The sequence below is a fragment of the Episyrphus balteatus genome, chromosome 4 (genome assembly GCF_945859705.1).
Source record: "Episyrphus balteatus chromosome 4, idEpiBalt1.1, whole genome shotgun sequence".
Classification (NCBI taxonomy): Eukaryota; Metazoa; Arthropoda; class Insecta; order Diptera; family Syrphidae; genus Episyrphus; species Episyrphus balteatus.
Genome location: NC_079137.1, coordinates 65,838,051 through 65,910,139, shown reverse-complemented (window position 1 = coordinate 65,910,139; position 72,089 = coordinate 65,838,051). Strand labels below are relative to the sequence as shown.

The 72,089-nt window shown below is 29.0% G+C and overlaps 1 protein-coding gene across 1 annotated transcript; it reads right to left on the bottom strand.

Moving 5' to 3' along the window:
- Window positions 1-19,514: 19,514 nt before the first annotated feature.
- Window positions 19,515-47,872, bottom strand: LOC129918011 (leucine-rich repeat and immunoglobulin-like domain containing-NOGO receptor-interacting protein 4). The gene is given in 3 exon segments (XM_055998301.1): window positions 19,515-21,935; window positions 27,498-27,594; window positions 47,769-47,872. A coding segment is annotated over 1 exon segment (2,271 nt). The 5' UTR covers window positions 21,840-21,935; window positions 27,498-27,594; window positions 47,769-47,872; the 3' UTR covers window positions 19,515-19,568.
- Window positions 47,873-72,089: the final 24,217 nt, after the last annotated feature.

Genomic DNA, 72,089 nt, shown 5'->3' with positions numbered 1-72,089 from the left:
TTGATCTAAAATTGATAAGATTGATTGATTTATTTATCATTTTTATTGCACCTTTGAGCCTAATTATGACAAATCCGCTCATGCAAAAAATGAGTAAAACCCATAGCATCAATTCACAATTTAGATGAAAAGGACGAAAAAGAAATTGCAAATGCATCCGCATTCAACGTTGATGTTTTTATCTGCGATCCACATTCGTTCGTTCGCTTGCAGAATCTATGTGTATGAATGTATGTTTATGGCAGCGAGAGAGTAGTAAAGGAAAAGAACTGTAAAATTGCATTGAGGTGGTTGTACAGAACCACTAACAGCAGAAACAACAACAAACAACAGTCGCAGCATCAGCAGCGTTATATACAAAATTCTCTGTTCTGGATGCAAAAAGCAAAATAATGCTTTTGGTGTGGTGAAGGTGCGATGGGAAATGTCCTTTGGAATGTGAACGGTGTGTGACAATGCAACGAGAGATGATGCAATTTGAAGTCATTCACATGTGAGAGAGGATTGTACAAACTGAATGCTTTTTGTATACACACTACACACATACTTTCGTTGTCGTCGTCATATCCGTATGTGTACACTGTATACACTTATGATGATGGAATATGGCAGAGAGAGGATTGTGTCAAAATATTTGTCAATGCATCACGCAAATGGAAAATTATTTATCTTAATAATGTGTGTCCTTGTAGAAATGGCAAAGAAAACAAACGCATTTTTTTGTAGGAGTAGGAACAGGAAGTAGGATTTTATTGTGTGATGGTGTACCTACTTATTTACAAACTTGATAGTTGTAGGTAGGTTTTAATGTTTAATAAAAACATATTTTTCTCAAGAACGTGCTAAGCGGTTGTGATGAGTTTTTTTTATTAAACTTTTTGTCAGCAATTTATAGGAGTTTATACTGAAACAAACACAAGCTAACAACGGGTAATTAATTAAATTCGATAAGAAAATAAAAAGTCTTAAGTCTATACAGTTTTACACTTCGCTTTTCATGATTCACAGCCTCCTTTTCCTCGTTTATGAAGGGCGAAATTTGAGAAATCAGTTTTTAAGTGCAACCAGAAAAACCATCATGGTAACCACAACTTTGTTTTTAGATAAAAAGCTTACCTTACTTGTTTGACTTCAATTTTCAAATCAAAATACATACATATTTAGGATTTATGCAACCGACTGCATATTTTACACTGCTGCCAAGTATGAACAAGCCACAAACGTCTTATTACAAATGGCGCCCAACACTTTAGATTAAGAGTTTTATGTCCTACTACTAAGGTTCTGTGTGATTAGGGTTATATATTTAGCTGAGGATAAATTTCTGACATCGTCGTGTTGAACATAAAATGTATCTTTGGTGAAATTAGGATTTGCATAATTGGGTTTTTTGACTCCCAAAAAAAAAAATTGGGTTGGGGTCGAAATTCTGTAGGTATGTGCCAAAATTCGGATTTCAAAATTCTGTATTTTAAAATGCTATAAATTCAAAATACTGTATTAAATTCTGTAAATGATAAAAGAAAAATTGTTTTCATAATAAAAAAAAGTGCGGTTTTTTTCACTATCAAAACATTTATCATTTACAGAATTTTGGAGTACCTACAGATTTTTGGTATTTTCTTTGAAGAAAATGTTGAAGTAAAGTACCTCTCCAATTAATTTGCATATGACTTACAGGTTACAGCTATTGGATTGAATTTGAATGACATACCTTGAATACCAAAATACTAGTAATATTTAGCCAAGAATCTTCAAACATATTTCACCATTTTGTTTTTTTGTTATTTTTTATTTGTTTTTGTCTTTTTTTTGTAAAGTCTGAAACGAAACTTATATGTATATGTAGAACATATTCTCATATTCTCTAATTTTTCCTCTGCGAAAACCGTCACATGAGGTTTTATGTAGAACATAAATCCTTAACTTGCGTTTTACCAAACGGCTTTTATACACTGTTATACTTAATTTGTTAATTGAATACAAATTGTTTAACAGGAAAGACAAAAAGGTATAGGCGTGGAATATACAGAATTCCAAAAAGCAGAATAATGGATTTCCAGAATTTTGAAAATATAATTTTGGATTTAAAGAATTTTGAAATACAGAATAGTAGGAAAGCAGAATAATGAAATACAAATACAGAATTTAGGAATACAGAACAACGACCCGTTCCCAAAAAAATATAATAGGATTAAAATCGGTGATGGAAGAAGTTCCAAAATATGATTTGGGTCTTATGTCTCACATGGGACACAAATTCCAAACAAAATTTTTGTAATGTCTCTAGTACGGTGGAGAGTGTAGGTATGTAACGCCATGCTTTCCCCTCCACCCCCTCCATTTGAATATTTGTTCAAATTTGAAGTGTTTTAAATATAAATCTGAAAAACTGAAATAATGCTGAATTGGCGTTATTTCAGTTTTTCATGGTGAAATAACCCAAACGTCAAATTTTGAGTTATTTCACGTTCGTATAAGGTGTAATAAAGTAATAACTGGACGTTATCTTGTTTGATTTCTATAAATGTATTTCAGTTCTCTCTAGCTCTTCTTCATTGAGTATCAGATCCCCCTTTGTTGAATCCCTCATCAAAGTACACTATACATTTTTCTGGTTTTCTAAATACGGTCCAAATTAGCAAAATGTGATAAGATTGATTCTGTCATAGCTGTGTTTAAGTAAATCACATTGATCAACAAAATTTAAAGTGCTCTGACCCAGGGTTTTGAAAAGCATACTAAATTATAAATTTTCAAAAAATACTTTTTCTGACATAGGTAGTATGCATTTTTAGCAAAGTAATGGGTCTCGCAATGTTTGTATGGATTAAGTTCAAATCCAACGTCAAAATTACTCAAGAACTTTATATTATTGAGATACTTATTTGAAATTGATGTAACATAACTTTAAAAAATAAACTTCAGAAATGACATTCCTTGTAGAAAACTTATAAAATTGAATAGCTATCTCAAAAATGTAAAATTCTTTGAAGAATTCTAAACTCACAAAAAACTTCGTGAAAATTATATTTTTTTTTATCTGAAAACAACATACATATGTACAATGTACATGTACATTAGGGCGTGTCACTTTTTTATGGAAAAAAAGTACTCTAATTTTCAAATGTAATAGTGGTCAAAAGTTGTATTAGGATCTGAGATTTAATAAAAAAAAAATGTAAAAAAAATTTATAATATCCTTCGTCTTTGGCTCGCTCAAATCGGTTGAAGTTGTTAAGAAAAAAACGATTTTATATGAAAAAATGATATTTTGTATTCACTTATTATTTCACAGCTTCTTTACTAAGTGTTCAATTCCAACAAATATAAGCTTAAAAGTTTTTTCTTGCAATTATCTTTCACGTGAAAGCCTAAAAATATGTAATTTATTTTTTTTTTTGTATCTAAACATAAGTTTCAAAAACCTCTAAAAATCCAAATTTCTTCGATTTCTTCCTATATTTTGAGCGAGCCAAAGATATTAATTAAAATGAAAATTGTAAACGCAGGATTTAATTAAGATATAAGCAATGCAACTTTTAAAAGCTATTACATTTGAAAATTCCATACTTTTGCATTTTGACACACCCTAATGTACATACATACTTTTTGCTAATAGCAAACAAAGTAATCAGGCCATAATTACCATTCTTGTCTTGCAAATTCTTAACATTACCTGTCTGTTCTTTTTTTTTTTTCAATGGAAGTAATTCTAAATCAAAGAACAATAGCTAGCTACCAAGCTATTATTTCGTATTGATAACTATTTTTGTAAGAAATTAGTAAAATGTATCGTTCAACGAACCCATTTCCTTCACCTAAACATTTTCTAATCTATCGAAACAATCTCCATATCAAAATTCATGTTACAGCACTATAGGTACCTTTAGAAGAAAAAAAAATTCCAATTAAGTTGTTTTCCTGCAGGCGCAAGACTTGAGTTCTAATCAAAGCCTTGATTACTAAAAGCCATGCGATATTTAAATAATATTGATCCATTCCGCATCCATGCATAAACATCATCGTTCTATAGAGTGTACTTCCGTTCACTTCATTAGACCAAAAAAAAAAACTATACACAAAACACTCTCGCATGCACCATGATGATATATCCTTATACCGACCCCACAAAATTCATCCACTACGTGCATTGCATAAACAAAAACCCATATATCCAACATAAAAAACATACAGGACGAAAGAAAAACGTAATTTCCTTACTCTCAAAAAAAAACCCTACCAAAAGCCCAAGAATAGGTTAGGTAGGTTAAAGCGGAACTTTGCTTTTTCAAAGAGAAAGAAAGAAAGAGTGTGTGTTGCTTGCTACCAATTTCGTAATTATTTTGAGTATTGCAACAATCACGAGTCGATAATCAAACACAACACAACACACACATTTTCTAACATTCACCCTTCTGTATAGTATAGTACCCTATAAAACACTATAGGCCAGCTCAGTTGTTGGTTTATAACAACAACTAACTGTGAACACAAGCAGGCACGTAGTGGGTGGTACACTATTATGTACTGTCAAAAAAAAAAAATACTTCACCCTGTCTTAAAACCCTCGAATCACACACCCCCACTCCATTATACGATCTTCGAAAAAACTCAACCCCAAGTGAAGGATAATATAAATGGGTTCTTGGGATAATATTGAACGTGCAGTAAGGTGTAGTACTACTCTTGGTCCTTTTCTGAAAGGAAAAAACAATTTACTCAATGAACATTGCATGCCAAATGAAAAATCTACAACAAACAATCTGCGTCGTATAATGCACGAATGCACAACACCCTTATATTATTGTGTGTATTATGTTTGTTGGGTGGTTGGCTAGCTGAATGCATGGAACGGACACGTTTTTATCATTTGACAAGCAGCAGCAGGATGCAGGACGCACGAGACGTACCTACTTTTTTTTTTTGTTCGTTTTTCCTTATTTTCCGTTTTTTTGCCAATAAACAAGGCAACAGGAGCTATGCAGTTGTTGTATTTTGTTGAAATCAAAAGAAAAACTTCAGTAAAGATGTCCAAGAATTGAAGAATAAGCCGGAGTTCTGGTTATTACTCTTATAACAATGTGAATACGAGTCGTGGATAAATGTGCTATATCACAATCACAAACCCCTCCTCAACCCGCCTGAGTAGAAACCATTGAATTGGAAAACACCCCCTCGGTGATTTTTTTTTTTTTTAATTTTTCGAAAAGCCGTGTCCAATTTAAATGGTCTCAGTTTTTCAATATCACAAATTTACAATTCTCGACCGTTGCGTTGGTTCGCGTAGGATATAGTTTTCATGGCCTTTAATCAATTAAACGTTCAATATCCTGCTTTTAATTGGGAAGAATGATTTGTGATCTTTTTTTCTTTGAATGAAAAGCTATTCGACAATGGAGATAGGAGTATAAAATGGAAGCAAACTTTATTTTATGAAAATAATATGAGCAGGAAGGAATTTTAAAGAACAAAATGTATTTAGTTGTTATTGAAGCTGTTATTTGAATTACAACGTTGACTTAATCAATTATTTAAAATTTCGTAAAAATCACCAATGCCATATTTTTGGTTAGATTTTACTGAGTACTTGTCTTAAAATACCTACAATTTGATCATTTCAATGACCAGTGAAATAATACAATTTTTGTATTTCCCTAGGGAATACGTTGAAACTTTTTTGTTAGAATCAAAATTAACCATACCACCAAAATATAAATAGTTATTTTTTCAAAAATAGCTCAAACGTTTTGGATTAAAAAAAAAGAGGTTGTCTGTAAAGCTGGTTTTCGGACGATGATTTTACGTGATAACGTCGTCAGAAAACAGGTTGTGTGCTTTTGTTTACAATGAGTCAATTGAAGCGTTTACTTATTTCAAACAATCATAATTTACAAAAAGAAGCTAAAAAAAAAATACCTTTTTTATTTTCTCATTAGGTATATTAATTTTTTCATTTTAAAAGCTTACAAAAAAAATTATGCAATTTAAAAGCCAAGTATTTCTTCTTAAGAATAAAACCATTTTTAAATTTTTGCAATGCGCAAAAAGTATTAAAATAATTTATTGAAAACAATAATTTTCATCAAAAAAAGCTAAAAAAAACATGAGTTTTTATCTTCTCACGTCATTAATTCCAATTTTTTCCCTAACAACCTATAACAAATTTTATACCTTCTGAAAGCTTATTGTCTTAGCTCAAAATATATATATCGATCAGGTCTATGAGACATCTATAAAAAGAGCTAGTATTTTTAGAACCCGATCATATTTCATTAAAAAAAGCAAAAAAAAAGCATTTATTTTTATGTTCTCACGCTATGGAATCAATTTTTTTGATTGACAACCTATACAAAATTTTATACAATGTGAAAGCTTATTATTTCACCTTTCATATGACGTATCAATCTCATTTCAAAGATGCCTAAAAGAGATGTTAGAATTTATTAAAGTCAACCATGTCGAATTTCCACACTGAGATTACGGTACTTTCCACACTGGTGGCTGTTCGGGGGGCAACAGATCTCCACTGGTGTTTTGAGGTTTTTCGCAAGTTTCTTGATTTAACATTGTGTAGCTTGTAGGTAGTCTACCGTTATGTGTGATATACCAAATAAAAGGTTATTGTATCAGGATGCTCATAAAAGTTTAATAAAATTTCTATCTGCTCTTGGTCAAAAGTTATAACCTGTTGAATTCTAAAATTTTCTATTCTATTTTACCGTTATCTCAAAATCGTGTTTACGAAAATGATTGAAACTTCGCACACATATAATCGTAGTCATGGTCTATCATTACTCCATATACTTTATTCCTGTATCTATTAAAGAAAAAAAGATAAGAATAAAAAACGATGAAAATCGGTTAAAAACGGCCAAAAAACGTGTGTTTGAAAAACTTGTTTCTTCCGTTATTTAGTCAAAACTCACTTAACGATTCCAAGTTTTGGCCCATGTATGCATAAGGCCAAAACCTACATGTTCTATAAGTTTGAGATTTTTTGAACTCTAAAAAAAAAAGCTAAACATCAAAAATTACCCAAAAATACCACTAAAAAACAAGGTGTTTTTCAAAAATTCATATTTCGAAACGCAGAGTGTTGGAAAAAAATCCGTATCAGATACCTAATTTTTTTCCCTTATCTTTCACCTGGCATCTTTAGAATTGTCAAAAAAAAATTTCCTTTACCCAAAATCATCATTTTGTCATAGCCCCAATACGTGTACAATGTTCAAACAAAACGTTATAGCTTAGTTTCAAAATTTTTTAAATCTTTTTCTTAAATGCAGTTATTCTTAAATTAATCTCATCTATCTATAGCAAAAAAAATCAATTCTCTACGACTTCGCGTTTAAATTTTAGACCAAATTCCATCTTTCCGTTTTACCCCTGTTTACCCTATTAAATGGAGGAATTTTTAAAAATCCTTCATTTGGATTAAGCTTCAGGTTATTATCTTTCAAATAAGTTATAGAAGATTTTTGTATCTCTAATAGTTTATTTTTAATTTTGCATTAAAATTTTTTGCCGCACTGCGAAAGTGCGAGAGTTTAACGTTAGAAAATGGCGTCACTTTTTTGTGGTGGCTGCCATGGTTCATCGATTTATAAGACGTCATCACGTTAAAAATACATTCAGGCGAAGGGAGGTGGCCTAAAATTGCTTCCTTAGGAAAATATTCTCAACTTTTCAAAGTTTAATTAATAACTCTCTCATATTTTTGATTGGCAAGTTGAAAAAAAGCTCAAAAAATTATTTAAAGTATTTAATTTTCAAAACGTCTTCAAATTTCACTGATCAAATTTTACCGGATAAAATGGAATATTGTCCCAACATATACGTCAGTCTAAAAGAAAAATAAAGTCAAAATGTTCCATTTCAATTTTCTTGGAAAAATTAGTGCTAAATATCCTCAGAATTTTCTGTGAGTTATATTTCAAATTTTGTTCTTCTTAGTTGCTCGTCTCCTTAGTGTAGTTTTTGGAACTTCGAATGTTTTGAAATATTTTTTCCCATGACCTATTTCTTTATTTTGGACGGCGCATCAAAGGCTTTTAATAATGCGTCCTCAGTCTAGGACTGCCTCTCTTTAGATCGTTTATATTTATTAGGAAACAAAAAATGTGAAACTAACTATAAATTGATACAGTATACCATTTTGCCCGAATGCTAAATAGGCCATTTTGTCAAAAAAAAAAAACTGAAACTAAAGCTTATTTCATCAAATTTATAAGAAATACTTCATACTTAATTTTGACTGTTTTCTCCAAAATTCTATGTCTTTTATACATTTTTTTTTTTTTTTGCAAATTTTGTTCCAAAAAATTTTAACCTATGAACCTACTTTTTTAGATAGCTAAAGACAGTTTGATCTGAAAAGTTGCAAATAATGCCTTGAAGCTGCTAACATTTTGTATATGAACTAATGAATTACATTCTCAAAACCTTATAATTCTTTTCCATTATACGATTTCTATATAGCAAGGCCATTCTTGGTAAGCCAATTAAGGCCTACTGTCGAAAGTAAGACTTTACTTTAGGAATACAAAAAATATTTTTTGGACCGTTGTTATTTTGATGTCCTGACTTTCCCGAAAGTGACGAAACAGTTTTCAAATAAAATAGGTACATTTTTGGATTTAAAAAAAAATTTGAAAACGGAATTTTCTTGAAACTTTGTTTTATCTATCGATTAATTTTTTTCTTTTAATTGGTAAAACAAAATTTTCTTACACCAATAACACTGGTTAACAAGGGTTCTGTTGCCGAAACAAAAATATACTTTTCTGAAGGTTTTCGGTATGCTGAATTCGAATCCGAAGTCAGAAAAAATTGATCAGCTCCCGTTTTTGAAATATTACTGTTAGAAAATGCAAAAAAACGTTTTTTTTGACTATTTCGGACCTTATTTTTTAATATAAAGAAAATTGTTAGAAAATATTTAGTAACGGTTTATATAAAAACTATTTTCCTTCTTTCAAGAACTTTTTAAATCTTTTCAATATCTTTGTTATTGCCCAAAATATCTTAAAGGGAAGTAAGTGGCTTTGGCTTCATATATCATAAAGGAGATAATGTCGTTATAAAATTTATGAAATATGCAAACAACTGAGGATATCTCAGGAAGTAAAAAAGATATCGGAAAGATTTAAACAGATTTAAAAAGGTGGAAAACAGTTCTTATAAAAACCGTTATTAAATAAGCTCAAACAATTTACCTTATATAAAAGAATAAGGCCCGAAGTACTGCATTTTCTAACGGTAATATTTCAAAAACGGGAGCTGATTAATTTTTTCTGAATACGGATTCGAGTTCAGCACACCGAAAACCTTCAGAAAAGTATTTTTTTGTTCCGGCAACAAAAAAAAAGTTTAATTTTGTTAACCAGTGTAATATGTAGTTCCGTTCTGATAACTAACTTTGAGAAACTGCCAACAATTATATCAAATAAAAAAAGTATTTGAAATAAAAAAAAAATCATGTGTGCAATTCACACGTGGTTGAAGTGAAACCTTAAAAATTATTTTTCTTGCATAAAATAAAAATCGAAAAAATTTACCTTTTTTTTATTCCATCACTTTTAAATCCATATCTTTTATAATGACAACCTAATAAATTAAATAAATTTTAAATCATCTGAAAGCTTATTATTTCACCTTTTATTTGACTTTTCAATCATGTTTCTACCATGCCTACAAAAAAAGTTAGAATTTTTTAAAGTCAACCATCTCGAAATTTAAAAATGAGATTACAGTACTTTATACACTGGTGGCTGGTCATCGGCAACAGATTTCTATACGTGTTTTGAAGTATTTTCACGTTTTTGATATATCAAATTAAACTTAATATTATCAGCATGCGTATTAAACTTAAATAAAATTGTCATGTGGCCTAGGTCAAAAGATATAACGTGTTTAGAAAAAGAACATCTTTTTATCGTTATCTCAGGATTTTGAATATTAAATTAAATGAAATATTGCACAATTATAGTTTATTTAATTGCCTATCTACAGTAAACATTTCATTACTTTATCTATTAAAACAAAAAAGTTATAATCAATTGATTTTTCCTGTCGCTTTTTCGTTTCATCTTGTTTCAAATCACTATGATACTAAAGAAGTTTTCAGAAAAAAAAAAAAAAAAACAAGTAAAAAAATTTACAACTTTTCAGTAGGCAGTTAAGGCTTATTCCTACGAATAAAAGTTTTTTTTTTATATTGACATTTATTCTTCATATTACATATATTATAGCCTTGATCGCATTCGATACTAATTTTATTATGTGAGCGGAGCTGTTCAAAACCCGAAAAAAAAACAATCAAACAATTTATAATAAAAATCAGCAAATCCGATTTCACACATTAATGTCTAATTGAGTTATGACTAAATCCATTCACTTTCACAATCTGTCAGTAACTCGCCATTTATTTTTGAAATTCCCATGTTTATAAAAATATTTGCTCCAGTAATTTAGTAATTAAAATGAAAAAAAAGTCAGCGTGTGTGAGAGAAATCGTGCTCCCGATGAAATAATTTGTTTGTTTTTGTTTATAAAAATTTCACACAATTAATAAATATTATCTAATAAAAGTTTTTTGCTTTTTTACAGTTTTTTTTTTCAAAATTTTTTTTAATAAAACCAACAGGAAGCAGAAAGTAAAAACAAACATAAACATTTTTGGCATAAAAAAAGGAGAAAACAACGAAAGTGTCTCCTAATTAAATAAATTATTTAAGCCCGTTGAAGCCCAAACAAACACCCTGGAAAGTAAAAAAAAAGGTATAAAATCGAGAAATTCACCTTGTTTATTTCGAATTTGTTGTTACACTTGTCCATAATATTATGGCAAAATTCAACAACAACAACAAAAAATATGTAAAAACAAGGTCAGAAAATGGTTTATGACTAATTAATTCGTTTTTATTGCTCATTTCTGTTTTTAGCCATCAGATAGTTTTGCTTCAAGCTGAATTTGATTTATTGCGCCTTCACTCGACTTGTGGTAGTATATAGCTTTTGAAAGCTAATGGCTACCGGCCGGGTTTATCTGCGCTTCAATTTATACAAATTGTATATTTTCTAGGTTTAGATTCAGATTAATTTTATTTATGTTTTTTCTTGTTCTTTTTTTTTTTTTTTGTTTTATTTGTATCTTAGTCTTGTGTCAATATTAATCGGTAGTCGCGCCTTCCTCGTCTCTAATCACAATTATAGTAGTCATCGTTGCCTTTTAATTAATTTGAGAATGATTTGAGGGACGAAGTGTGGATAGAGAACTGATGTTTGTGTTAATCTGTGTTCATGTTATGAATTAATTTATTATTTACTACAAGATAATGTTTTGGCAAATCTGAAGGAAATATATGTCTAATTTAGTCAAATTACATTATTTTTATTGAAAAAAAAAACATAATATTTATGTGCAAATAAAAATAGATAGAGAATATGGGGTTTTGTTGATTATATATACGAATTATGGTTATGGTTGTTCCCATGAGGATGCTATAAATCAAATTTTAATTGATAGGCAATTTATTGTTTAATTGAAAAGTTGAATTTAAGCGGGTGTTATTTTTTAGTTATTTTAGGGGAGTTTCTCTGATTTAATGCGAGTTTATTTGCGTAAGCACTAATTAATAAAGATTATGATGAGTGCTTTTTATACACATTTTTTAATAATTATAGACTTTGGTTGAATTGATTTGAACAACACGGATATAGGGGCAGTGGTAGGTTTAAAAATGGAAAGAGATTTGATATGGAGGATTATCAATTAACTAAACAATTTAAAACTTTAATATAATCCTACACGGAGAAAACATAACACCAGGGATAACTTTACTTCTAGTATATTTAATTAGAATAAAGTTGAATATACCAGAAATAAAGTTAAATATACCAGAAGCATAGTCATCCCTGCCTTATTTTTTCTCTGTGTAGGCTTTGAAATTAATAAACTATTACCCATAGTTTTGTATTGGGGAAAGAGTATTAACTATACATTCTATACATAGGTAGAAGTACATATGTATAGTTTTTATTGTGTACCTATCATTTGGATATTTCAGCAAAAAGAGTCTTGAAGCTATATCTACTGCTGAAATTGAAAACCGAAATAATGATTGAAATTTTTTTTTACCAAAACAACAACAGAGAATCATAAAAATAAAAAAAAATAGTTAAATATACCAGATATAAGGTCAAATATCCTTTTTTTACTGTAGAAAACTGCAATCAAAAATAGTTTCTCATTTTTTATTGTTTTCCATGCATGAAAATGAAAAATTGTGTCTTAAATTTTGTGTCAATTTGCGTTATTAGAAAATGTTATATCACCTCAATGAGAGATCAAAACCAAATTTCATGGTATTCCACAGTAACAATGAACAATTTACACTTAAAAAAAAAATGGTTAGGTTCTGAATCTCTTTATGTTGTAAAGCAGTAACCTCAAATAATCTTTACCAGCAATAGAAACTGAAATTTATGAAATAATTCTATATGAAATTGGGGTAATGTGATATACTCATATTTTAAAATTCCGATAACCTCTTCATCGCTACAGCACAGTTTGCAAACGGTGAGCTATTCAAACTAACGATTAATTCAAAAAAGAAACTGTCAAGTAAAAATGTATGTAAAATAAGCTGAGCAGCAAGCTTTTTTTACCAAAAAATTGTGTGTATAAAATCTACTGTTTTTAAGATTTATAAGTATTCGAGCTCTTTGCACTACTTTAGAGCGTTCAATTTTATACAAGAAAATGATTAAATCTAGCCTTTTTGATGAACCATTATAAAGATGAAAAAATCTAAACACAAATACACAATTTTTCCCATACAAATCGTATGGGAAATAGTAATTTGCGATGCGGCGGTACTAAATGTTAACATTAAGGGCTGAAACTTTTACAGTATTTTTTTATCGCCATTCCCAACAATATTTTCAACAATGCTTTGAACAAAAAAAAATTTTTTTTTTTAATCAGTCTAGTATTTATAACAGATTTATCTTGCTTTAAAAAAAAATGTTCAAATTCATTTGCTCTAATTGGTTCTCCAAACTGTTTTATTTTTCGTTCCCAAATCTAGTCAAATCTTCCAATTAGAACAGTTTTTGCAACCACTATTTGTATTTTATATCATAGAAGTACAAGTGTTAAACAGGCTCAGGGTTCTGTCTCAACTATTATTATGACTCACTGCACCAGCTCCATCTATCGGCATTTTTTTAAATGTTCACATTAACTTGAAAACCATGTTTTTACCAGAAAAATATATTGGTCGCGTAGAAAGTTCAAGGACAAGTATACAAAAAGATTGACTCTGATTCGGAGAACAAATATCAATTGCAAGTAGTAGAATCTCAAGTGTTTCTAAAATCATCATCATAAATAGCTTACCAGACTAAATAATTCCTTAACTTTGTAATTTTAGAACTCACTTTCTCTAAATTTTGATGTTTCCTCGTTTCCTTATATCTTTCTCAGCGCCATGAATACTTACCAACCACAATGATTCTCATAGACCATGTCCTTACAACTTTATTTGAGTTCAAAATTGCCATCATAATTCCAAATGACTACATTTTTTTTTATGTTACAAATTTTTTTTGTGGCGTTCCCAATAGAATACGAGTAATTTGGTGGAATGTTTTTATTTTTTCTTTGAAATTTTCATATCAGCGATACTTACACACTTTCTACTGAATTTGAGGTTTGTATAAAAAAGAAAAAAAAAAACAAGCAATAAAAAAATAATTTTCAAAAGAACTTTGACCATTTTTCAAGTTAAATGACCTAAAGTATAAAAATCTCATTCCAGCATTAGAATTCTAATCAGATAACACATTTTGTGAGTTCAAAAAAAAAAAAAAAAAAAAAAAAACCTACCAACAAGGACGACGACATCATATTTAATTGTATGGAAGCATAACATTAAATCCTTAAAGAACTTTTCTCGCTCAACTCAACTCATTTCCATGTTTAATTTTTTCTTATTTCCGTTATTTAATGCGTTCTCTTTAGAACCTCCTTTAAAAGGATCTATTATCCCTACAATTTTTTGATATCCAATTAGAAAAATTGCAAATTACAAAGGATTCTGATTTAATCAGGCTCAGTTATCAGAATATCTCACTCTCTTCTTTCTCTCATTGACCGCAAAAAAATAATCCTTCCATTACAGACCATTGGTTTAAATATAAAAAAAATTTACATTTTAATTAAAATAACCAGGTAGACATTGTACATGATTGAAATAGCCTTCTCTCGCTGTAATCTACGTGTATTTTAAATTGAACACGAAGAAAACAATTAATTAAGTTTTTTTTAACACGGATTCTTACCTTCAAAAATATACCTAAAGCTTTCCATGATTCCTCCAAAATAAAATTTAAAAAAAAAATACAAAACGAGTCAAAAGAGGTATGAATATTAATTTTTTTTTTGTATCCACTTGTGTCCTTGATGAAACACAAAAAAAAAATTGTTTTCAAGGATATGCCATTCCATTCAGATCCATGACAGAATTATACAAAAAGGGAAAATCCAAAAATTAAAACCAGTTAGTTTAAATATTTTTTAAAGGATTTTTTTTTTGTTTTTAATCCTTTTTTTAATTTTTTTTTTTTCTTTGATTTATTTTTTAATTCATTTTTCTGTTTTTCATCTTAATTTATTAATATTATTCCTTGTATCGTTTTTTTTTTCTTAATTTTTTTTTGGTTTTTTAAATTTAATTTCTATTTTTACAATTTTTTTTTCTTGTTTTAATAATATTTTTATAATAATGATGTTTCATTCAGATTGTGTGAGTGTCATATTTTGGGGGGTTTTGGTTTTTTTTAATCGGTTTGTTCCTATTTTTGTATTGTTTTTTTATATATAAAAATGTATGAATATTTCTTTTGAAGGATTTTGAAAATAAAAAAAAAAAAGAAAAAAAACTAAATACAATTTTAAGATTTATAAATAACAAATAATTAGAAGACAAAATATAACTGTTTATGAAAAACAAAATTTTATTTATCAATAAAAAGATTTGTATCAAAATAAAAATCAAGGAAATTGTGTTACAAACAGAAAAAAAGAACACATAAAATTAAGCGGATTTCTGCATGGTTTTTTGCCAAGATGTCTTTCGTACTAAATAAAGCGGAAACCCGCCTAATTTGAGATGAATATGTTCTTATTTTTATGATAATATATTTATGATAATAAGAAGATTTTCATCTTTAATTAAGCGGATTTCCGCTTAATTTAAGATGGAAGGCATCATGGTAAGAAACCATGCAGAAATCCGCTTAATTTAAAGGTGGTCTTTTATTCCGTGTAAGAAAAAAAAATAAAGTAAATATTTTTTATATATTTTTATCTAAAATTGTGTTTTGTTATATTGTAATAATGGTTTATATTAATATCGATTTCCTTGATTAGTTTTAAGCGATATTACAATGTATTTTATTTACATTATTTTTGTATTCTGACTTAAGGAATAATTTGAAGTAATCACAAGTCCTAAAAGATCAAACTGGTGTTAATCTTATGCATTCAAAATGATTTAATAAAATGCCAAAAATTATCGTCTAAGATGTATTTATTAAAATTAAATTTAAAAAAAAATACGTATACGCCATAGTGAACATGACATCAATTATAGTAGCTGTTAAGAAGAAAATCAAATACTCTTGAATTTTAAATTAAAAAAATCATTAAATTACCTACAGATTCTGTTAAATCGAATTCAAAAATCAATTACGGAAAATTAAGACAAAAAAATATAGGTGAAATCGAAAAATAATAGAACGCTTGTGGAATAACGAAACTTTTTACTTTAAAATTTGAGGCTTAAAAATTAAATAGCTACCACAGAGAAAAAATTTGGTGATACTGACCAGATTCCTAATTATTTCAGAAAATGTATGTCACAGGTGTTTTCATCCATAAAAGTTTTTTCTTTCTGCCAATATTCACGACTATTAACGATTTAGTTGATATTCCTCCAAACTATTCCCATCGCCATACGAAATTTATTTCATTTTGTTTTGTATAATATAATCTGTTTTCACTCAACCAAACCACTCAAATCATCACACACTGGTATTAGTTTTTTTGTAACATTAACATTTAATTCAAGTGTATGTATTTTTTTTATTATTTTATTTTTTTTTAAGTCTTAAAATGAGGCAAAAGTGAAATTTTTTCTTAATTATGTTTTAATATTCTTATCGTTTTTTATTTATAATAATACTTAAAATTAACGTTAGTATGTATATATAAGTATATATATATAATCTATTTGTTTTTTTTTTGTTAGTATAAACTCCCTTGTATTTGGTTTTCATATTTTGTTCCTTATGATTTTTTTTTTTATAATTTAATTAATTTATTTTTTATTTTTATTTAAATTTAATAATTTTTTTTTTATTTTTAATTCTTATACAATTAATGTTTTGAATTTGAGATTTTTTTTAAGTAATTTTTTTTATTTAATTTTTTTTTTGTACCACATATCTATAAAAATGATGTTTCTTTGATGAATTGTGTGATTATAATTTATTTTATTTTTAAATATACTTAATTTTTTTTTTTAGTTTTTTTTTTTATATATTTTATTAAAATTAGTTTGATGTTATCTATATTTTTGTTTTACAAAAATATGTTTGAAAGTTTGTTTTTTTTTTTTTTAATTTTATTTCAGCGACTGTTCATAGTTGATTTACCACTCATTGAAGTTGAATATATTGCTTTTGAGAAAAGTCTTTTGTGTAATTAACAAAAATATTTTAAATAAAATAATAAAGTGGAAATTAAGTCAAATGAAAGAAGGAAAAAATGTTTGGTTAAAGTCAGTCAGAATTTTAAAATTCTTACCTTATCGGAACTAGAGAATTTTTATACGATCTAAGATCAAAAATACCAGGTGTCAATCGTTTTCAGCCTTTACGCATTCGTGTAGTGCGGCTAAGGAAAAAATCTTTGAACTTAACAATTTGTCCTGAAATGGGATTTAGAGAAAACAAAAGGATTTTTCTAATGACACGAGTAGGCACTGTGTCCAAACTGTTATATAATTTGATAAACGTTTTGTACCTAGATTACAGCTAGATAGAAGAAGAGACTTAGCTTAAGCAAGCCTTAACATTTTGGAGCATTTTTAATTATGTCAAGTACCACGTTTCTGAAGAATTACATTTGAAGTACAGTGAAGTTGGGTTAAAAAGCTTATGAAAAGCTACAAGGCTTGCCATTTGAAACACAATTCATTTTGGCAGGGTAATTCATTATAGAAAAAGAGTAGGAAATAAAACGGAACCTTGTGGTATACCAGTTAAATACTACTAGGCTGTTCTGTTCGTCATCAGGAGGCTTTAATTTTATATAGAATTTTTTGTAAATGTGGAATTCGAATCTAATTTAAGTGGAGATTTTGTTTAAATGAACAAACGTGAAGTTTAGCAACGACCCAAAGCATAGTTCCTTGTCCAGGTGAAGACCAATTGTGATTTTTTTTTTGCATTCATCATCTCTTTACCGAATAATTTTCCTATGCTAATAAAAGTGAGAATGCAGTAATTATTTTCATGAAAGCTGAGTAGCACACTCAGCTGACGGAATACACAAAATTTGACTTGTCCAAAATTTTGTCATTATCATAATGTATCGCGATTACCCTAACATGTTAACGCTTTTACTCAATTTTGCCTATCTAGCCTATCAATTCTTTAGTGATTTTCATGTGAAAAATTCTTTTGTTTTACATTTCAATTATTCCAAATTTTGGACAGTTAGAACTTCGCGTGGCCCATAACTTCTGTTCACAGTCATAGTCAATTGTTTGACAAATTGAATTCCCACAATTAACTTTTTCGAAAAGCAAAGTAAAATTCTAAGATAAGGACTTCGTTCAGTTGAAACTCGCAGAAGCATTTAAAAAAATTGGGCGAATAAAATTATTTTTGTTGAAACAGTTTTAAGCCAACAAAAAGATTAAATCCACACAAAAAAAAGGGGAATTTCACCATCCTCCTATTTTGAATTCTTTGAAAAATTTTTCATTTTCCTAAAGTTCACCTCCTTATGATTTTTTTTTTTTTTTTCAGGTGAAATGCGAAGCAATTAATAGCTTATTTTTCACTTGAACTTTGATGGTGAATGAGGTGAACCTTAACGGAATATATAACTTTCTTTCTCGTAAATTTTTTTCCCGTGAAATTCACAATAAGATAGCTCAGTCCTCAGTAGATAGAAGTAACTTGTAAATATACATACCATCAATCCGCATCCCTTTATTTTTACTTTTCAAACTCTGAAACCGAAAATAATGCAACAAAAGTAGAAGAACAACAAAAAAAAAGTGAAAAACGAACAAAAAATCAGTGAACCAAAAAATCCAACTAAACGAAAAATAAAAACAAAAGTTTTAGATATTTTTTATAATTTTTTTACATTTAATAAATTATCAAATTTTTCAGTTTGTTTTGCTTTTTTTTTACATCGATTTAACGTCTTCCATTATATAAATTTATACATATTCTCTCCTTTAATTATTTTTTTTTTTTTGGACTATCAATTTTTTTTTTTTATCAGCTCTTTTCATTTTTAGGAAACAACAAAAAAATTAGGACAAAATTAATAAAATAATAAAAAACTTAAAATAAAATTAAAAAATAATTTACAATATTGTAAAATTGACTTTTTTTGATATACAGATTTTTGTTTTATTTTTTTTTTTTTTAATTTAAGGAAAAAAAAAATAATAATAATAATAATAGCCAGTCCGAATCTTTTTTTTTTCTTTTATACTTCAATTTTCATTTTTATACACAATTAAAAAAATTTATTTAAATAAAATAATACATTCAATATTTACAGTTCTTATTTTTTTTTTTGGGGAATTAAAAATTTTATCATAAAAATTTTTTTAATTAATTCTTTTTTTTTAACTTAAAATTTAGCATCACTGGAATTATCGTGTCTTTTAAATAGTTTATTTTAATTTTTTTCTTTATTTTTTTAATTAATATTAAATTTTTTTTTATTTACAAATTTGTTTTGAAAAAAAAAAGAAAAAAAGACAAATAATTAAAAATTTTCTTAATTAATAAAAAAGTGTATCTATAAATATAGTTTCACTTAAAAGTCTTAAAAAACACATACAACTTCTTTTTTTTTTCCTTATGTAATGTTCTATTTTTTTATCATGATTTTTTCATTTATATATGTATTTTTTTTTTAATATCAAATTTTTACAATATTTTACAGAAAAAAATAATAATTTTTTAATAATTATTATAATAAATTTGTTTGAAAATAAACAAAAAAAATAATATAAAAAACTTTTTTCGTCCCAATTTTTTTCTTCAATGAGACAAAAAAATATGTGTTTTTGTAGTTTTGTTGACGTTTCTTTCAAATGTTTGCACCAATAATTGTAGTTTTCAGTTCATTTGACAGTTCTTGATGATAATGTTTCAAAGTTTGACAACTGCCAAATGACAGCTGTCATGAAATTTCTTTAGCGGATGGTCGGTGAGTAAAATTCAAATGCCATCCACCCCTGTCATCAGTGATAATGTCGCAAACTGTTATTATTATTGTTAATAATATTGCTGGTGGAATTGTTGTTGTTATTATTAAACGAACGCCTACCCGTCGTATTACCATGTATCATACCAATACTACCATTACGCATTGGCAACGCTGGCGGCGGTGGTGTTGGCGTTGGACTCGGCGGCGGAGCATCATGATCAATTGGCAGTGAATAATGCGAATTATTGTGAATATAATTCGGATCGATAGTGTGATGTTTTCCACTACCGCCATAATGATTGTGATTGAAATGATCCTGATTGAGTCTGACGTGCCTGTCGGTAGTAGCCGACTTGCCATTGCTATGCACAATTGGCAATGGCTGACTGTAGTGATTCTGATTGGTGGTGCCATTGCAATTGTCCTGTAAAGTTGAGGACAATTTATTCTTGGCGTTATTGGTCATTAGATGAATTTGGCTAAGTTGCACAAAGGAGGAATTGTCGTTCGGTATCATCGGTTGTTGTTGCTGTTGAACGGCTGTAGGTGGCGTTAGTGGTTGTTGTTGATGCGATGGTATGTTGCCATTGAGGACGGTCGATGTTGGTACTTGGAGCTGTTGCAGGGCTTGTTGGTTGGACGAGGCACCCCGACCTCGGGGAGGTGGGGGCGGTACTTCTAGCTATAGTTCCGTTACCGGAATTGGCCTTAGGCCGAATTGTTGGTGATGTGGATTGTAGGTTGATGTCGGTGGGAATTGTGAGTGAATGCCCAAGCTGCATGGATGTTGATGGCGGGACATGTAGTCTTCATCGGAGAAGGTTTTCTGATATTCTCGTTCTTTTCGACCAAGGGCTGAATTTCCCCAGCCACCTTTGAGAAATTCCCGGATCTTCCGGCGACATCGGTATAAAATCAAAGCTAAAGCTGTTATCGTTGCTGCTGAGCCGACAAGTAAAGCTCCAATCATAGCTTGTTTTCGAGGATCATTGTGCGAGCAGCCGAGTAAAGATGGCGTTAGGTTCTTGAGATTTTCTTCCTTCAGTCTGTCGGGATATTCACATAAAACATTCGAAATAGCATCGTTTGATGAGTTCTTCGAGACCAGTAAATTTCTCAACCAAAGCACTCGGCAATCACAGGTCATAGGATTATCGGAAAGATCTAAAGTGTGCAGATCGTTCCATGGGAAAAGACCTTCGGCAAGAGTGGTTATAGCATTTTCCTTCAAGATGACATGTCTCAGATGTGGAAGACCACTCAAAGCACCTTCTTGAACTTCTGAAAGCATTTTATTCGACGAAAGATTGAGATATTCCAAATTTGTGTTTGTCGCAAAAGCACCATTATCAACACGTTTAAGTCTCAAGGCCCCGGATATTTCCAAACGACGAAGGTTTTTCAAGCCTACAAAAGCTCCCTCCATAACTACCTCAAAGTCATTTTGTCCCAATGAGAGTTCTTCCAGTCTTTCCAAATGACTCAATCCCAAAGTTGGTATCCTTTGAAGACGATTATCTGACAGATCAAGGATTCTCACACCTTCAAGACCTTTCAGCGAGTCATGTGATATGTTGTGTAAGCCAGCTCCTTTCAAATCCAATCGTGTTAAGCCTTTAAGATCTTCAAAAGCTCCCGATGGAATGGTCATAAATGAATTTGTGCCCAAAAATAGCTCAGCCAAACTTGGCATTGCCTGGAATGTCTGTACAGATGGCACTGTTGTCAATGTATTATCATCTAAATACAAGACTCGTAAGTTAACCATGCCATTAAAAGCACTCGGATCAATATGACTTATTCGATTTTGTCCCAAATTTAGTTCCTCTAGTTTGCTGAGTGGGGAAAATGTCCCCTGTTCCAATTCAGCTAGGAAATTCCCTCTCAAATTCAGTACTGTCAGTGATGCCAAACCCATAAAAGTCTTATTACTTACTGAACCGATTTTATTATGATTCAAATGTAGTTCTTGAAGTTTTCGCTGATAGGCAAATGTCCTTTGTGGAATTGTCACTAAATGATTGTATGACAAATCGAGGAATGTCAATTCAGCATAAAATTGAATTGATGAATCAATAGTTTTGATACGATTATTTTTTATCACTAGCCTTTGAATTGATGGATTTAGAGCGATTGGAAGGACATCTAAATGTCCTTCGCCACATGTTACAACCAATGTATCATCGTCACATTGGCAACCGGAAGGGCAGTTGGCTAGAGCTGAAATGCTCATAACTCCGAGGAGAAAGATCGCTGAGAATAGATAGGATCGTAGTGATGATGATGATGTGAATGATGACGCCATTTTGTTTTTTTGTTTGTTTTTTGTTTGTTATCGTCCTTGATGATAAGAGATGCAAGAGATTTCGATTTTTGAAGTGCTTTTTTTAAGTTGATTATCCTGAAAAGAGAGAGAGAGAGAAAAAATACATCAGTATAAAAGTTGATAATAATAAAAACTCCTAAAAGTATGCAACACACTTGAGGCTTAAAAACAAAAAAATAAAATAAAAAAACCGAAAAACCGAAAGCCTTTTTATATTCAACCCAACTGGGACGTATGTCGCATTTTAGCAATTTAAATTTTTTGAAGAAAAAAAAAACAAAGTGAGAGCAAAATGAACACGAAGCTAAAAGTCAATGTCAGACCCAAAGAAGACACAGAAAAAAAAGAGTTTTCTGTATATATAATATCCTTAAGAGGCCAGACGGTTAACTGCTATAAATTTAAAAAAAAAAACCCCAACCATGACAACATGGAAAAAAGTATCTTTTTTAAGCAAAACAAGCTGAAAAGTATGCAAGGAAAAAATGTTAAAAAACATCCAACAAGTTGTGTGTTGTAGAGGTATCTAAATTAATGTTTATTCTTTTTTTTTTCTTCTTTTTTTTTTGTTTTAATTTAATATTTATATATGCTATTTTATACTTATATCCTTGTATCTTTCAATATATCTATGTAGATATCAAAAACAAAACCATTGCCTACTTTTGGGAGGATAGGAAGTTTTCAGTGATGCGTGGGAGTTTTATGAGGCTGCTCCAAAGAAAAGAAGGTCCTTCCCCCGAAGGCTTTACGGTATTGTTATTCTGGGTTTGTGTTTAAGAAATTGTTTTATTGAGAACATTTTTTAAGGTTATGTTTGTATTTTTTTTTATTCTTCTTCTACTTGATTTAAAATCAATATGATAAAAGATTAATTCAATTTGAATCCAACAACAAAATAAAACAAAGTATCTCTCATTTGGATTTTTTTTTCTAATTTTATTTGTGTGTGTTAAGAGCTTCCAGGGAATTCAAAAAAAAAAAAAAAAAATGGACCAAATAACCCATTGAGTAACCTAATAGATACATTTATACAAAAAAAAGCACAAAAAAAAACTCGTAAAAAGTAACACCATGTGGAGCAAACCATGACGATGAAGAAGACTACCACCGTCGACGATGCGATGATGAAAAGGAAGAAGGTATTATTATTGGGTATCCGGTTGAAGTGTATGTGAATGAATGAATATATGCGGGCGAATATAAAGGTGAAAGAGGAAATGCGAATATATTCAACTTGAAGATACTACATTCATTCCATTTCATTTATACTCTCAACACAACACACCGTGTCATTTTAATGTTGTGTAAGGTTTTTTCTTGTATTTTTTTTTTTTTTTTTTTTTTGATACCTTTCTGTGCGCACCGTGAACGACTGACAACCACCGACCGACGACGGATGTGGGAAAGTACATGTGTATAACCACAAATTATATTGCTTGTTTTTATACATTTTAGCATTAAACATTTTTTTTTGCAAAAAAAAAGAGAAAAAAATATCTTAAGGGTTGTTGTAATTCAAAGTTGTTGAGAGAGAGAGTGAAAAAATCTTAAATTCAAAAGTAAGATAGGTACTTAAAAAGTATCTATATATACACCTTTTTGAGTGTATCTCTAAGTATCTTTAACGATGGAAATTTATGCATTTCTTTTTTTTTTTTGCTAAGCTTTGATGATGCAGTTTGGATAAGATTGAAATAACTCAAGAAATCAATTAAGTTTTTTTTAAAAAAGGTTTAAAGTTATTGTAACAAGTTGATGTTTTAAGAAGGTAATCATCGGTAAAAAAAAACTTAGGATTTATTCATTAAAAAAAAAATATTAAAAAATTATATTTCTTAAGTGGCGCCCAACAAGAAACTCACATTTATTTTTTGCATGAATTACTGAGTGCAATTTTAAAAAAAATCGTTGTATTTGTCATTTCAAATGACTAAAAATTTACAAAAATCTAAATGAAATTAAATTTTCGTATTAAAATTGCGCCCGGGCAAAAATTTTTTTTTTTTTTTTTTTTTGTTTCCCCTCAAATTTCTACGACAACCCTGCCAGATATAATAATTTAAAAACGCAATTCAAAATGTCATGTATTTTTCAGCTTAAAAAAATATTAATGTAGTCATAAAATATATGCACGTCGCAATTGGCGGTGCACTTTTCTTACCGCTTAACTAAGTAACAAATCTCGTTGTACACAACAAAAATTATAAAATTTGCAATTCTTATTTGAAAATAAATATAGTTCGTGTTTGTGCATCGATAATAAGCTTATCAGAAGTATATTGAACTTGTAACAATAGATGACGCCTTTTTTTTAATGAAATCTCACATAATACTTTAATACTTTGTTCGTGCTATTCACCACCTGGTATTTAAAATATGTGTAAGTTATACGAGTAAATACCTACTAAAAGTTCATTTACGTGCTTTATTATGCATATGAAGTATTCAGGGCGTACTTTGTGTAATAATAATAAAATATAAATTACACTAAAGACTTCATTAGTCAGATTTTTTTTATTTAGAAAAAATATCACGATTTTTGAAAAAAAAATTTGTATTTATTTATTTTTTTTTTTTTTTTTTTTTTTCAAATTATTGTTTTTATTTTACTCTTAATCGCTTATATAAGATGGTAAACATGATTTCAACCTTTACAATAATAGAAAAAATAGGAGAGCAAAAATAGACCTGTAGATCATTAAGATACGAATTTAATAGTTTTGTTGGGCGCCATTTAGTATTTTTTTTTTTTTTTATTTTAGTAATTTTTTTTATCCAAAACGAATCTTCTAAGGAATTTTTCTAGACTCAACAATTTAAAATCCTCTCTAAGTTCTTATTTCATGTTCCAAAAAAAAAACCTGTGACTTACCTAATTCCAATTAAAATAGTTCAAATTTAAGTTAAAGCACATATTTATATATTTTGTTTCCCTCTCCCCTATTCAACTAAAAAAAAATTCTCCAAAAAAGTACAATAATTGTCACGCAATTGTGTCCCTATTAAAAATGTGTGTATAGGTTCAGGGCTACTGAATCTGATTCGTAAGCCATTCAGACTAAAAAAAAATACCAAACCAGGCGTCATAAATATGGGCGTCATTCGTTATGTATAATATGCACACACTGCACACGCAGTAAACAACAATTGTAATACATTTTTCATTAATTTACGAGACGGGGGTCATTTAATTTCTGTTTTTTTTTTTTTTTTTTTTTACAATTTTCCATTCGGAACGATGAGGGGTTTTCAAGTGGATTGTTGGATGATTATTATTATTATTTTCCAGGGGTCATTGTGCATGTATTTTCCCTTTAAACTTAATTGAGTGCAGGAAAATTAAAATTCAAAAAAAAAAAATAAAAAAAAAATCTCATATTGTTAACGAGACGTAGTAAGTAGAGTGTGATGGTAATGTATAACACTTCATCATAATTCACTCGCAGGCCAGACTACATACCTACTTTAGCTACTCAAAAAAAATGTAATGCACGTATCTATGATGATGAAAATTGTGTAAATTAATGAACCCAAAAAAACTCAACTCTACTCTCACAAATGATATGCATCAATTCATATTTAATTAAGTAGAAAGCGTCCGTTTTGCTTCAAAAAATACCTACACCTCTTAGAGATAAGTTAAATACCTTTACTATACGAGCCACCATTAAAAAAAACACTAAATTTTTACTTTTCAAGAGATATGAATATGTTTGGTATTTTTTTTTTTTTTTTTTGTGGAAAAAGTCACGTTGGCACGTGCAAATATGAATTAAACTTGCAGTATCTGATTCTCGTAAAAAAAAAAAAAAATACTACACAAACAAAAACCATACCAGTATCTTTTTGAGCTAAAACAAAATATATGCACAAGCATGAACGCGAGCGTGCATTGCACACAGAGCATTTTCTTTTATAATAGTTTTTTTTTTTTTTTTTTTTTTTTGTAATTTTGCCTGTGATTTTTGTTTTTCTGTTTATTTTTGATAAAACAAAAACAAAACACTGTGTGGCTTGAAGGGGGTTGTTGTTATGTGTGTAAAAATGATATCATCAACCAGACATCTAAATGGGATTTGAAATGAGATGAAAAAGCCAAAAAAGACAAAACAAAAAAAAAACAGGAAGGATAAAAAAGTTTTTTTTTTTTTTTTTTTTTTTTTTTGAGGAAAAAAAGTATCTCAAATGGATGTATCTTTTCTACGAATACAAGAAAAAAAATAATATCGATTTTAGATATTTAGATACCCAAATTTTCAAGGTCTATGTTAGAGCTATTTTCACTAGTTTAGATACAGATACACACACATTGACTCGTAGTAACATAGGCAATAATATGAAAATGTATCTTTTTTTTTTTCTTTTTTTTTGCACCAACCAAAAGAGCTATAAATCTTGATCGTGCAACCATTGCTAAAGACATGGAACATGGACACTCACTTTTTCACTCTGGAGGTATATATTGCATTCCTATGGGAAAATATATACAAAAACATATCTCTTTCAGTATGAACGCAAAAAAAAAAAAAGAGAAGATAAATGGTTAAATGAAAACAAAGCAAGTGCATATATTCCAGAGAGAAGGAGAAAAAGATTTATATATTTTTTTGTTTGCCTTGCATCTCTAAGTCAAAACAATATCTTCTAAAGACAATATCTATATCTTCACAAAAAAAAAAAAACATAAATAAATAAATAAATAAAGTATCTTTAAGCTTGAAGCATAAAACTGCTTTTCGAATGCCATAAACATACAATTGCGCTGACATAATCCCCTCTAGAGATAAACTATATAGGATATATCCACACCCCACTCGTACAACAAAAATATTTATATCGATGTATCTACAATGAAGTGGCGCAAAACAAATATATATATTTTGTATCTTCGATATGGATATTTATGTTGAGCTTACAAAAAAAAAAAAAATCACAGAGATAAGAAAAAGATACTCTTGAACCCTGTCATCATCATCACCATTCATCGATTTAAAAAAAAAATAATAATAATAAATAAATAAATGAATGCCAATAATAAATTTTTGTTTGCATTTATATTTATATTGATGTTTTTTTTTTTTTTTTTTTTTTTTAAAGAATTCAGCCCCCACGGAAAAAAAGTATCAAATAACATTCTTTTTGATTTTTGTTGTTATTAAGATACATAGCTATAAAATTTTTAAAAGGAATTGAATGGTTGGTTAAACAAATGACTTGACATTTAAAAATGTTTATATTAACTGAAAGAGAAGTTAAGTGGATCGTTTTTTTTTTGCTTTTGTTTGTGATTTTATTTGCAGAGATAAGTAGGCTAAAAGAATATGATGCTTGATGGATTTTTTTAAAAACAAAATTGAATAAAGAAACTTTTACGTTTTAAAATTGCTTTATGAAAAAAAAAAAAAATGTAATCCCTTGTTGGGCGCCAAGTAAGAATTATTGTTTTTTTGTTTTCACGTTAATTTTTTGTTAACTAATTTTTATCTTTTTACTTGTTTTGTGAAAAGGGAGTTATCTTCCCAGATTCAGTTAAATACTCCATTTTCTTATTTTAATTTGTTTTAAAATACCTCAAATGTTTTTTTTTTTTCAGTGAAAAAGAAGTTGTTTATTAATTTTTTAATTGATGCTTACCTTTTATTGAATATCTTTCAAAATTCTTGGCACATAGGATCCGGACATTTTCATGTCTGTATTTGTTTTCTTGCTGATTTGGTGTTGATAAAAATTTCTAAAAATAGAAGAAAAAAAGAAAACAAAAATTAGTTAAAATTCAAAACCAAAAAAAAAAATTTTTTTTTTTTCAAAAAAAAAAAATACAATTTGTATACAAATGCTGTCAATACAATTATATCGTTTTTAAATACGTGATTTTCACACTTCATGAGCCTTTCATTTTATTCTTTACATGATGCAAACACATTAAAATGTGAAAAGCAAAAAAAAAAAATATGTCTAATAAGACAGACGAAGTGATGTCATTCAAAAACATTGCTTCACCAGCCAACAACACGCACATACATAATATCAGACATATCACGTCAAAAAGTCATCTTCATCTTTGCTCTTCTTTTCCAGTCTAAATAACAACAATAAATGTATCTATGAGATATATTTTTTTATGCAACCAAACAAACATACACAATTGATATTCATTTCTCTTTTTTTTTTTTTTTTCTTTTACAAATTCATATGTGACTGAGTCTAAAAAAATCATACTAAATGGAAATTGAATAGAAATCCATTCTATAGATACTTTTTTCCTTTCTAAGTTATGCTCTTTCACGTAGAAAGAAGAAGCACAAACAAGAAAGAAAAACAAACGAAGAAGACAAAAAAAAAAAAAAAAACAAAATACAAAAAAACATAAACAACTATCCAACCATTGACCGTTTGTCACTTTGTTATTCATTAGATACAATTTTTCTGCTTTAGATACATTTTGTATCTTATTCTATTTTATTTTTTTCCCTACATTCTCTTTCCGAATCTAATAAATTATTCCGGATTCACTCGATTGAGCATGGAATTGAGACATATTCCTCGTACGTGATCTTAATTTAAATAATGCATTTTAACCACTTTATAAAAAAAAAAATCAAAAAACAAAAGAAAAAACCTGGAATAATTTTAATTGAAGTCCCATTAATGTCTCTATAAAAATAAATGTTAATAGGGCTATGTTGTTATTTTGTTTGAATAAAATTAACAAAAAAACAAAGAGGGCTCCACAGGAAGTTTCATGGGCCCCCTTAATTTTCATAATCCAATCGTAAATAAAAAAAAATCAGAAAAAAAACGATCTTCAAAACTGAGAGATCATAATAAAATATGATGAAGCGATCTCTTGAGATCAATTTTTATTAAACAGAAAATGAAAAAAACGGGATCATGAATCCAATCGTCTGCAGATCAACAAAGATACAACATGTGATTTAATGATCGCACGATCTTTCATTCAACAACATTCACCTTAACTTCTTACTCGATCATCGTTGTGGGGATCATTTTTTTTTTTTTTATTTTTTTTTCTCCATCATCTATCTTTTTGCATTTATGACAATCAACTTGACGATCTGGATTGTCTGTTCAAAGAAGAGAAAAAGAAGAAAAACATACCACTGAACTTGTTCGTAGAAAAACAACTTGAAAGCAGGAAGGCGATCTTGAAGAACTTGACGATCTTTCAAGATACATTTTTTCTCTTCTATCTCTTTCTACCTATCAATTTTTTTTCAATGTTGATTCATTATAAACACCACTTGAATCTCTTTTTTCAGTGAATTAAATCGATATATCTTTTTGTATACACACAGAGAAAGGATAGTTAATGATCGTGTGGTTTTTGAATTAAACAAAAAATTCAAAAAAAAAAAAAACTTGTATCTAATTGTCAATTGATTGGTGTTGAATACTTGATATAGTGGCAATGAACTCCAATTATAAAGATAGATAGATAGAATCATGAATAAATAACACCAAACAAGATACTTTAAGAGGCACGTGCAAACCAAACCAAAAAAAAAAACCAAGCCCACAACGAAATCTATATGAGGTACCACAAGAGTATCACTTTGGACCGGTTTTCTTTATTTTTTTCGCAGCAGCAATTTTCCACTGTTTTTTTTTTTTTTTGTTTACTTCTCTGTAACATGAATAATTTACCATTAGTAATATGAAATTCCAATGATTTCTGGTTTCATGTTTCCAGAAAAAATACACATGAAATAGAAAAACTATCTCAAATAACGAATTAATGATGTGAACCTTGAGAAGGAAGCTAGTTGAAGAAATACAAAAGAAGTGTGAACAATTTAATTATTTTCCAAAAAAAAAAAAATTGGAAAATTACTTTATTTTTCTTCACCACACTCTCATAAGATTGATTGTGAGAAAAAAAAAATAATAATAATAAGAACCCAAATTGTCTGTGTATCTTTTTGTTTATTTGTTTATCTATCTTTTTTATTGTTATGTGTATCTATTGTGCATAAAATGGTTTGGAATTATTGTAAAAAGGTGTTTTCTTCTAGTTTCAAATTACACTTTCACAATAGAGAATTATAGTTACATTTTGACAAGTTTGTGTATAATTTTTTTTTTTTTGTGGGGAAAATAAGAATCTATCTATTCTATCTATGCTGGCATAGAAAAAGTAGAAGAAATGTATCTTTAATACATTAAGAATAAAATATCATGAATTTTTTTTTTTTTTTGTTTGTATTTTTTTTTGTACCTATTTGTTTTTTTTTTTTTTTTTTTTTTTTGTTTTTTTTTAAGAGAGAAGATACGAATCATAAATGTGACCATTAAATAATTCTCCATCCGGCAGATACTTTTTTGTCTGTGCTTTTTTTTTTTTTTTGGTTTGCCTTTTCCTCTACTAATGCCAATTGGGTGGCCTTTTTTTTATTCATTCATTCATTTAGAGTTAGCACTGTTGCTATCTATGTGTGTCTTTTTGGCTCCTCTTTCTATTTAGGATCAATATAGTAGACGACAACAGCCAAACACAAATCTGTCGTTTGCCTTCCGGCTGGTGGATGGCGGTTTGGTTTGATATCTATGTATATTAAAAAAGTTCAAAGATGGTAAAAAAAAAAAAAATATTTTTTTTTTGGGATATAGGCAAGGATATACATGATAATAATTTCTGGTTCAAGCTAAAGATTTAAGAGAGATCTTCTAACTTCTACTTTTATAAAATGTTTTTGCCATTTACAAACTTCCTTTTTTACTGTTGTTTGTCGTTTTATTTCGCTGTCGTCGTAATATGTTTACATTTTTTTTTTTTTTTTTTTTTTTTTGTAAAGAACATAGATTTTCATTTCAAGCCAATTTTCTGAATTATTACATTTTTTTTTGTGTACATTTTATTGAAATCGATTAAGTGGAACTAAATTATCTTTTCAGGAAATGTATATCTCTCAACAAAAAAATGAATATTTCACTTTATTTAATGGAGAGATTGCTATTTTTTTTTTTTTTTTTTTTAATTTTTTTTTTTATGTCATCTGTAACTGTCTTATTTAAGAGCTTATAAACAGCATGAGACCTATATCATGTGAAATAATATTTATCTTTTCTCTATTGAAACTTGATTAGATTGGAATATATGATTAGATACTAAAATTTGTGTATCTTTAAGATACATTATGAGGTTTTGCGACATTTTATTTTTTTTTTTTTTTTTCTCATAAAATATAACAATTTAAGTGTAAATTTTAAAATTTGTTAAGTCAATCTATTAAAAATGTGTTCAAAACAAGATACAAAATTAAATATTTATTTTTTAAAACTCGTGAGAAAATTTTTTGATGATGAAAAAAAAATATTGTTTTTTTTTGTTTGTTTTTACAAGAAGCTGGCCTTCATAGTCAGTTTCAGTTTGTGGTTCAATGTAAATTTATGTAAATCAGATGCAAAGAGAGACAAGTTTTATGAAAAAAAAAATCCTCAAGAGAGATACACTTTGTTAAATAAAAGATTTGTACCAGACAGGTAGACAACATAAATATAATAAAACAAAAAAAGTCACAGGTTGTATTTATTTTTTATATTCAAAGTTGATAGCAGGTTTTTGTCTGTAACATGAACAAAAAAATTAAATAAATAATTCGGAATGTGTATTGCTTTGTGAATTATTAAAAACTATATAGCTTTTGGTGTGTCTGCAGATGACAGTTGAAGTTAGTTTTTTTTTTGTATCTGCCCCAAAGGTTAAATAACATCAACTTATGGAAAATTTGTGACTTGAAATATTTGTTTTAAGAATCGTTAGAAGGGAGATTACCTTGGAAAAATACTGATACATTAAGACAGCTTAGTAAATAATTTGACCTTCTTTGATAATAGTTTCTAGAAGACTTCCTCAAACCAATTTAATGCTAATCATATTGCAGAATTAAAAGGATAAACTTAACATCAGAGACATATCATCATAGGACAACTCATCATGGAAAATTAATCACAAGGTTTGATAGGATTAAATTCATTTTATTATTATGTTTCTTATTTTTAATATTATTAAGACTTAACTCAATTGTTTCCCTTGATGAAAAAGTTTTCTGGGATGAGCTGTCCGGTGATGACTTGTCCTATGATTAGCTTAATATTTTTAAATTTTTTTGAAATTTTCTTCTCAAAACTATTTTCAATTTATAATTTTTGTAAGACGTAGATACTTTATCTATTATTTAAATTTTGTATCTTAACCTTTTCTGGTTTATAAATTACCAATAAATAGCCTCTATCTCTAGGCTATATCTAAAAAAAAAATAAAAAATATTGCAAGAGTATTTAAATTAAATTTTGTATCCATCGTTTGTCTTTAAACAAAAAAAAAAAAAAAAAAAACAAAATACATCCAACCAACCCTACCTTTTTCGATACGAACTTTACCTAGAGAAGAAATCGAAACCCATTTAAATTAGGTCATTTTGATTCACCTTTATTGTCTTTCATTTCTCCCCTTTTTCTTATTTTTTTTTTTTTTTTTTTTTTCTGAAACAAAAAAAGAACAAGGCAATTTATCCATAAAAGAAAAGATACCGACAACAACAAAAAAAAAAATATCGAACTGGAAACTTATCCTTCCTTCTTCCTTCAATTTATTTTTTGCTTTTTTTTTTTTGTTTTTCAAGAAGAATCAACCCATCAATCGAATTTTGTTTTGCCTTTTTTTCAATTGTTATCGATGTTCGATATATTTATACTTCTATATAAATTGAATGAGTTTCTTTGATTTTTCAGTTATTGGCATTTAATTTTATGACAAGAAATCAGTCGAATCATTTTTTTAAAGCTTATTTTGTCTATCTTCGTATCTGTAATTGAAAAATGATCATTTATATCTTTTTTTTTCTTCAATCTTGATTGTCTTTCAATTTCAATTCAATTTTTCGATGAATTTCAATTTGAAGATTTTCTTTCGAATTATTTACACTATTTTCAATTAAATTGCAATTTTATGTTCTAAGAAGAAAAAAAAAAAAAAAAACAACTTTTTTTCTTTAAAAATGTATTCAAAAATACATATAAATTGCAAAATAATATCTAATTGTAAAAATATCATTCAATAAGAACTTATCTTTTTTATATGAAAAATAAATTTGATAAATAACTTTGGTAGGGTCTTTATTTCTACGAATTACAACTTGTAGATACTCAACTCATGTTGTATCTGTAAAATTTTTTTTTTATTTTTTTTTTTTGTATCTTTAAGTCGACACGAGGTATGAAATGTCATTGTAAATGATTGTTACAAGCACTTTACACAGGTACTTAAAAACATCTGTTGTGTGAGCTTTAGAGTGTTTTTTTTTTTTTTTTTTGTGAAAGATGGGAAATGTTTTTGGCAGTTTTCAAGTAAAAAAAAAAGAAAAAGATACTGTATCTTTATGTTGTTTTAAAGCAAATAAGTTTAATATTTGTTTATATATTTTTTTTTTTTGGTACAGGTCGATGCCCATGGAATGGAATAATTTTTTTTTGTTTTGTGGTTTCACAAAAATGTTTTATGCTTAAAATTCTCATGAAGATACTAAAATATTCCATTTGTGGCTATAAAATATATATATATATTTTTTTTTAATTTGAAAATTTGCATTTTGGAAATTTTTAATTTAATTTAATTATATGGGATATATGTTTTAAAAATGCATTTTGCATACCAAATTAGTTTTGCTTGCTTAGATATTATTTATTCGTTCATTAAATGTGTGAATAGATGCATTTAAAATCGCATTATTATTATTATTTTGTGGTTTGTTTTTTTTTTTTTTTTTTATTTTTATTGTTTTATTGTTTTTGTTTTGTAATTATATCCACGACCAAGGTTTTTGTTTTGTTTTTAATTTTTTTGATTATTTTTTATGTAATCAATTAATTACCTCAGAGTCAAATGATTTTAATTTTTCAACACTTAAATTGGCAATTAAATAAAATCCATCCCAGGCGTAAAATACCGCAATGTGATTTGAAAAAAAAAAAAAATCAAGTAAAAAGATACAAGAGTGAGAAATAGTTTTCATTCTTCAATTTCATTTCTGTGTGTCTTCTTTTCTAAATGTACTAATGTATCTATTAGTAGATAGAGAAGTTGTATATCTTTTTTTGGATGTTTTTATTTATTTTTATTATTTTTTTTTTTTTTGGTTTGACTTGTGATAGAAACATGGTCAAAATGGGACATTTTTCAGATGTTTTTTTTTTTTTGAGTGACTGAGAAAAAGATGTTGGTTGTGTGTTTTGTCTATTAACTTTGATTGACATGGCGCGACTGCGGGTTATTGTGTGAGTTTAGTTTTTTCTGAAATTGATGTTCATCATCATTATCGCGGGTAAAAATCTAAACCACATTCTTTCACTTTCCCATTCATGATGATGTTTTTTTCACAAAAAAAAAAAAAAAATGGATCCTATTTTTCGTGTTTTTGTGTGCGCATTCATTTATGTATGTCATGTTTTCGAATCAATTAGGAACACAAAATGCATAGAAGTAGAATAGATGCAGAGAAAAAAAATGGGAGGAATAAACTTTAATAAATATTTTTTTTTTTTTTTTCAAAAGAGATGTGTCATGAGTATTTTTTTTTTTTTTTTTTTTTTTTTTTGAGAAAAAGAAATATGAGCTTTAAAAATTTAAGTTGCGTGTTTTTTGATGGGTTATACTATTTCTAGTTTTTATAGTGTATCTATCTATCTATTAAAACAGTTAAGATAGATATGAAATGAGTATCGTGATGTGTCTGAAGTGAAAGTTTTTTCTTTTTCACATGCAATATGAAATCAATCTAGAGAATTTGTTGATTTTTTATTTTTATTGTTGTCTTGAGTTTATGAATATCTAAGTTATTGATAAATAAAAGAGGAGGAATATTCTTCATAAAAAAAGTTTATAGAGAATTTTATATGCCTTCAAATAAGTAGACAAATATTTACCTACCTAACTTTTTCTAATATCAACATAGTTTGCATGTTTAAGAGGAATTTTTGTGAAACTGAATTGCATGTGAATAGTGAGAAACATGCTATCTTGTTTTATTTAGTAAATAGTTCTTTAATTGTTTTCAAGATAGTACATTTTTAAGGGTAAATAGGGGTAAAAGTGCAACTAGTTTTCTTGGGATACCTAAGTCGAAGAATATCTACTAAAATAAGTTTCTTCGAGAGATAAGTTTGATATTGATAGCCACTGAGATTATAATTTGAAATTAAAATAGGGTATACTAGGGTAAATGTACAATAGGGATACTGGAGAAATTTTGCAACAACCTACTTCAATAAAACCAGTTTGCTGTTGAATTTATTGGTCTAAGTAGATTTAGACTGAAATTGAAATCTAAAATAGGGTAAACAGGGGTAAATTAGCAGTTGGGTTGAATTTTAATTTCCTAAACGAGAAGCGATAGAGAGCTGAGCAAAATAAACTGCAAAAAGTCAAAGAAGTAAATAAAGCAGGATTTCGATAAGGGTAAACTAGGGTAAATGAGCAAAAAGTTCAATGTACATACAAACCATGAAAAAAATGATAGATTTTTAAATAAAGGATAATTTTTAGAAAAATAAATTTCAATTCAATGAAATTGAAATTCTTCTTAAGGTGAACAGGGGTAAATCAGCAGTTTTGTTGAAAATCTATTTTCTAAACGGAAAGTGATAGAGAGCTCATCTTTTTTGCAAACCATAGAGCTTAAAAAAAAACAAATAAACCATGGTTTTATAATTAAAAAAATAAAGTAAACAAGAACAAGTATCTCATTAAACTAAAAATTATTGAAAATCCTTAAAACCCATACAAAAATATGTAAACAAAAACAAAAATCTCGTTCCCCGATTTATCCTAATCAAAGCTAAATGACCAATGAATTGGAAGAATGTTAAAAAAAAAGAAAACAAATTGAGTATAATAATAAAATACAAACAATCAATTGAAATTGATATCCCAAATTATAACAACAATCCCAAGTCCCTATAAGTCGCGTCATGTATCTTTATTTTTTTTTTAAGAAATACAAATTTGTATCTTTTTGTATAGGTTCTACCTACTTCTCTCTCGTCTGACATTTGTAAAAAAAAAAAATACTCAAATTACATTAATGCGAACGAAAAGATACAATATTTATGTATATCTGCAAATATGTCAATTCCCTATCCGACAAAATATTCATGTTTAATGGTTTTTTTTTTTACTTTGTTGTTGTTGGTTATCAATTCTTGTAGTAGTTTTTTTATTTGAGACACTTGCTCAGACAAGAATTTTGGAATTTTTTTTGCTCTCCATATATCCATTTACACACAGGCACGCCAATAATAAATCAAGTGTTAAGATACTTTAATGTTAACTACACTCTTGTACTCTGTATGTGAGCGAGCTGCTTGTTCCCACTTGAAATTCTTCAGGATCATGTTGTATAGTTGTTGAAAAACACAGAAATTAAATCGAGAAGAGATATGGCAAAAAAGGAGAGTGGAGATGGGGTAAAAGGGAAATATCAGACACAGAATCGAGAGAGAGAACCTTCAAAACTATTTCGAATGCAGTTTTTTTTTTTGTTCTCTGTTTCTGTATCTATGTATCTTTTTGCATAGTTCTGGTAGATGAATTTTATAATAAACCATGCTACTGTCATGCAATTTTGCATTTCGATTTGTATTTTATGTTTGTGGTAGAGATATATCTGTGATATGTGTAGATACAGAAATATACCATTTGACAAGTAGTCTAACCAGAAATTGCTGTTCAAAAATTAGTGTATCTATAGATACTATTTCTCTATATGAAACAAAAAAAAAGAAATTAAATGGAAACCGGCTTTCAAATGCATGTATCTATGAGGTTTTTTTTTTTATTTTTTTTTTTGTCTGTAATAGAGATACAGATAGTTTTTTTTTTATTTTAAATTTTTTCATTTAGAAAATGGAAATATACAATATTTTTCAATTTAAAAATATTTTTTCTTTTTTTTTTTTTTGGTTTTATATGTGTGTAATGCTCAGTCAGTAGCGACAGACACAAAGTAATTACTGACAAGTTAAAGTTATACCACTATTTTTTTATTTTGTTTTATTTTTATAAATCTATGGTAACGAAATAGAAAATTAACATTGAATGCGCTGGCTGGTCAAATGCCGGTCCGGTCCTATATTTGTATAGATACCAAGTATCTCAAAAGAGTAAAAAATGTGGTTACTGTATGTGCATTAATCGCTCATAGTTACATAGACGTGCTTTGAATATTTTTCTATTTTATTTGTTACTTTTTTTCTTGTAGTTTTATTTTTATTTTGTATCTCTGTGTCTTTCTTTCATTTTTTTTATGGCGTGAAATGTAATGAGGCGTTTGCAAATTAATTAAAATTTATGTACCTAAGCCATTTGAAAATGAGGTGATTTTTTTTTTGTTGGCTACAGAAATTTTTGTAGACAAAATTAACAGTAGAGGTGTATCTTTTACCACTCAAAGTGTCATACATAAATCGATCATTATAAATCATGAAGGTTTGAAGTATCTTTTAACTAACTATTAGTCAAAGATACTTAGTTTTTGTAAAAGATACCTCTTTTAAATCATTTTAAATCATGTAGTTTTTTGTTGATTTTCTGAGGGTTTTTAACTATTTGACATCATACTGAAATTAAATTGAAAAGTTTCCTGTTAAAAATATTCCCAGATTGTTGATTTAAATTCATTTTCCTGTATCTATTACAAGAAATGAGAAGGTTATGTTCTTTTAAGGGCATTTTAGTAACTTTTTATGATCAATTTATTGTTTTCCATGAATTTTAGAAAAAAAATTTAAAAATTGTATACCTTTGTTCATGATTATCTCAGAAACTGCTTAACAGATTTTGAGGGAATATCTTTTCAAATACTCTATGTTGTGTGATAAGTAATATAAGATGTTAAATATTTTGATATTTATCGGTTTTATATTAGGAATTGCTCCAAAATGTTGGTTTTAGTTGATTGAAATGTATCTTTGGCTAAAAATGAGATAGTTCTGTTCATTTTTGAGAGTTTAAGTATCATATTTTTATGCATTTAAGAATTTCACGATTAAAAATATATTTCGACGAAAAATTGTATGTTTGTTCACGATTTTTTCAGAAACTACTTAACGGGTTTTAATGAAATATCTTTTGAAATACTAATTTCTGTATTTGTACTCTAAATCAGTTTTAAGTATTTGTACCCTCCTATACTGGATTACATTTCATCAAAATTTATTATCTTTCTTCACAAAAACATTTACTATTCTCAGAACTTTACTTTAATATATTTGGATAAATTCTAAGAACTAACTGTAAATGGAATAGTTCAAATTAACAACATTGAGTGCTTAGGGATACAAAATTTCAATTCCAGTTATAAAATTTATGAAAATTTACAAAGAAATCTAATTACTTAATTCTCAGATTTCATTGATCAATCAAAGTTGTATGCAAAATTCCAGCAGGAATGAAAAATAATTAATTAGTTTTAAGCATTTTCCCAGAATTCTATTAAAATTTTCTGCCACATGCTATTGAACAAAAAAAAAAAAAATAAATAAAATCAAGTCTGTTATTTTAATAAAATTTAAAATTGTACCTTGAAACCAAAAACTTATACTCAAACCAGTTATTGTTAATTAAAGTTCTAATAGATACGTGTTAATTTGCGTGATAGATACATTTAAAAAAATGAGTTAATTCTCAGAAATCAAACAACAACAGATACAACTTATGTAAGAACCGGAATTATAATAACTATTTAACACTATTTTTTTTTCATATGGCCTTCACCTGTTCATTGGCCACATTATAATAATAAAAAACTATTTATCTATCTGTCGTTCTATCAATAAATTAAAAATAATCGTGATCAAAGGCTACATTTGACGTTAATTTAAGTATAATTTTGATTTTAATATTACCGCGCCATTAGTGTACGAGAGAATATTGCATAGTTAAAAAAAAAATAATAAAATGCAAATTAACTGGAAAAAACAACACAAACAACACTCTTGTAATAATGAGCAAAAAAATACAAAAAAAAAAGATACAAATGTATCTATGATATCATTAAGTTAAATTTATTAATTTTTTTCTTTCACTAAATCTTTGTAAACATGTGTACTAGAAGTCATCTAGAAAAGACTTGCGTTTCTAAATATAAATAATTACCCAACAGAAAAATAGTTGGGGGATTTGTTTTTGCGGGTACGTTGGTACCTATTGCGATTTAATTGTATCTTTTTTTCTGTTTCTTGAGTTCTATTTCTTGGTACTTTTTTTAAGAACTTTTTTTTGATAAAGTGCGTCGTTGTCGCCTAGATACAGTGTCATGATCATGCAAAACAGAAAAGTCTATAAATTAATTCTGTCCCGGTTTTGTATCTTTTTTTTTGTAATTTTTTTTTAATTTCAAAAGGTAGAATGTTGGTTTGCCAACATACAACTTTTTTTTTCTTATCTGGGTTTCTTTATATTTAAATGAGTGTCAGAGTTAATTAGCACTTTTACTATATTTTTTTTTCCTTTCTTCATTTTCCTCTCTTTTACAATTCTTACCCTGAAGATCTGTCTTAAGATATTTATCTAAAGGAAACAACTTGTAAGATTGATAATTAAACTTTGTTTTTTTTCTACTTTTTTTGCTTAAGTTGAAGAAAAGGTGCGGTGTGATTAAATTTTAAGCTATCAAGATGTGGCAAATACACAGGTTTGTATACCGTCTCAAAATATACACTGTCAAAGAGAGAGACAAAAATGAAGTAAAATTTATAATGAGAAGCTGCCTAATAATAAGATATGTATCTATACGGATGCAAAAAAAAAATTCGTATAATAATAATTTTTGTTGAGATATTTTACAGTTCATTAAGGACTAAAATGAGTGACAAGTTAGAAAGGTAAAAGTTTTACTTGGCTCACACACACAAATTTTCACAAAATTAAATGACACATCAATCATCAACGCAAGAAAAACAAACACAAAATTTGCCTCTTTTTAGCCTGATTTTTGGCATTCACAAAACTTGACAGGGTGACGAAATTTGTTTATAAATAAAAATTAATGTTTGTTGATTTTTTTTTTTTTTTTGCTAAAAGATTTTAAACTTTTTTGTCGACAAGTCGTCGTGTCGTTTTCTTCATTTCTGTTTTTTGTGTATTTCCTGGAAAAGTCATTAAACTTGAATTTTATGAAAACAAATTTGTTTATATTTCAATTTTCTTTTCCTTCGACGGACAAAGTTCTACAGAAAAATTTGTGTAGATACTGTATCTAACTTGATGATGTTTTAAAGATAAAGTGAATTCCGGACTGTGTTCCAATTAATTTAGGTAGTTGATGGTTTTGCATTTCATTGCAATTTCTGAAAATTTATTTATTTTGTCATTTTTTTCACCGGAAATTTTCATAAGACAAAAAAAATTGCAGCATGAAAAAAAACAACAAAAAAATGACACAAGTTTTTGTTTGTAATTTTAGTTTGTTGAACTTGCCAACAGGTATGAAATAAACAGACACACAAAAGTTGTTGATATATTGAGTCATTTCATTTTTATTTTTTTTTTTTGTGAAGAAATAAAAATAGATTAAGTCATTGTATTGTGAGGTAATGATTTTGGGTATTTATATATATAAAAAAAAAACTTTAATGATTATGGTGGTTTTGGTGAATTGTGTGAATCATTTTAATTATATTTTTAAATTCAAGGATATCTAAAATAGAAGCAAAAAGGTGTGTTTTGTTAACAACTTGTTGTATTTTGTTCATCAATTTCGGGCTGGTATTTTGTCATTGGGTATTATTTTGAGGTATTAAGAGCTTCATGGGAAAAATTCGCAAATTTTTAAGCGAATTTCTGATTTTTTTTGGATTTAAGGATACCCATTTGAATTATAAAACTTTTTGTTTGTGCTGGCAACTGCTGAGAACAATTTTTTTCATAATGGGTATAAAAATATTGTTTTTTTACCCAGTTTTCTGTTTTACCCGTGGCAATTGCATCGTTTAATTGTTGAATTTTTAGTGATTTAAATATTTGCTTTCCCCATTGCTTCTGGATGTAATTTTTGAGTAAAGATAATAATTCAACAAAACAATCCACTTATTTCTCATTTTACATGCCAATGGAAGTGGGGATTTCATGGGGTTTATAGATACCCAATTGAATTAAGGAACCTATTTACTGTTAAGGAACCGATTGTTAACTGTTTTCAATAGTTTGGGCATTCTTAACTATCTTCATTCTATGAAATTGCGGATTTCACAGGGTAAAAATATACCCAATTGAATTTGGAAAATTGTTCTCAAAAGTTTTTTCTATTTGGGTACCAAAAAAGTGCTTGGATTCTTAAAAGAAAATTTTAAACATGACTAAAAGTTTAAAATATTCTTGAACCTTATTTATCTTTAGGCGCCACTGGTCATTGACAATTGGCATACTTCAGAGAATCTAAATACTTTTCAAATGTTCTATTTAGATATAAAGATACTTCAATTGCATAATCTAGATTCAATATGAAGTCAATTTGTGCTACGAAATCAAAGTCAATTAGTTTGTAAATACAACTATACACACCCAAATTAAGGCCAACTAAATACAGTAAAGCCTTAACATCGGCATGTCTCTCTCTCAGAGTATATTGTTTACCCTAAACAAGCTTTCAATTGTTCGTCGTTCGTCGTCAAAAACACAAAAAATCGATTTAAATCGTATATTGTTTACTTATGATTAGGCCCAAGCAGGCATGTATACATTTTCTTATTCTTTCAAAGTGCCTTCATAGATGCTTAGGTGTCTAAAGCTAACAAGACTGTTTGTAGCCTCTAATAATTTATAATGCAAGCGAGGAGGAGACAGCAGCTCAAACAACAAAAAAAACTATGTTTGTTTATCAATTTAGGGGAACCCAAACACAAAACACTATAGAGTAGGTATTTTTTTTTTTTACTTTTCCTTGGAAACCGATTTAGGTTAAAATAATAAAACCTCAAAGAGAAGAGAGGTGTTGTAAATATTTAATTTTTTTTTCTAGCCTTTGATTTTAAGAAAGGTTTTTTTTCTTATAATATTTTTTTTTGTTTAAGAGAACTATCGATTGATTTGGAAAGCTCACGTTTTATCTGTTATTGACTTTTCGAATTTCTAGATTTTTTTTTCATGTGGCTAATTTAAAAAAAAAAATTGTTACCAAGGTTGTGACAATTCAACCATTAAAATATCGATAAAACTCATCATCATCAATATTATCATTGACGAATCGAAACTGAAGGTGATAAATTATACAAATAAATGTGACGAAATTCTATCAGAGGGTAAAATTTATAGTCTCTGTGTGAGTGAATGTATAGAAAAGTTTGATAGAGTCACGAAATTAGGTTATCTCATAGTGATTGACCTTTTTTTATTTTTCGTATATAGTTGTTTATTTGAAAGGGGGAATTTTTTTTTCAACTGCACATAATCAGAATGCTTTTTATTTTTGTATTTTGAAAAGAAATAAATTCCATCACAACAGAGAGATCAATATTAACAATTTGACGAATATAACTCTTTTGGATTTATTTATTGCCTATTTTGGATTTCGGGGTAAAAAGTATAGATTATTTGTAATTCTTTGAAATATTTTATTTTATTTGTTTGTTGATAGACAATTCAATAGAATTATTAAAAAAAACGTTTAAACAAAATTGAATTTAGTTCGGGGAAACTTACATGAAATTATTTTCATTGAAACCAAAAAAAAAATAAAATTGAATTTTTAAATTTCTAAATAATTCCAAGAACAATTCTGATTTTTTAGATTTTTATTAGAATTTATGATTTCAAATTAAAAAATTTCTTCGAACCAAAAATAATGCAAAAAATTACAAAAATTCCTTAAAATATCTATGGATTTCCGGATTTTAAAGGGTTCAAAGATACCCAATTGAATTTTAAAACATACTTTATTTAAAGAAACTTGTTTTTAAAAAGATTCAACAATTTGGGTATAAAAAACTTTCCATTTCGTTTTAGCTACAAATCACTTAAATTTGACAAAATTTATGAAATTTAATTATTATTTTATTTTTAATTTTAAACCCGAAATAAATAAATCAAATTCTTGATTTAAAAATATATTTCTTTTTGTCGAATGATGTATATCTCTCATTTTCAAATTTATTACAAAAGTGTGTTTAAAAAGTTCTAAATTTAAACTAGAATTTTATACAAAAAATCTTCAAAGATCAATATTCCCATTAAATATTATTTATATCACAACAAGCATCTCTATAAAATATTAATCTTCAAAATTTCAAAAACTTCCCATCCAAAGAAGCACACACACACAAATTATTATCTATTAATTAACAATAAAGAAGATACATTTTCTCTGGAAAAACATTTGAAATATTATGAATTTAAATTTTCCTAATTTTTATTGACCGAAATAAATTTATTGATATTTTCTTGGTTTTTTTTTTTTTTGAATCAGAATGAATTAAAAAAAAAAAAACAGAAAATAACAACAAATTATGTCAAATCAAATAAATTTATGTTTACAGTTCTATAAACTCTAACTTTTAATAATAAATAAAATTTAAAACACCCAATTAGGTACTTATTTATAACCTCTTTCTAACCTCTTTTCGACCTTAAAATAAGCAATAAAATCATAATTTAAATCTTAAAGAAGTTTTTTAGTTTAGTTTTTCTTTATTCATATAATTTATATGATTTCCCTCCTTCAATTTTATAATCTTCTATGATCATTAGATTAAGCCTCTTAATTCAATTTCGAGTCAGTGATAAATTTATTTAATGCTGATGATGATGACATAGTAGGGTATATGCCCATTAAATAGGTATAGTTTGAGGTAAAAAAAAAAAAAAAATAGCGAAACAAGTGTATTGTTTTACCTTGAGACTTTGAAAAAAAAAAAAAAAATATTAAAAAACAAAACAAAAGTAGACAAAAGTAGACAAAAATAAACATTTAATTCAATGAAAATAATTATTAAAGTTGAAGACTGTTTTTTTTTTATTTTTGTTGTAGTTGAAGGTAACAAAGTGTGACTTTATAAATACAAGATGTCAAATTCTATTTTAACGTTAAATGCTTCTGGCTTTTGTGGTTGCGGGTGTTCTGTGTGAGCGTCTTAATAATAATATAATTTAATTAGTAAAGAAGTACGAGTAGGTAAAGTTTTGTAGTAGAATAGGTACTATATCTCTATAAGGTGCTTCTTTATCTATAGAGTCTTTGAAAGAAAAAGGTTTTTCTTGTTCTCACTTAGTTAGTTATTTGTGTCAAGAAAACTTTTAACCATTTTTTTTTTTTTTTGCTTCTTCGGCATTATAGATAGAGACTTACTTAGAGAAAGAAGTGAGGTATAATTTACTTAGTTTCCACATGGAATAGTTTTTAGGGTAAATGGCATTTAGTTAGAGGTACCTTCACTAATAGTTACCAGACTTAAGTGTTATGTTGTATTGTAAATAATGATGATGATGTGCCCTAGATACATTTAATACCTTAACAATAGTTTGAATTATTCGATTAAATTTTATGTGGGTATAGGTTAGGGGTATATTTTTTATTTATTTTTCTTTGTTAAGATAAGATTAGAAGCTTTTTTTTTTGTATATCTAAAGTATGACTAATTCTAGATTAACACCTTTTTTTTTTAAATAAGTTCTTGTGTAGTTCTGTGTGTATCACCACCAACATCGTTTGCACAAGAATAAAACTGATAAGATAAAAAATAATTGTGTGATGATTAAAGTGAAGAAAAAAAAGTAATACATTGCAGAAAGTTTTGTATCTGACAAAGAAAATAATTGTACTAGCTTTATGAACGGATATTGTTAGTTTACTCAGGCGGTTTTGAAGAATTTTGTTTGTAATATTTTACGTCACAGCATTATTCGTTGGTCTGAATCCACCAGGAGAATGATTATTGTTGAGGGTTTCTTTGAAAAAAGAATGTATAGTGTGGATTTTTTGATATTATATTTATCAACTTTGTAGATAGAGTCATTAAAATTATTTTTAGATTTTTATTATTTTGAAAGATATTGGGCAATAAATGATAAATCAAGAGAAAAATATATCGACCGGTAGAAAGATTGAAAAGAATTCCAAAAAAAATGTATTTTAAATTATTTTTAGAAAAGCAAACTATTTTAAAATATTTATACGAAAAATCAACTCAGAAAAGTTTTTCACTGGGGTAGTAAATAAAGTCGACTTTAAGATATCTTCTCCAAATGTAATGGCTGAAAATATTTCACTTGATAAAATTACAAAATCAAAATGCATAGGTAACTTTGACCTTACAAAATATTGCCTATCCAGCTTTAGAAGTTGATACAAAAAGAACTTGAAAAAAATAATTAAATTTTCCAATGTTGTGTAGGTAATTGGAGATTCTAAATAGCAATCTTGACATTCTAACTATTTTAGAATTAAAAAAAAAAAAACAAAGGTCATTTATGGTCATCTAGGTACTTTGTTTACAAAAAAAAACAAAAAAAAAATTCAGCAAAAAACTTCAGCGTTGGTTTAACCATGAGGTACATTCAATTGAACTGAACTTGTTAAAGTAAGGTTTTGAGATTTGGACTTTATTTCATAGCCTAAAATAATATTAACCTATTTGACGTTTAAAATGACAAAAAGTTAAGAATAAATGGCGAATACCTAATTTGTAACTAAATTTCTGAAGCTTTTTTTTTTTTTGAAAAATTTCTTTTAAACTAAAATTTGTTTTTGATATACCTATAACTCAAATTTCAACTTATAACACTTTTCTATAATTTTTTCTATAATTTTGTTCAACACTTCTTTATTCAATTCAATCCGGCAACAACTTCATCAATCATCGTTCAAAACTCAAACTTAACTTTAGAATTGCTTAAGAAATTGAAATGTCATTCCTTATATAGGTAGCAAAACACTTGTTTTTTATAAAACAAATCTCTGAAAAAAATTGTTGTCAATTCAAATCTCTTACAAAATATTTTCCTGCGTTAAGAAATTTCATTCTTTTTAGTAAACACATATAAAAATGCATGTAGGAAAGAATTTTCTCACACAAAATCACTATTTTTAAACTCTGAGTTTTTTTCTTTTTTTTCATAGTTATCCCAATTATATTCTTTCATCAAGCCTAAAGGTAAGTTCACAATAATAAAAGATACAACAATACAAAAGGACAATATCTTTTACTATCCTATAGGCGCATTTGTTAGGTACCTTTTCTACCTCCCTTCTTTCTTGTCCAACTGTGAACCTAAATAGATACCTATTTTATTCATCATTAGAGATGTTATAGGTATGTTAGGAACCTATTCAAGTTCAAAATGGACATTAGAAATTAGATATCGGACATCCGCAAGGATAAATACAAAGAAACAAAAAATTTACTTTGCTTTACAATATAGAAAAGGTTAATGTGACATTGAAAGTTAGGTAAATTAATGAGTACAAAAGAATAATAACAAGGTTTTTTAATATTTCTTCTACTCAAGGCCTAACTTCTTCTTCTTATTCAATACAAATTAGAAACATTAACTTTACTTTTGCATTTGAAGGTACTTGTAACTCTACGAACATTATCCATTTATGAAGAATTTGTTCGAAGCTTTTGCTACTTTTTTAGAAAAGAGAGCCTTGTATTGAATTTCCAGTTCTATTTATTATTGACACAAAAGACCGCGAAATTTAAGTTAAACCTAAGTTTCCTAAATCATCAAACTTATAAGCTTAACTCTGAAACACCTTAGCCGATGATTTTTTTTTTTTCGAAATAAGAAGATTATAAGGTGTTTTTGTATGCATCTTCATCTGAACAATTGCATTTTGAGCTGACTCAGATTATATTTATTGGAAAATTACAAAATTCCGAGTTTCTAACAAAGAAAGTTATTTTTTGAATATAGCTTTTTATGGCCTTTAGTCCAAATAAAAATTTGACGTTTAGTCCCGGTGTATCTCACTTGGACTCATCCAGTTGACTTATCGTGAGACACCTTGTCAATACACTAATTTTGTTTATATTCACCTCAACTTACATAGTTTTTTAAACAAAAACTTAATGTGAACTTTATCCAACAAGATTAAAATTTTAATCATTAAAACTGTAAAAAGATTTTCTCCAAGCTTATTTCCAGCCATATCAAAATTTAGCCAAAAATCGACAAAGTTTAATACGTACCAAACCCTCAGTGTTTCTGTCAAACGCATTATCTGGTTTTTCAAATTAAAATTGGGAAAGCTTAAGCTTTCAGAAATAAGCCTACATTTTCTTAGATAGTTAGTTATCCTAAGCCAAACCCATATTTTTTTCCAGCTTCTACTAACTTGTCATAAATATTAAAAAGTTTATGTTATCTCAACAAGCGATCTTCTAAAACCTTTTTTTTAGCTCCTAAAAGTTGTGATTATAAAGATGAAAAATGATTTATAAAAAATGTTTGTTGTACGGCTAACTTCTAAATATCAATTCGGCTTTCCTAACTTTAAGCCTTGCATTTTTTTTTACAATTGTAGGTATCTTTCAAATTATTAAAGCTTGAAACCATTTATCAAATTCGATTAAGGTAAGTAGCCAACTACAAGCTAATAAACTCTACCATTTTCCTTAATTTATATCATTCTATACCTACTTTTTTTCAAATTTTACTAACCGATATTTTTTTAAGTCATAAAATACCTACTCGAAGGCACCTCTCAGGGATAGCCTACCTACAAAAGCTTGAATAAAACTTCCAATCAAACTTGTTGAAAATCTTCTCTTAGCTTTTGCTTCTAAAGTAAACAGCAAGTGTCATTTGATTGACACTTTCCATAAAAATTAAACCTAAAGGTACTATTTCGTAACCTTTAGGTACCCCATTTAAACCGTAAAAGCTAAACTTACCTTGATTATAATTTTTTTTCTGCTTTCAAAATTGATTTCCTTGAATCTTCAATAGATTCTTCATTCCAACAAGATTTCGATTAGGTATATTTTTTTTATCAGAATTATTCGATTTATTTTCTAAGTATCCAAAAAAAAATAACCGCAATTGTCTTGATCACTTTCAAAACAAATTTTTTTAAATGGTATCCAATTTGATATGATTTTTTTTTAATTTTCAATATTTTTTTCAATTTTCACTGAAAATATCGAGTTGAATTTTTTTTTTTAATTTTTTTTTTGATATATCACTAAAATTCAACTCTTTTTTCGCACTTTGCCAACTAGCACATTAGCACTTGTTATAAAAAAAAATTGTATCTTTTTTAAAGATTTTTTTTTTTAATAAAAACAGGGTTATCCTTTTTTTTTTAATGTGAATCCTTTCACTTTGTAGAAATATTTTTAATAGATTCAAAAAATCATAAGAAATTTTGAAAATTATCCACAGTCGTATCGCAAAATCAAAAACCCAAAAATAATCAAATAGGTAAACGAATAAGTATCGAACAAAAATATACTTTTTTTTTTCAAGTATCTATGAGATACTTTTGATATTTTGTATCCTTCTTCCTTCTGATTGACAGAGGAATGAACTATCACTTTTTTGTGTTTGTCGTTTTGTGTTTATTTTTTTAATTAACTTTGATTTTTAAATAAAATCGCACAACACCTCGGTGTTAATAAAAAATTATAAAAACAAAAATAATAATAAAAAATCAAACACTCGATATTCGAAGCAGAAGTAAATCCGTAATTTTTTATTTTTTTTTTTCTTCTTATTTTTTGTATTTCTAAGATAGAAAGATGATGATGTATAAATTTATGTTTATTTGTGTGTGTATGTATGTGTAGAAAAAAATGTAGCGAACGGATATATAGATTCGAGAGAAATTCACGTCCGCTCTCGATAAAGTATCTTACTCAACTGACCTAACTGCATTTTCAAACGAAGATACATTAGCTCGGTTTCGAATTGAAAATCGAAAAAGCGTAAATAATTTTCTGTGTTTTTTTTTTTTTTTTTTGTTTGCCTCTTCCTTCTGCTTCATCGTGGTTTCAGTGAGTAACAAAGAGTGTAGACAATTGGAATTGAAATGCTATTGAGAGAGAGATGAGAATATTGAATTTGGGTGTAGAGCGAAAAAGATACACGAAAATTCATGGGATACGTTCAAAAGATACATCGAGCAAAAAATTGGACAAAATGCAATAAAATTGAAATTCTTTCTGTTCTCCTAGCAAGTTGTTTCATTTGATTTTCCTGTGTAAGAATGAGAAGGAATGATAGTATAAGAGAATTAAGAGTGAATTTTTCTGGCCACCAGAGGGCGATTGTATGATAGAAAGAAATATCTCTCAGATACTTTTGTATCTTTTTGCTCTCCATCTCTCTTTCTTTCTCTCTCGTATATTTGAAATTTTGTCATGCATTTTATTTTGTTTGTTCTTTCTGTTCCATTTGATTGCACATTGCATTTTTGTGTATCTTCACTGTTTTTTTTCTGTGAGGGAATAGGGAAAAGTTAACACAAAAATGATGGGCTGCTTCGGCTAGCAATTTTGTTGGTTGGTTGCTTCTTGCTTTGCTTTTGCTTAGGCCACATGTTGTCGTCATCTTGTGTCCTCCTGAGTTCACTGATACAAAAACGTGCTCAATCGCTAGTTACTAAGTAGCAAGGGAAGTTTTAGTGTGTTTCGTTCGTAGTTTTATTTTTTTTTTGTCTACTTTCGAATATAATTTTCATTTTCAAGCAAAAAGTTGTTTTTTTTTTGGGTTGAAAATGTGAACATATGCGGGTGTACTAAGTTGAAATTGATTTTTTTTTGTTGGTGGCTGTTATTCTTATTGAAACTCCCATGCGATTTAGAGAAGATAGAGAGATACATATTAATAGTTAGATACTTAGATAGATAAATAGATCAATGTTGGATAGATAGATACGAAACTGTGTGGTGGTTTTTAGAGAGATTGAATTTTTCTAAATATTGGCTAGGGTTATTAAGGGATATTAATCACCCTCTAGAGGAGTTAAAATCATCATAATCATTCTCGGCTAAGAATTTGAAGTTGTTAGGTTTGTATGTTGACTTGAGAATTGAGAGATATAGAGGAAGAATTTATTCAAGTGCATACTTTACATGATGTTAAACTGTGTAGGTACTTAGTTTGGTGTGTGCACTATGGCACTATGGGTAACAAAACCATCAGGGGGTTGCTTGCACTAGTTGGTATACTTGAACATGTTATTTTTTTGTATGTGAAGTGGATGAGACCTATGATCTCTCATATTACAATAGACAAACACTCACTCGTACCTAGGTACTTGTAATTTAGGAAGAGTTTCAGTTCTAATATAGGCAAGGCACTCTACCCTGAGGCATACCACATGGGTTGGTTTTGTATTTTTTACAATTTTTCATTAGAATTTAAAATTATGGGTTTTTTTTTTGATATATTTTTACTGAGTACAAAAATGTCATCTCATTAGATCAGTTTTAATGGGTTTTTGTAGAACTGTTGTGTATTATTTTTTTTTTTTTTTTTTGTGGTATTTAAGAAGTGTTAAGTGTTGCTTTAATATTGAGAGGGTTCTGGTGTCATCTGGTGAATATTAGGTAGATAAATGGTGTCATTTTAAAATGAAGTAAAAGTGTTACGCACCTAAATCAGAAAAGAAATTTGATACTTTGGCAGGTTGTGGACAGGCATTATTATGTATTTTTAACAAATGTTTAAGGTTTTAATAGTTTTCTGGTGAGGCGAAACGAAAAATGAATTGATTTTTTGGATCCTTCGATTTTTTATGGAAAATGTCTATGTTTTATAGGACTTTGAAAAAATTTTGTCTGTCATCACAATCAAATATACATAGGTACCTATGAGCTATGAAAACATGGAGAATTCGAGAGAAAAAAATCAATTTCAAAGACCCTAGTTTTTTTTATCGGGATTTGGGATGTTTTAAAGTTTAAAGGGCATAAGCCTGACTTAACTCTTAAGTCATCAAACTGAGTAACTTTGGGGTACAATTGCTGTCCCATAATCCCAAAAGAACTACCAAAAACACCAGAAATCAGAGCAATACAAAACCAGGAGTCTTCAATTTGTTGAAACGCTGTGAAGAAAAAATGTGGGAACTTAAGTTTTTCTTATAAGCATACACCTATCGTGGGCGCAAAGCCAAAACCACGAATCTACAAAATTGTAGTTTTGAGAAAAACGGCTTAAAAATTTTGGAAACTCATGCAAACTTTTGGAAACTAGTGCAACGGACATTGATTGTTTAGGCTGCGACCGATAACAAGTTAAATGACGCATTTAAAGTTAAAATGTCCAAAAATGCAGATTCGCGGTTTTGGTTTTGTGCCGACGATATGTATACATAATGAAATGATATTCTAGTAATAATGAATAATGCATACCTAGGTACCTAATATTAATAATATCTTCTTTTTTCTTCTGCTGAACTTCTTTCCAGCTATTCAAAATAACATTCAAACACTGTTGGGTTTATCAGCTCCATTTTTTAATGAGTTATAAGATTGTCTCTACTGACGATTGCTTATATGTATCTGAGAAAAAAAAAATTTCTAAATAGCATTGGCCATTTTGATCGTTTGCTGGTAATTTCCAAATATCTAGCAGATTGCATAAACTTGTTACATAGCTACTTGTGAAACATCTTTTGCAGCTCTGCCAGTGTAACAACGCTGCGACTTACCACAAACATTATTTTACAATTTGCAAATCTATGCAAATGCATTTCTTGTGTATATAACCGAAAAAAAAGTATAAGAAAACAATCCGCTTTTAAAATTTTTATGCTTAAATAAGGTAAGCAAATAAGTAATTTTCATTCGGCAGAAACTGGAAAACGAAATAACTTTCTGGTGCAAAAAAACGTTTTCACTGGTCTTCACATGATAATACTAAAAATTGGCATATTTTTTTTTTTTTTTTTTTTTGAAAACCAGAAAGTTTCTTTTTAACTTTTATGAAACTCTCGACGGTTTTTATTAGGACACGATTTTATTAAATAATACTAAAATATTTTTTTTTTAAAGGATTATTTACCTAAGTGATAAAAATAAAAAAATTCTATAAAATGGCGCCCAATCAAAAGAATATTGTCTGGTTTTTGCTTAATTAAAAATCAGGAAAAAGTATAACTTTTTAACCTTCATTCGTCAAATTATCTGTTGAAGTAAGTGTCATGCAAAAAAGAAATCATTCATCATTTACATAACAAGTTTTAGATAAATTAACTAAAATCGCCAAATAAGTTTCGAAATATGTGTTTAGTTTTCCAAATAGAAGATTTAAAATTTGGTGTCAGTAGATTAGAAGAACTTAGGTTTGCAAGCTCAGGTATTGATGGGTTTTGTTATCAAATTTGTTAGTGAAATACCTAATTGATTTTGTTTCAAGGTAGGTATATCTTGGGGAAGATTTAGCGAAAAATGGAGGAATGAAGTTGATAGCTCCTTTATTCCTTCTCATACTAGCATTTCTTCGCATTTAACTTAATTTGAACATAAATCCTTATCCTTCTTAAAGAAGAATATGTATAGATCATAAGCTCTTCTTCCAGTTATTTTGCTTATCTACTTGCAGGGGCGTACACTCCCTTGGGGCAAGCGGGGCGGCGCCCCGGGGCCCCCGACCGACCCTAGGGCCCCTACTGGAGACAATGCAGAGAAGTAAACTGTTAGCATAAATTGAGTTTCGAAATAAATTAAAATGTATTTGAATCACAATCACAAGGGGAAAAAATTATGTCATTCCGTGTAATGTATAATGCATTGGTAGCCACACAATATATATTCATTTAATAAAAAGGCTACCTCAGGGGCCCCAAAAAAATAAACTGCTTTTTTAAAAGAAAAATTATAATTTTATCTTAGGGCCCCCAAAATTATTACTTGAAAAATAATTGCAACCACAAATAATACATGAGGGGCCCCAAAAAAGCAAAAAACAACTTCATTAAATTAAATTACATTTGTTGATGGATTACTAAATATTTCCTTAGGAGCCCCAAAAAATATGACTTCGGGGCTCCAAAAGTATTATATGAAGGGTTCCAAAAAATAAGTTTTCAGGAACCCCGTTAGTTTAGAGGCAATCAAATATTAATTTGGGGGCCCCAAAATCTATTACTAAGGAGCCCAAAAATATTCATCAAATTTTCAGATGACATGACAAATATTATTTGAGGATCCTCAAAAGCTATTACTTCAGTGGTTCAAAACAATCAAATGGAAAATTAAATATCAATTCAGGGGCCCCAACATAAATATATCAGGGCCCAAAATAAAAATATTACGTTATTGGTGGCATTCCGAATATTACTTCAGAACAGAGGCCCCAATACCTGTTAATTCTTGGCTCTCTAGGCAGTTAATTTTGAGGCCCCAAAAATAATTTTTCAGGGGCCCCGAAAGAAATAAACAATGTTTGATGATGGAAAATCAAATGTGTACATATGTATTACTTCAGAACAGAGGCCCCAAGAACTATCAATTCTAAGCTAAAAAAAATTTATTTTAGGGGTCTTGTAACAATATATAAATATTGCAATTAGTTAGTTTTCAATACAACCTTTTATTATTCATGTTATTTTCATATAATCTTTTCATTGTATAATTTTGTTTGTTTCTATGTGAGTTTGTTTACTTTATCGCCTTTGACTATAATTTTCATTTTTATAATTTATTTATTTTTATTTTCTAAAAATTCAAAGCCTCCTAATTAATTAATATTTTTTGATTGTTTTCTGGCTATAAAAAGAGAGCCGAAACTAGAATTAAATCACTTTCGACTTGACCAGGAAAGAGTCTAGTTTCGGCTCTCCTTTTATAGCCAGAAAACAATCAAAAAATATTAATTAATTAGGAGGCTTTGAATTTTTAGAAAATAAAAATAATTATAAAAATGAAAATTAAAGTCAAAGGCGATAAAGTAAACAAACTCACATAGAAACAAACAAAATTATACAATGTAAAGATTATATGAAAATAACATGAATAATAAAAGGTTGTATTGAAAACTAACTAATTGCAATATTTATATATTGTTACAGTCTCTAAATATTTGATTTTGGGGGCCCCTAGTACAAGTATTTACTTCTTTTATGATAGAAATTTTAAATAAGTGGGTATATCAATGTGCATTACGAACTTATTAAAACATTAAAATAAACCTAAAAATAAATAAGCCAACAAAAAAAATGTATGGCGTATACGTATTTTTTTTTTTGTATCTAAGGGGCCCCCAAATATCAAAGGGGCCCCAAAATTTAGTCTTGCCCCGGGGCCCCGGTGACTCAACGTACGCCACTGTCTACTTGTGTAGTTACAGCTTCAGAATTCGCTGTTTTTGATTTTTTTTTCAATTGCAAGATCCGATATCTTGAAATCGCCTATATCGATTTTCAAAGTATCCGGCACTGTTATAGTGCTTTTATTTAAGGCCCATTTCACACATAGCCGGGAGCCCGATAAACGGCCCGGATAGCCGGTTGCTAGATACACGAATAAATTGAAAAAATATGAAGAAAAAGCGGCTTCCCGGGTCGGTTATCCGGTAGCCGGATATGTGTGAAATTAATTAATTGTAAGCTCGAAAAAATACTCACGTCCTATAGATTTGTAGATTATGAAATAAATTTGATTTAAATAAAAAAAATATTCATCGAGCTTCCTATTAAAAAAATTATTTATTATTAACATAACTAATTTACCTACAAGAATTAGGTATTCATTGTTATTGATCTTGAAAATACAGTATCTAACGTTTATCAATTTGATTAGAACAACTCAAATAATCCATTCTACTTCTCAATATACACTTCGGTCTATATTCACTTTGATATTATTTAAATTTATTGAAAATATAAGTTGAATTATTCCCCAGAATGCTCATAAACTTCAAAACCAAAACTTTGCTGACCATAAATTTAAAATTTTACTATGATGGGTCTCTTCATGCAACGACTAAGGTACTGGTAGGTTATCAAAATTTCAGTTCAAAAATGTTAATTATAGCTTTATTGTTTTTTTGATAACAAAGAATCACTTAATGAATTGTTTGTTTTTTTTTTCGTTTTTTTTACTTCTGATGGGCATTGAACTTCAATTCGATAAGTTACGATAGTCCAAACAAACCTATACTCCCATAAATTAATTGTAAACAAAACGTAACTTTTTCCTATCCAAAACAAAAAAAAAACACTCTTCACGATCAACCTTAAGCTGAACAATACTCCTCAATTAGCTTAATATTCTTTTCGAATGGGCAATTAATTCATTTCCCAACCAAAACATTGAGAAAGAACATTTAAACACAAAAATAATTCAAATCAGTTTATGTCTGGTGGTTTGTCTCGCGAGTCAGTCTATGAATTGAGGGCCAGTGTATACAAATTTTATAGAATTGCTCCATTATAAAGCAACAGAAATAAAAATTTAAAAAAAATCAAACCATAATCTGAATCACCAAAACAAACAACATGCTGAGAGCCTTGGTTCTTATCATTTTGTGATTATCTTCGTCGACGCCGCTGCTGGCAAAGGTTGTTTTTTTTTTTTTTTTTTTTATTAAAGGCTCATCATTTGGGAGCAGTGGAGTCACAATCAAACAAACAAACCTTTACACACAAAAAAACTACTATCTCACATTTTACATCTCGAGACTATGTTAATTCTCTCCAAGATGTCTACTGAAAAGTCTTTTAAGTTTTGTAAATGTTATAACCCAATCGAAGACTCCAAGATTGATATTCGTCAATTCTCTAAAAAAAAATCTGCTACAAGGGCTGATAGAGCTAACTTAACCTCCGTAAAAAACACCCTTTGCAAATTGTAATTCATAGATAATATGGATAGATTTGAAAAAAAAAATTAAAAATGTCCCTGGAAACAGTTTTCAAACCTCCAAAAAAAAAACAGTTATTTGTGTTCCTTTGAAATTAAAAATAAAACATTAAAAAGTTAGCGGGTGGTAAAAACATTTTGCAAACAGCAGGTAGAAAAAACAGAAAATCCAACAACACATTTTTTTTTCTCCCAAAAAAACAATGTCCCGAGTCCAATACCTGTCAATACCGAATAAGGTGTTTTTATTATTTATAATATTAGGGATGCTCGTTGGTCGTGTCCTTGTTGTTGTCTATGTCCATTATAATGGCTATCATTTGCACATGCACATAAAATGCAATGTCTGACTTGAACATTATTATTTGTTATAGGGTTATGCAAAATGTTCAATTATTTAACTATCGACACAGCCAGCGGCACATGTCCTTGGGTGAACTAGAACTATATAGAATTAATGGACGCAGCAGGAAATTCAAAATGTGCATTGAACTCCTACTGTGGAGTAATGAATGCATTATACAAAAAACACGTGTATTTTGTGAAGTAAGGTGTTTGTTCGAGGTCCAGAGTCAGGGCCATATCTTTTGTTTGTAAATTACCACAGGTTCACAGCACATGAGTAAAGAAAAATAAAGACGTTAAAATTCCTATTCCTATTGCTTTGAGCAGTTAAAAAAATTAATTAAATTCATTTTTTGAGATATTATTTCTATTTTTTGTCAATTTTAAGGTTTCATAAATGATCACCCGGGCGCCATTTTATGTACTTATAGGATAGGTATTCCTAGGGGATTCAAACGAAACATAAACAATACTCATTTAGGTATATCCAACTAAGTATGTTGTGATTGATATGATTGTGATTGATAGAGCAATCGATTTGATGCCAAGAAATTTTTTGTAGAACGTTTAAACCCCTAGAAGAATAAATTTTGCTTATTTGATAATAATGACTTTTCAATGAATTAGAAAATTTTGAAGAAAATGTTTTTATAATTTTTTTTTTAACTTTGACATCGAATATCTTTCAAACGGTTAAATTGATAAAAAAAAAAGTAAATGACACCTTTTTTATGTTTAACAATCTGTTTCCTACAAGAATATGCCTTGCCCGTTTGACTATTATAATTTTTGAATTTGTTACAAAATTAAGAACAAAAAAACGAATTTTTAAAGATTTTCTCGATTTTAGGACCTCAAATATCTTTTAAACGGTTACATAAACGAATAAAGTTATTGGAACTTTTTTGTAGAGCTTTCAATTTCCTACAAGAATATTTAAAGAAATTTGCTTAAAAGTCGATTTATAAATAAATTATTTTTTTTAGTAGAAGATTGATTTAAAAATTAAAAAAAAATTAATATACCTATAGAGCTCATATTTGGTGAGTATATTCAAGAGCAATCGATTTATATATAAAATCGATTTATGTATAAAATCAAAAAAAAAAAAAAATAATTTCGATTTTTTGACCCACCCTAATATACCTATATATCAATCCATTGATCAATTGCTAAGACGATTTTAGCATATACATAGTTAAAAGGTATAAGAATCATTCTATAGAAGAGGAGGTAACCTCCATCTAGGCAGTCTAAATAATTATTAACTAATTCAAAATGTGCAACTCCACTAGTTTAGCCCCTCAAGGATAGCCTCCAAATCAATTAAATGTTCGTCCTTAACCAGGTCATTGATTCACCATCAAATTGTTCTACCCTTTTTGTTGCTTGAACAAAATAATCTTTTTGATGATCTTGCCCTCTGGTCAACAAAAAAACAACAAAAGACATAGAGATTCCCTCTCTCAAAAACATAAGTATTTCCTTTGATTTGACCAGAAAGATACCAAACTAAAAAATACAAAACCCACAATCATCATCATCATCAGCATCATCATACTCTAAATACTATTTTTTTTTCTGTTACAAAAAGACATAAAAGTCCAATGGAAATATGCACCACCGCTCAAGAAGTGCAAATCTCTGTCTTCCCCAAAGGCTTTTTAGTAGTAAGGTATGCGGGGGAAAAAATCAAGTTAAAAACCCTACTTCCATACAAACATCAGGCAAAAAGACAAAAATCTACCTCACGACCGCCCCGACTTTGACGGCCGCTCGGCCGGTCTCACCAACGACCTGTTCAGATAAATTCGCTCAGATACACGCGAGACAAAAGAAAAATAAAACAACAAAAAAAAAAAAAAAAACAGGTAGGTATGTTGGAAGAAGGAAAAAGTGCCAAGGGAAACTAAATAAAAGAAAAAAAACGCGTGAGAAACACACCTGCCGGACGGACGACGATGAAGTACGAACGCGGACCGTCCTGCCTGAGTTGAGTCGTCCGGACTGAATTTAACTAGGCCTCTGGCTGTGGATACACACGACTGCAGCCATTATTATCTTTTTTAAATGTTCAAAACAAAAGGAATACACCGAACCAACAACAACCAAGGCCTCTCTCGTATTCTTCTACTTTTTTCTACTAAAACATCAGCAACAACAACAAAACAATAACAACATGGCATGCATTTCGAATGCACTGGCAGTGGCAGCAGATCGAAAGAACCAAGCCAGCTCGAGGAAGGCAGGAACACACATCCTCGTCATGAAGGACGACAGCCCCACGATTGCGATGCGATTCTTTTTATTTGAAGATACACAGATACTGAGAGCTAAGAGCTGAGACCCGAGACTCTTGTGTCTCTTCTGAGATATACACAAACAGACAAACAAATAAACACAAAACAGACATCCGAGCTGGAGCTGGAGGAAGGAGGATTTAGAGGTAGACCGACATTTGCTTTGCGAAAAAAAACCACACCGCTCTCAGGTTACCTGTTCCGTTTTATATCTATCTAGCCCGAGACCCTCTCGTACCAGCAAGTCTTTTCTGCTGCTGCCGTGTTTTTAAGTTTTATTTTTATGTGATGTCTCTGATGCTGCTATACACAAAATCGTGGACTTCATGTCCAATTTGAAGATGTTATTACTGCTGCTGTTGGTGCTGGTTGCTGCTGTTGCATCAGAGAATTCCTCCTCTTTGCATGCACTCATGCATACACCATACAGCTTCGTTTCATCGTCGTTGGCCGATTGTTCAACCACACCAATGCCATGTGGTGTGTCCCTTTCGTGATCTGTTTGGTGTATATTTGTATCTATGATTGCTCAAAAGTACCAAACAGATGAACATTGTTGCCAATTTCCAAAAAAAGACTAGCTTCCATTGAAGGTGTTTTAGTAGAAATTGGAAAGGCTTGATATTTTTGATGAAAGACTAGTAATTCCCTAAGAAAATGTACAAAGCTTCAGAACTACTCAGTAAATACATTTTTTAAAAACCTTCTATTAACTTCTATTGTGAAATATTACTTTAATTAAACATCATTGTTTTGTTGGGCGCCATTTTTAATAAACATTCTATGAAAAATCAATTTCCAATGCAAATTTCTTAACTTTCTGAGCAAATTTTCTGGCATTTTACTGTTGAATGTTATTTTTCCTTGATTATCTGAAAAAAAACTACAAGAATGTGGCAACCCTGTCTAAACGAAGCTCCCCTATTTTCTTTAAATGCAGTGGATCTTTTTCCCTTTCTCTAGTTTTTTTTTTTTTTTTCAAACATTTAAAGCGACAAGTTCAACTGCGGGACTTGTGAGACTGAGACTATGTGTGATGTGTGATGATGACTGGTATAAGGTTCTGCATTGCAGCACTGCATCAGCCTTGCAACAGCCAACAGCAGTAGAAGCAAGAACTTTGAGATGAATTAGACAGATAGATATACCCTTACTTAACAAGTTGAGAATGAAAGGAGTGAATAGTTAGTCCCTCAAGAGTTCAGGCTAGGTGTTTTTCGTTGTTAATCTCAGAGGAATAATTTTCTATTTCAGTTTTGTTGTTGTTTTAAATTGATTTCAATATGTGATTGTTTTTGGGTTTCTTTTAAGACTTGGACTTCAAAGTAGAAGGAGCCTGATTTGTTTGGAGGAAAAGTATTGCAATCACAAAAACCGATCAAAGGTATATCGATTTCACATACAATTTTTCTGTTCCAAATTCTTACAAATGTTCAGTGAAAAATGGAATTATTAGTGTCCAAAATTTTTACAAAAGGGTTTAAGTTCAAATTTTGCCAAAAAGTTTGTCAATAAGAGGGATCACAAAAGTTCGTTCTTAAACGTTTGTAACCTTCATGGTATTTTCTTCTTCCTACATTGCGTCGCCTCAATAAAATATTGTCGTATGTGCAAAATTGAGGTTTTGAGATTTGAATGCAGGTTTGCTAATTGATGTTTTCTCCTTCATTCTATGAAATCCGTTTTTCGATATCTGTATCCGTTTCCAAGATAATCGCTATGCATTTTGTCGTATGTGTAGGTTTACAAACATTTTCAGTAGCTTTTTGTCGTAAGTGCACAGAAAACGTGCACATACGACAAAAATTATCACATACTACAATTTTTTCATACAAATCTGTGTTTTTCTTCGTTCGGTAAATAATTGTCGTAGGTGCTGTTTTTGCAACACATACAACAATATTTTACTGGAATTTCAGTAAACGTTTGTCGTTTGTCCCATAAGAAAATACACTGACGAGTGTAATTTCAGTTGCAATCAAGATGTCGAGCAGGTCGGACGAGTCGACCTGCGCCAAGTTTATCCGAGGAGCTTTATGCTCTATTTTATGCATATAAAATACGTAACGAAATATTGGAAAATGAATTTTTTGATGCCGATCCTTTAGGTTCCCCCAATGTTTCGAATCCAGTGACAATGAAAACTTGGCCCTACGAAATTTGTATGAAGCGTTTATCGTGCTATCTTAAAACTTTAATAATTTTAATTCACCTTGAATAGTAATGCCCACTTTTCACGAGTCGATTTTAGCCGCACGATATGTCGGTAGACTAGGATTTTTCTATGTGGATTTTCACTTTAGTCGCCTGCGACTTACGTTTACACGGGTCGAAAAGCTTCGCCGCACCGCAAAAATCGACTCGTGAAAAGTCCCCATAACTTAATTTTAGTAAACTGTGATCTCATTAATTCTAAAATTGCTTTAAAATTAATGTACCTATTATTTTGTTTTCTATTTATGTGATTTTATCTTTATTAAAGAATTTTGTTGTGAAGTCAATAACCAATAGTAATATACCTACCCGAATTAAGCGAAACCTCGATTTTAACAAAAAATAAAACATACATCTCACTTCCAAATTAAAAAAGTCTATCATTTTATAGGTGAACTGCTTCTATCTAAACCAATTGTTAGATGTAGGTATGTTATTTTACCATTGATGTTTTTGTTAAAATCGAGTTTTGCTAAACTCGGGTTACTACCAAGAGCCAATGTGATTTTAAAAAGTTAATAAATTAACGTTAGTTATTTGTTTTTCGCATTGAATTTGACATCTATTTGTAGTAGATATGTCGTAAACAAGTTTCGAATAAAACTTTGCTTATTTTTTTTCGTATGTGTCATCAATTTGTCGTATGTGTTTGGCTAACAAATAGTTTCTGTGAAAACGTAACATACGACATCGGCATATTGGAGAAAATTGACTATTATTTGTTTCTGGATTGGAATATTGAAATATTTCCATAAAAAAAGAGTCAAAATTCTCAATCCCATAATGTTTTTGAAATATTTTTATACCAATGTTTTTTTTCAATAATATTCACAAAAATACTCTTTAAGGCCCAATTTATTGACTCTCCATTATTTTTAAAGGCTCCATTAAAAATTATAAAACTGTCAAATCGCATACAAATTTTAAAATTTCCCTTTTTTAATGGCGACTTTAAATTTAATGGAGTGTGAATAAATTGGACCTAATTCACTTTCAATTCCTTACAACATAAAGCCAATTAAAACTAATGAATAATTGCCTTAAAGGATTTTACCTACTGATTTATTCAATAAAAGGACAACATTTCTACACAGAAAAAAAAGTAAATGTCTATACAGAAAAAGAATAAAAATCTATCTAAAACTCAAATACTCAAAAAGTGACAGCTGATATTCTTAGTAAATGTTTCAGAAAAGGTAAAAAATTTAAATTCAGTTGTGAAAAACTTGAGTCAAAAACTGCTTTCCAAAATTCTTCAAGTCATGCAATATTAAAAAAAAATGGACCATAAATTGTAATAAAAATTGTCCTTTTTAAAAGCTAAAAAAAATTCAATTTTTAGAGTTTTAGATCTTAAAACTTTCATAAAAAAAATTTTCTTTGATTTTAAAATTAAAGAAATTTTTACTACCTGTATCGGCCGAGTCCTTCGACCGATTTAAAAATATTTTTCTGATTTTGATGCTACCATTATTCAATTACCTACCCACATAATAAATTAGTTTTGGACTAAGCAGAAGTACGACGCAAAATATGTCTTTTAAAAAGTTGACCAACTGTAAGTCATTGACACTGTGAATTAAGATTTTGGATAGTAAGCGTCGCTAAAAATTTGCAGACAAAATTATTCGTTTCGCGTTTTAGGACATCCGAAAATAACACAAGGAAGGAAACTTCCATAAATTACAATTTATTGTATATTGATAAACTGAGTTCAAAGTTAACGATTTGTGTTTTATGTATTTTTCCTTTGCATGATCCCTGCAATTTTGTTAGTGATCTTCTTGTAAGTAGTTTCAAGTTGTTGTGAATAATGGTTTATTCATATGATAATTTTTTTTTATGAACAGTTTAAGTGCAGATATTGAAATTTTAAATAAATTTTTGAAAGTCATTTTGTTTAAATTCGTGTTCAAACGCAAAGCACCAAAAATATGTCGGATTTCTTTAATTTTTCTTTTACCTAAGTTTTACAAATTTTAATATAGTATACCTACCGTGCTATTCTGTAATAGTTTGCACTTAATAAGTTAGATTATATATGTGTTTTTATAATACATAAATATTGGGATGCTACTAGGCACTAAATGAAATTTTAAAAAAGTTTTTAATTTTTCGATTTCGTGTTTAAAAAAAAATTACTCATACAACGTTTTTTTATAATTAGTTATTACAACGTTATTATATTGTTTTTATAGTTAAATTTTATTTTCCAGATAAAAATACACTGGGGTATGCTTTTAACGCAGCAGAAGTGTAAGCAAGTAAGGGATCGAAGGGCGTAAAGCAAGGCAAAATGTCAAGTTACGCATTTAATTAAGTTAATATTGTTTTGTTGTAAATGTCAATTTTTTTTAAATCAATTAGAAACTGTGTTATATCGAAATATTTTGTATATTAAATAAATATATTAAAATAAAGGTTATGAAAACTAATTTTGGCCAGCTTTTTGAGGTAAGTACTCCTATGTGCGCCGGTTAAGAAGCAAGGTATTAACTACCAGTTTTGTTTTTATTTCGAAAGTTTATAAATTGTAATTCTTTAAGGTGTCGATTAAAATAGGAATTCAAATTCTATCAAATCGATAGAGATAAATATCAGGCATTAAGTAAAGCCCCAAGGTCTAGATTTTTTAGATCTTATCTTTTCGAGTACGATTAAATGTTCGAGTACCTATAAATTGCTGCAATACTTAAATACCTTAACACCTTTAACAAACTATAGTCTTTTTCACTTTATGAGCAAGTATTTCCAACCTGGGTATGTAAAATTGTAACTATTCTAAAGGTGCATTTCCATTTCGACCATTTGAGATCATTTCAAGCCATGACTATCACCGTGAAGTGACTGCTGGGAAAGATGGTCCTAGAAAGAAAAGAAGTGTTCCAAGGAAATCTATCGCACTTGAAGAGAAAAATAACAAAAAATACCGTGAAGGAGAGCCCAGATCGTTGGTCTTTGTATAGGCCAGTCATTATATACATTTGGAAATGCAAAATGAGCGAGAAAGCTAAATTTTGGATATGTTGTAGAGGATGCTTAAAAAAGCTTAACTTGAAGTTTTCGACCAAGATTTCCTATGAGCTTTTTCCGCCATTTTGAAAAAAAGGATAAAATTGGTTTTTTGACAATAACTCGGCTATCTGACGAGATGCAAAAATTTTACAAGAAGCTTTTTTGTAGCTTTTAACGAGTTCTACAATTTATGCATACACATTTTTTGTCTATCATGAACCGTTTTCGAGATATCGATTAAAAAAGTCAAAAATTTAGGACATGCCATTTGTTTTTTGACATTATCTATTTTTTGGTGATGAATATCGAAAAAATTATTAACATAAAATTTGTAGACCTTATTCAGACCTACAATTTCGTACTTTTATTTTTTTTTTTGGACAAAAATTACGAACTCCAGCGGGAATTTATTAAATGATTTTTTTTTTTTTTACTCAAGAAAGCGAAGGGTGAACTTTTTTTCATTTTTTTTGTCGCTTTGATGGTCCCGGTTGAAGGTCTTTGTCGTCCGTACACTCCTCAACTTGTGAAATAGGTTGAATCATTGGAAATGATGCTGATATGTACGAAGCATAGTCATCATCATCTCTGTCATCGTCGTCATCAAACGAAATGTCGACTCTGGTGACGTTATTGCATGATTGCCCACTATAATGCAGGCAAATAACTGAGCAACTAATTCCTGCTTTCCTACACCCACAAGAAGCCCCACAATTCCCTTTGCATTTGCACGAAATAAGTTTTAAAAGTTCAGGAGGTGCGGGTTCGGCTGTGCTGGTAATTGGTTCAAGTCCGTGATTAGTTTGTCGCCAACCCCATTCCTGAGGATCTTTAAAAAACCCGAGAAAGGTTTGCACCTGCAGATATGTTCGGAATATGTGCTGGCGGACAGCGCAATAGAGATAGAGATAGATAGAGCAATAAAATTCTGTATATCTTTCTAATCACCCACCCCTAATAAAGAGGCATCTTCTTCACATACCTAAATGCTCATACATACAAATCTTGGATATGTAAAGTTATGTTTTTCTTCAAAAAAGTTTAATGAGTTGCGGTTTACAATTTTGATAAATAAAATAATATAGAGATTGAAGCAAATTGCAAACACAAAGAGCCGGTATACTGTATTTACAAAATTTGGGTTAATAAAACTGGGGTTAAAAAAAAACCATTACCATTTTCTTCTCATTATGCATTTACTAAATAAATACATACATTTATGTATGTATGTATGTGTTACTGATATAATAATATAAACATTTAAAAAAAAAAATGAATGATTTTTTTTTTTACAACCGAACGAGCGGTTTGCTTGGCGGTGGGCGCAGAATAAACGACTTTGCGGCCAGCTGGAGGTCGTAATTTTTGTCCAAAAAAAAAAACGAAATTGTAGGTCTGAATAAGGTCTACAAATTTTATGTTAATAATTTTTTCGATATTCATCACCAAAAAATAGATAATGTCAAAAAACAAATGGCATGCCCGAAATTTTTGACTTTTTTAATCGATATCTCGAAAACGGTTCATGATAGACAAAAAATGTGTATACATGAATTGTAGAACTAGTTAAAAGCTACAAAAAAGCTCCTTGTAAAATTTTTGCATCTCGTCAGATAGCCGAGTTATTGTCAAAAAACCAATTTTATCCTTTTTTTCAAAATGGCGGAAAAAGCTCATAGGAAATCTTGGTCGAAAACTTCAAGATAAGCTTTTTTAAGCATCCTCTACAACATATCCAAAATTTAGCTTTCTCGCTCATTTTGCATTTCTAAGCCGTTTTTTCCGACATAATGACTGGCCTAGTAGTTGGCTTTGGGAATGGATCACTTCATGCCACACATCACCTTGCTTCTGATGAGGGAATCTTCTTCTGTTTTTTTGCATCTTGTATCTTGTGTAACTTTTTGTTTTTGTTGTTGGTTTCTTCCTTGAAAGTATCTGATTCTTTGTAGATCATTTGGCTGTCCATTGTTGCAAGACGTCAACCCTGATGATGATGATGAGGATGATGATGGGCTCTCTGATAGAAGCCGGGGCCCGCGCAACAACAACAACAACCAAACCGAAACCGACACGATGACGACGACGACGAAGTGACGTGACGTTGAGAGTGCTGAAGTGTGAGTTTTTCAATTTGAATGCACTTGAGAATGTCAAGGCGGTGGCGGTGGATCGGTCTTCCTTTTTTTTTGTGTGTTGCTTCTACACAACATATCTCCTGAAGAGAGTTCACTTTAATTGAAGGAATGATTTGTGCTTTTCATCTTCAACACACGGTCAAATTCAAAGACAGATGATGCCTACTTTTTTTTTCGTCGTGAGAGACCAAGACCAAGAAACATGGAAGAAGATGGACAGCCGCCTGATCGAAGACAAGCGTTGAAAACGAAACGTTCGTCTCCGTCGTCGTTTTTGTTGTTATTTGGAATTTATAGCCTTCTGATGGTTAAGAATATTTTTGTTTGCATAAATGATTTTGCAGGACATCAGCCTTCCCCAACTAACATTTGAAAGAAAAGATCCAAAGTGCAAGGTAAGATTTCTTGGATATTGTGTTTAAACTTTGTTTATACTTTTGCAGATGCAAGAGAGTGTATTGGGAGTATTTGGAACGAACCGAGCGCGCTTTTGCCTTTCAAAATGTGGAATTGACGTCTTTACGGCATCCCATTTTGGAGTTTGGAGAGATTGATTGTCTGCTGGCTGGTGGATGTGGTGCGTGCTTATTTTGAGACGATTGGAAATTCTCAGAACAGTCAAGTATAAGCCTGGTGATTGTCTATAAGGTGTCAGCTTAGAGAACATTAAATAAACACACTCTCGTTCTGGTGGGTGAATAATGAGGAATCAGGCTATATATTATTATATTCGTTGAATTGGATTGTGTGAAGTGGATATAAACGAGTAAAGGTGAAGGTATGATATCCTTGAGTTTCAAGAGGATTTTGCTCTATAAGTGGGTTGAGATGTATGAATGTGATATTATACGATACAATAAACAAAGGATGACGCATTTCAACAATATCACACTAATTACATTGAATGTCCAGGTTAATGATGTTTATTTAAGGATTGGAAATTGGAATATTCAAGTCTTTGTTTGGATATTGGGTGGTGTGAAATTAATCAATATTTATACCAAATAGGTAGTAGGTTTCTGGCGGGGTTGTAAAAATATCAATTGAAAAAAAAAAAAATAAAAAATTATTTTAAATAAAAAAAATATATATTTTTTTTATAATTTTTAATAATTTTGCATTGAAAAAATATTAAGGTAGGAATTGCAACTGTAACAAATTTGCATTAAAAAAAAATTTTATTGCAACTGAAAAATATTAGCATTAAAACCATTTTTATACAATTAAAAAAATTTTATATTAAAAAAAAAGAATGAAAAAAAAATGTATTGCAACAGAAAAAGTATTTGCATTGAAAATGAAATTTTTATTGCAAATAAAAATATTTTGCAATAAAAAAAAATATAAAAATAAAATATATATAATAAACAATTTTCTGCATTAAAAAAAAAAACAATGCAAAATATGTACATTAAATATTTTATTGTTTAAAAGTCAAAAAGCAAAAAATGTAAGATATTCGAAAAATACCTACTACAAAACATTATTAGGTAATGAATTTTTGTTTTTTTTTTCAATGCAAAAAATTTTTCAATTTTTTTTTTTAATGCAAAATATTTGTATTTGCAATACCTAAAAATTTTATTTTCAATTCAAATATTTTTCAGTTGCAATAACATTTTTTTTTTAATTTTTCAAATTTTTTTTTAATTGCAATAAATATTTTTGTTTAATGCGAATATATTCAGTTGTAATAAAAAATTTTTTGAAATGCAATTTTTTTTCAGTTGCAATAAATATTTTTTAAAAATTTTTTGAAGCGAAAACTTCTTAATTGAAACACGATGAAACGAAAAAGTGACAGTAAAAATGGATGATTTGTAATCAACGCACAGCTTAAACTATAACACTGGTTAACAAAATTAACTTTTTTTTTGTTGCCAAAACAAAAATATACTTTTCTGAAGGTTTTCGGTGTGTTGAACTCGAATCGGAAGTCAAAAAAAATTCATCAGCTCCCGTTTTTGAAATATTACCGTTAGAAAATGCAGTACTTCGGACCTTATTCATTTATAAGTAAAATTGTTTGAGCATATTTAGTAACGGTTTTTCTAAGAACTATTTTCCACCTTTTTAAATCTGTTTAAATCTTTCCGATATCTTTTTTACTGCCCGAGATATCCTCAGTTGTTTAGTATTTTTATAAATTTAATAAAGTCTTTATTTACTTTATGATATATGAAGCCAAACCCACTTAATTCGTTTTAAGATATCTCGGACAATACAAGAGATATTGAAAAGATTTAAACAGGTATCGAAAGATGGAAAACAGTTTTTATAGAAACCGTAACTAAATATGCTCAAACAATTTTCCTTACACAAAAGAATAAGGTCCGAAGAACTCAAAAAAAAGTTTTATTGCATTTTCTAACGGTAATATCTCAAAAACGAGAGCTGATTAGATGACTTCGGATTCGAGTTCAGCACACCGAAAACCTTCAGAAAAGTATATTTTTGTTTCGGCAACAAAACCCTTGTAAACCAGTGTAATAGATATAAAAATCGTTGATAGTTATGAACTTGAAAGTGATTTTTCGAAATTACAAAATTTAATACGGTAAATAGGGATAAAATGACATAGCAAAAAATGCCTTTTTTCTAAAAGATAAGTCGTATAGAAATACATTTTTTTAATCGATAAAAATGCCATTTAAAATTTAATGAAAAAAAAAATTAAAGGTCTATAACAATTTTTTTTTTGCTAAAGCGTTGCGTTTTGAAATATGAATTTTTGAAAAACACCTATTTTTTGGGGGAATTTTCGAGTGTTACAGATATGTCTGATTTGAATAATTTATGCTGAAAAAATAAGCTTTTTGACTTTATAAAATTTATTATAGGTTGTTATATAAAAAAATGAACTTTTTGTTAATATAAGAAAAAAAAGTTAGTTTTTATTGCTTTTTTGGATGAAAACAGATTGCATTCAAAAAAATGTCAACTCTTTTTGTGGATGATTTTCGTGAATGTTTTCAGCTGAAATAATACTCTTTAATATGATATAAAATTTGCTATAGATTGTATATAAAAAATGGATCTAATGGTGATGGAAGCAAAAAACGTTTTTTTTTTTAATTTAAAGAAAAAATTATTTTTTTAAGGTTTCAATTCTACCACGTTTGCACTTCACATATTTTTTTTATTGTACTGGAAAACAAATGCATTAAAAATAATTTTTACAACCCTGATGCCTTGCCGTCTGTTTGTCAATAATAATACAATAATAGAAGACATCAACTTTTCTTTATTTTTCCAAACATCTTCTGTGAATTAAAGAATTTGACACTTATTTCACCATGAAGACTCAGAAACGCTTAATCATTATAATTGTCACCGTACACTTCCTTGGTTGACCAGAGACCAAGTCAATCTTAAAAGCATTTTGGCATAACCAACCGACAGAAAGGCTTTTAAGTCTCCGACTTCTCACACATGATTTTTGTATTCTTTTGTTTCAAATCTTAATTCATAAGTAAATCATGCGCATAACTACTCAAACCATATGGCAGACATTTTTTTTTTTTTTCAAAAACAAAAAAAACATTAAAAACTCCTCGCAGTAAGTCAAGCCAATCTCTCCATTTGGGGTTTATATAAATTGATATAAATGACATCGCTTCACTTCCCACACAATCCAGACTCAGCTTGAGAGCATTTTTTTTGTTGTCATCTTGTCCTCCTCCTGTCTCCCCCTTTCGGCTTTTAATTTTCTTTTTCTTCTTTATTTTTTAATTTTAAGAAGAAAAGAAGAAAATAATTACTTGAAAGCGGCTTTTAATTAGTTTTACACTCATTTCATTAATTGACGACTCTGCTACTTAAAAAAAAAAAAAATTACGACGACAAGCGTTTAACTTCAATTAAAGACTCTACTCAATGGATGCGAGAGTTCCACATGCAATGCATCAAATTCTTGGCCATGTTTTTTTTTTGTACCAAATTTTACCAAAAGTAGTAGTTTCTTCCCGTATCAATGTCCACAATCCCTTGCTTCTTCGTCGTCGTTTTCAAGATGAGATGGATCATCTTCATCTGGAAGCGCCATCCACAAAAATCTTCGACTTGTCTGAAATCAAATGAAAAATTATTCCCGACAAAAATGTTTGTAATTAATGGACTTTCAAACTTCATATAGACAACGTGTAATACCCTTCCTTTGGTTAATGAAGATGGACCTGACAAAAAAAGGCTACCAGCATTTCTTTCAAATCGACTTCTGTTTTATTTTTTGTTTTTTTTTTTTTTTTGGTAAGTTCGTGGTTGGTTAATGGTTGTCTTTAGAAAAAATATCGAAAGATTTTGGGTTCCCAGTAGTGTAATTGATTTGAATTCCGTTACGGTTGCCCGTAACTAAGAATTATAAATGATTGTGGGATTTCTAATCGATCCTCAGACTTACTAAATGATGATCGAAAATGCAAACCTGATCTAATCTCGAACCTATAAGGGCGGTTTCATTGTGTCTCATGGTTGCTCATTCACATCCTCTCTCTTTCGGAATTTCCAGGTTGATTTATCGAATTAAGGCGGCACTTTTCACAATTTTACCTTAAATCGAGACAAGTGGACTGAAGATCCTTTTTAAAGAATATTTTATGCCCGTTCATGGTTTTGAGAAATTAAAGCAAAGCAAGAAAAAAAAAAACAAAACGAAAGTACCTAATATCCTTGGAATATTTATTAGTATTCTTTTTTTTTCACCGATAAGGACATGAGTTAAAGGATCAGAGCTGGTTAAGTGTAATATTTATGGATTCAGGTCAATTTATTGCTACTGGAGTTTTGTTCTTTTTTAATCAGATAAGATTAAAATTGTAACATTTTTTAACTGGGACTTCCTGCACCTGTCTGCAGGACATCATGCTATTTGGGTTATTTTCATTATAAGTTTGTTCTTGTTCTATCTAAAGTATAGAGTGTCGGTGTCAACCAAAAGAAAAATATATAATATGTACATTGTACTTATGAACGATTTATAGTACAAAATCAAATATACCTACTTGCTCTTATGGTAAAAATTGATAAGAATAATGAAGTTTTTTGTTAACAACAAAGAAAGAATATTTTTAATTGTATTTTATCTACGAAGTTTAATAAAAGTTTAAAAAAAAAATATAAAATTTGATTTTAATATAAAAAACAAAAAATATCTTTAATATGGTTTGGACCTCTAAATTAAAGGTATGCTATTTATTTTTTCGTATAAGGAAGAATTTTCAGAAAAAAAAAAAATGAAAATTGTTAGAACCGTTTTAAAAAAATAGTTACATATTTATAACTTAAAAATCTAATAATACCTATACCATTAAAAAAATATTAAAACATTGTTAAAACAAAAGTTAAAAAAAATTCAAAAAATTGATTTTTCTTTAAAAAAAATTGATTTTTTTTATATCTAAAAATTATTTTTTTTTGAAATTGTTTTTAGCGAGTAATTCAGAATTGAAGAAAACGGATGTACTACATACAATTAATAGAGGTATCTAAAATTTCAAAAAATAACCATTTTACTTTCACCTCTAGAGAATGTCACAAAATTTGAAGAAAATCACTTCAGTAGTTTAGGCTGCAATTCAAGATAGATACAGACTGACGTTAACAGGCTTGCGGGACCCACTTTTTTTACATTTTCTATCACCGTAATGTCATGTCTGTTTGTTCTCTCCAGTTTGATTTTTGATTTTTTGAACTAATCCTAAATTTGCATTAAGAAATAAATTTAAAATTACCGAAAATGCTAAATGTATTCTTTGAATTTTCTACAAATTCTGACCTTCGCATAAACTTAACCGGTTTTAACGAGAATTATTGAACAAAAAATCTTTTGTAATTCAAAAACATTAGTTTTCACATTATTTCCAATGAATTTTCTTGAAACTAAGTTTTTGAAGTTATACTTCTTATGGGAGGGTGGGTATGAAAATTTACTTTTTGACAAGAATGTCAAAGGGATTATGACGCGATCACCCTGGGTAGCAGGGCTGTCGTTTCACCTTTAGAGTAGGCAGTACTTTAGTATTTAAAAATGCAGTACGCCGCAGTACGGCAAACATAAAACACACAACACGTTGCAAGTTACATGTTTCATGTGGCAAGTTGCATGTGGCAAGTCGTATGTGGCAAGTTGCATGTGGCAAGTTGCATGTGGCAAGTTGTATGTGGCAAGTTGCGTGTGGCAGGTTGCATGTGGCAAGTTGCGTGTGGCAAGTTGCATGTGGCAAGTTACATGTGGCAAGTTGCATGTGGCAAGTTGCATGTGGTAATTTCCATGTGGCAAGTTGCCAGTGTTGCAAAAAGCTCACATTTCAGCTCAGCTCAAATTTGAGCTAGGTACCATAGCTTAGCTCATTTGAGCTGAGTTGAAAGTGAGCTGAGCTGAAAGTGAGCGCCCC